The 72,089-nt window shown below is 41.4% G+C and overlaps 1 pseudogene; it reads left to right on the top strand.

Moving 5' to 3' along the window:
- The first annotated feature begins 44,132 nt into the window (after window positions 1–44,132).
- Window positions 44,133–71,853, top strand: LOC129734630 (ankyrin repeat domain-containing protein 55-like; annotated as a pseudogene).
- The last annotated feature ends 236 nt before the right edge of the window (window positions 71,854–72,089 follow it).

Below are 72,089 nucleotides of genomic sequence, written 5' to 3'. Positions count from 1 at the left end.
CCCAGTTGTAGAGGAGCTTAAACACTTTGGCAGCTGGTAGGTATCATGAGAAGTAGAGGTGAGGGGAGAAGGAGGAGACATAAAATACTCCTTTTCTTTCAAGTATTTTCTTACCCAACTTGTATGCAGTTACCCATAATGACTGGGCACATAGATGTCTCTACTTATTAGAATAAGATTCATTCAGATCTTTGAGGTGGGAGCTCAGATGATTTTTGTTAGCCATCAACATTTTTGTTTTTTCCCTCACTCTTGAGTATGCATGTTTCCTGTTTGGAAAGGAGCTGTTCCCTTTGAAAATTTTATTTGCTCTTGAATACTCAACATCACAAAAATAACTTTAATAACACAACTGATGTTGGGGTCGAGACAGAAAAAAAGCTAAGCATCACCTCAGTGTTGAAATGCAGAGGAAAGTAGATTTCCAGGTGAATCACATTTGGTTTCCCTCATTCTATGTGTGCAGCAACTTCTGCACAAGATTCTGTTTCCTTTTTTGCCACCGACACAAGCAAACAACTTTCTCACTCTGGTCCTATGTTCTAATTGCTGCTGCCACTGGGATAATAATCCATACCTACATTTGGGTACTGTGAAAAGCATTTAACATCGCAAAGTTCTTTGACATCTTAGATGAAAGGACATTTAGAAGTGAAAAGTGGTTTATTACCATTGCTATTGACTCATTTGAGAAGCAAACCTCAGCCTGACAAGACTGCTAAACAAACACCACCCCACACTTGAGAGGCAGCAAAGCCCAAATCAGTTAGGGAAACCACTTACCTCTACAAACTTTGGGAACTGAATAAACTGCTAAGATCTAAATTCCACCTTTGGTTGTTAACAAGCCTAGTAAAGTGATGAAAGGCTTCTTTTCTGTTCCTTTTTTTACTTAAGTAGAGTTTTTTTCGTGGTCGAGATTGTTCCCTTTTCAGCCCATTTTTTTCTGTGTATTACTTATAACATGTTTTTTAAAAAGAAAATGAATGGAAGCAGCTAATCATAATGATCTACTTGCATAACAGTGTACCCAAAATAAGGAGCTGACTATGGAGCCTTTTCATCGACTTTGGTGTGTCCAGTGATGTCTAGTCTCATGTTTGTTTCTTGAACCACACTTTGCTCACAGGTAAGGCATCTTCTGTTTGAAAAGATGCATGAGAAAGTTGCTTCTCTCCTTTCTAGCTCTCATTCCACAGTTTTATACAAAATTCACTTTCTGATTCTTTACCTTATTCTGATATAGCAGCCAGCAGATTGAGGAAAACTAGTGGCTATTTATTTATTTTAATTATAACTTGGACTAGCCAAGGACCAGCTATCTGATCTTAACTGTTGGCAGAAAACTAGTTCCTGCCCTGTGGGAGCATGAGGTTCACCCTGCAGCCAGCCTGCCCTGGCTCAGTGGGACTGAGCTGCTGCTCAGTCTGGGGAGGGCATGCACAAGCATCTCACAAAAGAGAGGAAGGGGATGCATGCAAAACCTTTGAGAACTACTGGTCTACAAGACACTTCATTTGTGACCTATATTACATCTGACATCAGATATTCACGGTTTAAAAAATATGCCTGTTAATTGCTATTCACAGACACAACTATCTAATGAAACGAGAGCAACAGTTCTCTTGATTTGTTTTATCTATCAGTAAGGCATTAGAGATCTATTACAGCCAAGGAATAAAGACACAAACAGGTTCATCCTGCTACACACTGAACTGGATACTTCAGTCTATTATCTGGTTTTGGCTTTTGTCTTGATGAGAGTGATCTATTTACTAATGGAGATAAATGGAAGCAGAATTAGGTCTCTTAAATCAGGTTGGCTATTGTGGATTTTTACACCCCATTATCATATCAGTATTCATAGCCTCTACTTTAATTTCCAAATTCAGCTTGAAAATATTTTAAAGCCAGGAAGGGAAGTGTATCATGCATGGAGCATTCATATGCAGAAAGTATTTGTCCTAAATAATCTAGATTAATTTTCTTTTCACATGATAAGTCATACTCAGGACCAAATGCAGGACTTATGGCTTTGCAGCAAATTACCCTGCTGTTTCTCAAAACAAAACCAATTGATAGGTTTTATTTTGCTGATTATAAAATGCAAAATGGTCTGTAGACGGGCTACTGGAGAATGTAAAGATTTTACTATTGAGATGCTGGACTTTGACTTATTTTCTAAAGAAAAAGAAGTTTGGAGCTTTTAGCAGCTGAAGTAAAAGATTGTCTTATTCATTATTCTTGGGTATGCCTAGAGAGGGATCACAAAAAAGCAGTCTTTCAATAGCAGGTCTTGTCAGGGATTTAAAGACTGACAACAGTTTGAAAGTGGAACCTTTATCAGCACTGTAGGGAATACCACTCAGCAAATTACATGAGGAAATTTCCCAAGGCTGCAGGATCCACCGGTCATCTGGAGGAGGTGTTTGAAGCTTTATCTATTGTCCTGGTTTCAGCTAGGATAGAGTTAGTTTTCTTCTTAGTAGCTGGCACAGTGCTGTGTTTTGGATTCAGTGTAAGAACAATGTTAATAGGACACTGATGTGTTTGGTTGATGCTAGGTAATGTTTATACTAAGTCAAGGACTTTTCAGTTTCTCAGGCCTGGCCAGCGAGAGGGCTGGAGGAGCATGAGAAACTGGGAAGGGACACAGCCAGGACAGGTGACTCAAACTAGCCAGGGAGGTATTCCATACCATATTATGTCATGCTGAGTATATAGGCTGGGGGAAGAAGAAGGAAGGTGGGGACATCCAGCATTATGGTGTTTGTCTTCCTGAGTAACCGTTACGCGTGATGGAGCCCTGCTTTCCTGGAGATGGCTGAACATTTGCCTACTGATGGGAAGTAGTGAATGAATTTCCTTGTTTTGCTTTGCTTGCGTGCATGGCTTTTGCTTTACCTATGACACTGTCGTTATCTCAAACCACAAGTTTTCTCCCTTTTACTTTTCTGATCCTCTCCCCCATCCCACTGTGGGGGGAGTGAGTGAGCAGCTGCATGGGACTTAGTCACCGGATGGGGTTAAAACATGACATCTATTTAATAAAAAAATTCAACATGCCCTTTTCACTTATTAAAGCCCAATGAAAGGGCACTATCAAAACCAGATTTTCTGATAATAGATAGGGACAGGTGGCTTCCAGTAGTGAAAAGCATCTTGGAAATATTAAGAAGGTAAACCTGATGGGCTTACAGTTATTGATTTTTGGAGTATTTTAGAGTGATGTTGCCTTTTTGTGCATTTATCATGCACTGACATAATATTAATCACAGAGCTGCTGGAACAAGTACTCTTCAACACCTTCCTGCATCAAACCCCATTCAAGTTCAATTTGTCCTGTCTGTTTCATTGCACAAGGCAGCTTTCAGATTGGTACACTTCCAGTCAGTAGCTATTGTCTAGACTGGTCAAATAAACTTCATAATCAGTTTTAAAATCCTGACTTGAAAAAGGAATTAAGATAAATAAGCAGGCCTGCTGATTTCCACCAGGCAAGGTTGCATAAGAGATCTAATCAAGATAAAACTTTCTAGGTAGTAAATTCTGGAAGCAATTAATGTCTGTGGCCAAATTAATTTTTCACACAAAAGCAATTATAGACCTGATTTTGCACACCATCAAATGAATATCAGGTGGTACTGGGCCAGGAAGGGAGAATGGGGACAGTGCTAGTGACAGAGGTAGGTAAGCCCAGAGACTTCTACCACACATGCCTATGGGAGCATGGACTTTCAGCTTGAAACCTGAGTTTGTGAGGGAATCAAAGAGCCATAGAAATGTTGGTTGGACCTCTGGGGGGGTCTCTAGTCCAATCTCCTGCTCAAAGAGGCCTATCACCAGCACTAGATCAGGCCAACTATAACTTTATCTAGCCAAGTGGTACAAACCTTCAAGGGTGGTGATTTGAACACCTCCCTGGGGAACCCACTCTCCAGTGCTGCATTGACCTCCTGGTGAAAAAGCTTTTCTTAATGTCCACCCTGAACAACCTGTGCTGCAGCTTTCTGCTGTTGCCCCTTGTTGTATCACCTGCCACAGCTAAAAAGAGTTTGGCTCCATAGTCTTAGTAACTCCCCTTTAAGAAGGTGTAGGCTGCTATAAAATCAGCCCTTCACCTCCTTCTCATCAGATTAAACAAGTCCAGCTCCTTCAGCTCTCCTTACAGGTCCTGTGCTTTAGGTCCCAACATCTTGGAGCCCTCTATTGGATTTTCTCCAGTTTCTTTACATCTCCCTTGAGCAGGAGGCCCAAAACTGAACTCAGTTGTGTAGTTATGGCCTCACCAGCATTGGGGCAAAGGAGGAAAATTACTTCTCTCAGTCTACTGGCCAAATTCTTCCCAATGCAGCCCAGCACATAGGTTGCCTTATTCATGACAGGAGCACAGCTGGCTACTGTTCACCCTGGCATCCACTGTAACTTCTGGGTTCTTTCCAGCCAGGTTCCATTCAGCCTGTCACTGTCCAGCCTGTACCGACATATCAGATTATTCCACCCCAGCTCCAGAGCTTCATGCTTCTCCTTGCTGAACTTCATGAGGATGTAGTAAACCCAGTTGGTACATTTATCCAGGTCTTTCTGGACTGAAGGTCTGTCTTTCACTATGTCAGCCGTGCTCCAGGTCTAGTATCATCTCCAATTTGAAGAGGGTATGCTCAGTGTCAATTTCCAGGACACTAAAAAAGACATTGAATAATATGGGTCCCAATATCAACCTTCAGGGTACCCTGCTTGCAACAGGCTGCCAAACAGGCACTAGCTGTTGGTTGTTATCCTTTGGTAAGGACGAATAGCCACTGGACATACTAAATGTAGACAACACATCTCACAGAGATGGAAGCAGCACTGCGAAGAGGGTCCCCCATGGAGAGTCAGCCAAGTCACGAAAATCACACCAATATGGCTACATGCCGTGCTCACTTTATTAAACAAACAGGTCATATTTATAACTTAAACCAACCGCTCACACGACTTTACACACAGGTGATTGGATAAAAGTTTCTGGTCACGCAGGCGTCCGTGTCGCTGATTGGTGGGCATGCTGCAGGTGCTTGATCAGAGTGTGCCGATGAGAGTGTGTAGATTCTGCGGTTCCCAGGACTTGCTCTGCACCTGGCTTCTTGTTTGTGCAGAGCTTGTTTTCTTTCTCACCCTGCTTGTTCCAAGGACAATTTAAAATTGCTCTGCAGCTTCAACTAACAGGCCTGAGTTGTCCAACCCGGACAATGGTAACATATGTCCTCGGTCCTTTAAAAATCCCTCTACAGCACTGTCATAGAGCAGACCTCACCTAAGCTGGCTTTTAGCAGCAGGTTTGGGAAGTAGCTATGATTTCAGCAGTTGCTCTGCAGAGACAAACCAAAACTCTGCAACATAGCTTGGTTGAAATGTGTGCTGAGGCGCTGAGGCAGGGCGTTCTCCTTTAAGATTAAATATTCTGAGCTAGAGGGAAATAACAAATACCTTCACCCCCAGCAATAGCTGCATTTTTCATTTCAGCAAAACTAACAGAGAGAGATGGAATGACACATTCACTGGCTGAGAACGGATGGGTGGGGGAGCTCAGAGGAAGGGACCATGTCATGGTTTAACCCCAGCAGGCAGCTAAGCACCACACAGCCACTCGCCCACTTCCCCCCCACAATGGGATGAGGAGAGAATTGGAAGGGTAAAAGTGAGAAAACTCGTGGGTTGAGATAAAGACAGTTTAATAGGTAAAGCAAAAGCTGTGCATGCAAGCAAAGCAAAGCAAATAATTTATTCACTACTTCCCATTGGCAGGCAGATGTTTAGCCATCTCCAAGAAAGCAGGGTTCCATCACATTACTTGGGAAGACAAACACCATAACTCCTAATGTCCCCCCTTTCTCCTTCTTCCCCCAGCTTTTATTGCTGAGCACAATGTCATATGGTATGGAATATACCTTTGGCCAGGTGGGGACAGCTGTCCCAGCCGTATCCCCTCCCAACTTCTTGAGCACCCCAGCCTACTTGCTGGCAGGACTGTGTGAGAAGCAGAAAAGGCCTTGACTCTGTGAAAGCACTGCTCAGCAGTAACCAGAACATCCCTGTATTATCAACGCTGTCTCCAGCACAAATCCCAAACATAGCCCCATACTAGCTACCATGAAGAAAATTAATCCCATCCCAGACAAACCCAGTACAGACCAATATGAATTCCTCTCAGACATCTACCTATGAGCATCAGTGTCTCAATCTGTCCAGCTCTTGTGTTAGAGACTGTCAGCAAAGAGTTAGGAAACAGAAATGAAACAGTGGAGAGTGTAATCATAAGATGAATCTACACGTTTTCCACTTCACCAAAATTCTTCCTAATCCTACACTTCCCTGGGTATTAGCTAGCCTAACCCAAGTATTTGCTAACCCACTGAAGCAGCCCAAAGCAACCCTTGATTTTTTCTAGCTTCTTTCAGAAATGGAAGAAGGACCCATGGGGTTATGTACAGCTGGTCCTAAATGCCTAAATGTCCTTCTGAAGATGCATTTTCATGGAAAATGGTTTTTGTTAAATATAGTTCTTCCAAGCAAAATGTCTGCTATATTATAGAACATCTTCGATCTCCCTTGTTGCATTGTAACTTTGATCCCATCACACCAGCTCATTTCCTCCAGGGAAGAGTGCAGCACAACACAGAAAATAGAGTGCGGCAGGAGACTACAGGCTGTAAAAGAAAAGGGGAATACAAGATTCATTTCTAAGACAAATATTTTAATATCAGCCAAAAAAATGTTGGTGTGCACATTTCTCAAAAAGAAAAAAAAAGAAAAAGAAAAAGAGAATAGTAAATTATTTTCTCTGGGTACTTTTTCTTTTTATTAACTGCAGAATTAACACTAATTCATCATTAATTCCTGGAATTTCCCTAAATGTTTGCCAGGTTTTTCATAAGCTTTAATTATATAGTACATGCTAGGACCCAAAACTTTTTGCAGTAGAAGGATTTACTGAAGCAAGTTCCAAAGCCCTTCCATGTACCAGTACTTGCTTATCATTAATAAAAGCACTACCAATCAAATACGTTATTGCACCATTTCTTGTAGAGGGATTTTTAAAGGACCGAGGACATATGTTACCATTGTCCGGGTTGGACAACCCAGGCCTGTTAGTTGAAGCTGCAGAGCAATTTTAAATTGTCCTGGGAACAAGCAGGGTGAGAAAGAAAACAAGCTCTGCACAAACAAGTAGCCAGGTGCAGAGCAAGTCCTGGGAACCGCAGAATCAACACACTCTCATCGGCACACTCTGATCAGGCACCTGCAGCATGCCCACCAATCAGCGACACGGACGCCCGCGTGACCAGAAACTTTTATCCAATCACCTGTGTGTAAAGTCGTGTGAGCGGTTGGTTTGTTATAAATATGACCTGTTTGTTTAATAAAGTGAGCACGGCATGTAGCCATATTGGTGTGATTGTCGTGACTTGGCCAGCTCTCCACGGGGGACCCTCTTCGTCTGGCGCCCGAACAGGGATCCATTTATTCGCTTAAATGCAGTTTGCTTAAATGCTGTTCGCTTAAATGCGGAAGTCTCTGTGCATCGGACCCGAAGGGAAGTTGTCCGTTTAGGGAGCTGGAGGTCGGAGGCAGGCGGAACCTGGAAGGCGAAAAGCGGAGTCCAGAGTTCGGTGTAGAGCTGCAGATGGCACCCCCACCAAGGTAAGACCACAATGATTAAAACGCGGCAGGGCTCTGATTTAAAGAATCAGTCAGCAATATGCAGGCGAGTGTAGGTTATCTTTATTCAGCAGTGCTGGGTGCATGGGGGATCGCTCCACCAAAGTCACGCACACCGAGGGGACCTTTCAGTCCCTCCTTTATACAAGCTACTCATACCTATTCAATAGTTTTCCAAGAAATTGTTTACATATTCATTACAATTCTGAGAATTCATTTACATATCTCGTGCCTGCGCAATGTCCTTGAGAAGTTGTCTCTGCACAGACACTATTTCTTAGCGGCCATGTTTAAACTCTCCATCTTCATCACGTTGCATGTACAACAGGAATCTAAGACCAAATGTCCCTTCTAAAGATAACCAACCCAAGGACTTAGCAGTCTGTACATCTGTCATGTAGCAATAAGGGTCCTTAGACATTTCCCGACTTTAACTAAACATAGATGCATCATCCTTTAGATAAGTGGTACAGCATTCACTATTCAGCTCTCCGCTGATATCCTCTATGAAAGAGGGGGGAGCAATAAGGAAGACCGTGACGAAAAAAAAAACCCAAAAAAAAAAACCCGCGGCAGGGCTCTCCACTGATACCCTGTCTATGAGAGGGGGGAGCGCTAAGGAAGACCGCGATGGAATTAGATGCAGCAAGTAAACTTTTAACTAGTATCCTCTTTAAGAGAAGTGAGAGCACTAAAGAAACAGAAGTGGAGGCTTTAGTTCTCTGGGCACGAAAAAAGGATAAGATTCCCGAGCCCACATTATTGTTTAGCATTATGGAATGGAGAGAAGTGGGAAATTGCCTCTGGGATACTACGATCGAGGGAGGTAAAGAAGGAAAAGAAGCTAAAGCGTTAGAAGCTACGTGGAGGTCTATAATTAACACTCTGGAAACTATGAAGGCGGAAAAAAAAGTAGCAGCAGCAGCTATAGAAGCATTGGGAGGAGATGTGGTAGAAAAGCCAATAGAGCAGAAGGGTGATTCACCTAAGCCTTCTCTCTTGGCTACAATTTTCAGAGTTGGGCATACTCGTCCTATGAAGGGTATGTCAGCCTCTGCGTGTTCAACAGTGCAGGAGTTTTTAGATAAGACAGCAGACAAAGAGGAAGTTACTCCTCAGGGGTCTGTTGTAACTGAGCTGAAACCGGAAAAGGCTGTTGAGCCTTCCCAGGAAGGAGGAGCAGCGAGTCATGCTGCACCAGTTGGAGCTGTGGGTGGAGCAAGACCAAAAAGGAGGGTGGCTACAGCTCATAGGTCAAATCAAGGTGGGGCAAAAGCACCATCCGATGTCGTATCCTCCTCTTCCTGAAACATCGTCGGACGAATTTGAGGAGGAAGGCGGGGAGAAGCTTTGTGATAACAATACAGAGAAATCTTTACAGGAGGTAATAGATAAATTAAGAAACCTGGAAAAGTGAGTTGAAATGAACCTGCCTACTACTTCAGTACCCGTAGTTCCTCCAGTTAGCCCAACTACCCCACCAACGCTGAACTTGAGAAAAGATCCAATTCTACAGCGTTGGTCTGGTATTGTTCATGATGCTATTTTGGAGGGTGACTGGCAGGTGACCAGCTCGTTAGCTTGTCCAGTAGTGGTTAATAACCTTGGTGCACAATGGGAGCCGCATGATTGGAAAATATTGCAATAGGCAAAGCAAATGATCACTACCCATGGTCTGCGTTCAGAGGCTGCACGACAGATCATACAGTTTATTACATGATTTGCGGAAGGTTAATGATCAGGTGTTGGCGATGGAAGCGTTGCAACCTGGTCTTCCAACTCCTATGATGATCCCTCAGAATTGGCAAATTGTTGTGATAGACTTTAAAGACTTTTTTTTTCACGATTCTCTTACAACCTGATGACACACAAAGAGACTCACTAACGATGATTTGCAACCGTTCCGATCCTGGTTGCCTGGCACCGAAGCCAAATAGTCCTCGAAACTTGTTCACCAGAACAGCGGGCTGCCCTAGAAGTTGTGTCCCACAAGATTCAGACTGGCTGGTGTGGTCACCAAATGGCGAATCATCCGTTATCTTTTTTGGTTTGTAATGTTGACACTTCACCTTTTGACCTTATTTTGCAATGGCAAAAGAAAAAGGGGGAAATACGGCGATCGTTTTAGAGTGGTTGTTTTTGCCATTGCAACCCAGACATCGTATTTTAAGTTGTCCTGAAACAGTAGCGGCCTTGGTGAGAAAAGGAAGAGACAGGTTTGTTGGAATTGATGGGACTGAACTGGCAGATATCAGTATTCCAGTCCATGGTGAGGATTATGAGGGGCTCCTGAGACATTCAACAGCCATAAAGGAAGCCTTGATGGGTTATACAGGTGTTGTTCACAACAACCAGCCAAAAGGACCTCTCTGGAAGATGTTAGAGCATTACCAGTGGATTGCAAGACCGTTATGCTCAAAAAGACCAGTTGAAGGGCCAACGGTGTTCACAGATGCAGGACAAAAGATGAAGAAGGCTGCGTGTGTTTGGCAATCCAATAATCAGTGGCAGAAACACGTGATCACCGGTGAACCACGGGACAACCTTCAAACCTTAGAACTGAAAGCAGTGTGTTGGGCATTGGGAAGCTGGAACAATACACCTGTAAACATAGTATCAGACTCATTGTACGTAGTTGGTGTAGTACAGCGCATTGAAGATGCCTTGTTGAGAGAGACAAAGAACCAACATCTTGGTGACATGTTTATACAACTGCGTAGCACTCTTCGACAGAGAAAACGTGAAATTGGTATTATGCATATTAGAAGTCATCAGTGGACCATTGGTTTGGGCGAAGGTAATGCTAGAGCTGATGAAGCAGTCAGCTGTCTGGCAATAACTCCTCCAACAAATAACTTTGAAGAAGCTCGTAACAGCCACGAGATGTTTCATCAGAATGCAAAGTCTTTACATCGACAGTATCAAATACTAATAGCAGATGCAAAGGGTATTGTCTGCTCCTGTCCTCCATGTAGTCATCATGGACCTGGTTTAGGGGTGGGCACTAACCCAAAAGGTCTGAAGGCACTTCAGGTTTGGCAAATGGATGTAACACATGTACCTGACTTTGGGAAGCTTAAGTATGTGCATGTCACAATTGACACCTATTCTCATTTTATATGGGCCACGGCACAAACCGGTGAAAAGGCATTACATGTGGAGAGACACTTAATGTCTTGTTTTGCTGTCATGGGAGTACCTGTAGAAATTAAGACAGGCAATGGCACAGCGTATAGTAGTCAACGAGTCGCTAGGTTTAGGACAACATGGGGAATTAAACACGTTAAAGGGATTCCTCACTCCCCAACGGGGCAAGCAGTTGTTGAAAGGGCAAACCGTACCCTGAAAGAATTATCTTCAGAGACAGAAAGTATCGCAGGGCATAGATGTAACTAAACAGTTGACTAAGGTGTTGTTTACCTTAAACTATCTCTCCCTTATGGAGGATAGAGAGGGACCACCTGTTGTTATACATCACCAAACAGCGCGAGGGAACCAAACAACTACAGTTCCTGGTTTGAATGTTTTGTATAAAAATATGGCTTCAGGTGTATGGGAAGGACCCAATCCGGTGTTATTTATCAGTTGAGGTTTTTTTTGTATCTCCACAGATAAAGGACCTATATGGGTCCCTAGCAAGTTTGTGCGACCTGTATGTCAAGATCAGAAGATGGAAGAGAAGACTCAGAGCAAGCAGACAGAATAAACTGTCTATGTTGTAAGGGATGTAAACCGTTGGTATTGTGCCAATGTATGCTATGTGGGGTAAAACAGTACTGTAAGCCAAAGTTTAAATGTAAATGGTGTAAAAAGTGTATGTGTTTGATTAGTAACCGGGCATGAAGCAAGAGAAAGCATACAGCTAGTGCAATACCATGCTGATTGGAGACAGTATACATCATCAGAATCTGTGAAAGCACAGATTTGTGGGGTGGAATGTAAAAAAAAAAAAAAAAAAAAAAAGAGAGAGAGAGAGAAAGAGAAGAAATTGTGGAAATTGTAGGAGTAAACATGTTTGAGTGGTGGACTTGGTTCTTGGTTTACGGTCTTGATGAATTTTTTACCCATTGGCGAAAGTATTTTTGACATCTTGCCTAGGACAAAAATATGGGTGAGATGGGCAAATATCATGGGAATAGCAGACTTTTGTTGAAGTCTGCAACAGGCAGACGACCCCTTTAGAACTTTTTTAATTGGTATTCCCCTGCAAGAGGATGAAACAAATTTTGATGGTTCTTGGAATGTTAAAGCATTGAATCTGATTTCCAATCAGAATGGTACATGTATGAGTCCAAATGGCAGCATTAAATGCTAAGAATATCCAAAGGTTAGCATGTTGGGGAGAGAAACAATTTAATCTTACATCACAGATTTTAAGTTCGTTATTGCTTGATGTAGGTAGTGTTAGGCATGCTACGTTACAAAATAGGGCTGCAATAAATTTTTGTTATTAGCACATGGACACGGGTGTGAGGAATTTGAAGGGATGTGTTGTATGAACCTTTCCGATCATTCCATATCTATGCACAAGAAGTTGTCACAACTGGAGGGAAACCTGAAGCATATTCTTGCTGATGATCATCCCTTTGATGAATGGTTGAGACGATTGGGGATAACAGGTTGGTTAAAGACGTTATTGATGGAAGGAATACGCTTTGTTATAATCGTTGTTGTAATGTTTTTAATTTTTGGCTGTTAATTTTCTTGTTTGAAGAAAGGTTTAACAACTATTGTGAAACAGACATGGGTTGTCCAAAAAGAAAAAGGGAGATAAGTAGAGGGATTTTTAAAGGACCGAGGACATATGTTACCATTGTCCGGGTTGGACAACCCAGGCCTGTCAGTTGAAGCTGCAGAGCAATTTTAAATTGTCCTGGGAACAAGCAGGGTGAGAAAGAAAACAAGCTCTGCACAAACAAGTAGCCAGGTGCAGAGCAAGTCCTGGGAACCGCAGAATCTACACACTCTCATCGGCACACTCTGATCAGGCACCTGCAGCATGCCCACCAATCAGCGACACGGATGCCCGCGTGACCAGAAACTTTTATCCAATCACCTGTGTGTAAAGTCATGTGAGTGGTTGGTTTGTTATAAATATGACCTGTTTGTTTAATAAAGTGAACACGGCATGTAGCCATATTGGTGTGATTGTCGTGACTTGGCCAACTCTCCACAGGGGACCCTCTTCGATTTCCTATATCAGTTCTTACAGAGTAGTATAAAGTAAGTCATAACAAAGCAGATTGTAATTATCTAGAGCACTTCCATTAGCATACAAATAGAAAAAAAAAAAAGACAAAGGAGACCTAGGGTAACTGTAGTTCCTCAGGCATCACTGACTTTGAGAAGGATTTCACCAGATCATCTAGTGAATAAAGGTTTTCTTCCAGGAAGGAGTAGTTAGAAAAACTGTGAGTGGATGGTTTTCAAACTTTGAAGCTCTCTGGATATTTTGTCACAGATCACAGAGGACTTGGACTTGCATTCCATGAACCGCAGAAACACAGGCAGTAGCTGTGAGCTCTGTAGCTGTTTTCCATGGATATTTACCCATGCAGGTTACTCTTATTTTCAAGGGTGTGGGGATGTGAAACCTCAACCTTTCAACTGTTTATGAATTTCTGACTGAGGACTTCACAGCAGTGTGATTGAAACTGCTTTTGGAGGCAGTAGCGGGACTGGCTCTTTGGGAAGAGGACTGTGAGAAAAATTTTGAGAGCTGGAGTGAGTGCTGGGGCAAGTCAGAGAGGTTCCTAGGGGCAAGGGGGGAAATAAGAGTAGTTGTGATCTGGGACATGTGATGACATGGGAAAAGCTAGGACAGGTCAGTGACAGTGTCAGGAAAGGGCTCTGCACTGGATGGGAAGCTGGCCCAAAGTGATCAGTGTGGCTCAGAGAGTGCAGGGGAGCTGGGGTATCCATCTTCCTCCCTTTAGCATCCTTTTCCCTCCCAGGCCCCAGCAAGCTCCAAGGGACAAAACCCAACCACTCTCAGAGTGAACTGAACAAACTCACACACAGATGGCACATGGAGCTCTACTTAGCGATTTCCTAGCTCACAAGGAAACAACCAACAGTATGAAAAATTCAGACAAGTGTTCGCTATTTTGTTTCACTAAACAAGCTATTCAGATACGAGGGGTGGGGGGGGTGGGGGTGTGAAAGGAGAAAAAAACCAACCCAAACCATGTCTGTCATAGAAAAAGCTGTCTTTAGTCAAAGAAATATGGGTTTGAACTCCAGACACACTTGAAAATATTGCAGTCTCCTGGAGCAGAGGTGCCAGAAGGGAGAGACACAAAATTTATTGAACAAACTGTGTGCTGTGATTCAGATTGGGAAGTTAATGCACTGTGTACTCACTTATGCAGCTTCTCTATCTCTCTAAATGCAGGGAAGTAACATGTACCATGACAGGGTATACACTATTTTGTTCTGAGCCTTTCTCAAAGCATCATGCAAAGCTGAATTAATTCTTACATACAAAATATTTCTGAGGTAGCCCAGCCAGTGATATTTTCCCTATTTAACAAGAGAAGAAAGTGATTCTGGGTACTGAATTTATATATAGAAATTTCCATAATCTCACTGAGAAACAGCAGATTCCCTAAGCACATGCCCGGGTTACTGAGAAGCCAGGCAGTACAGGTCAGAGTCCTGGTGCAACATCAGAGGGGTCTGTCACGTAGGGGTGGTTCATTTTCGAAGGGATTTGTACCAGTGGGAAGCATTAGCCCTGGGCTCCAGGACAAATTCCAAGTGGCCATTTGGGCTGTGCCTGGGTATGGCACCAAACTCCCTTGCTGCTTCAGTTACTCAGTGTGGTCTTTGCCTCCCGTCCCTGACAGAGCAGTGTGTCAGGGCACCACTGAGCAGCTCTGCACTGCTCCCAAGAGGTGACATGCTTTCAGTGGTGTGTGAAGCGCCCCTGTTAGCAAGAAGAGTTTATAATCTGGTTGTAAAGAATGTAAAACACTTTTGGATTCTTCTGGATGAATGACAAATAAATGACAACAGTAAAGTTATTAACTGGCTGACATAACTGGCTCATTCAGACTCCCAGCTCTGCTCAGTATCTGCATGATCTCACCTCTGCTTGGGAGACAAAGTTTTTACTTATTGGTTGGCCAAATCTGAAAATAATAATAATAAAAAAATTCTGGCAAGAGGAGTGAGCAATGACAGCAGTCTGGGCAGGACAGTCCACTGGCCAGCTTTTTCAGCTCAGGAGGTGACTTCAGCTGGAATTAGCAGAGGGAATACTGCTCAGAAACCGGGCTGAGCAAATGGTGATCCACAGGAAGAGCACCAGCCTTCCCTCTTGCACCCTGAGTGGGAAAGGGGACACAAATAGAGCTCTCAGATTTCAGTGAATGGGAATGGCTGACTAAACAAAATGCTTGTCTTACCTTCCACCATGGGCAGGAGCAATTGCATACAGTCTTCCAAGCAAAGGCTTGCTCAACACAGGATGGATTTCAAATTAAGCATTGTCGCATGCTAGTCCAAGACCAGAGTGAGGTTCTGCTTGTATTCTCGGGAACAGAATTAAGACTCAAAACGAAGTCAAGAGCCAAGGAACTTTGTTTGCTTGACCACAGGTTTGCAAATGCAAAGGAGAGAGCAAGAGAGAAAGTCAGAAAGGAAGGAAAGAAAGAAGGAAAGAATGAAAGAGCTTACAGCAATAGCTACCACCCCAGAGCTGCAGCATCCCAACAGTCCGATTCTTTTCCAAGTCCAGTTGGGGAACGTTCTGTCTGATGTTGGTTGGTTCCGTTCTTTTATAGGGTTTTCACGAGCTGTTCTGCTTAACCACACCTTCCACCTGGCAGTGGTGTGCATGCCCAATACCATCAGGTGGTCCTCAGAGGTCGGGGTCTGGGTGCATGCACAGGGGTTTGGTTAAGTTTCTCAGGATTAGCTCCCCCTGTTGCTCCATGATGTCAGTCAGTGGGTTCCCTGCCTTAACAATGTTGAGATAAACCTCTGCTGTAGCAGTGGTGTTGGCTTCCTGCCTTAACAATGTTGAGATAAACATTTGTTGTGGTGATGGTGTGAGTTTCCTGCCATAGCAATGTTGAGACAAACATCAGCTGTGGTGATGGTGGTTCTCACCAATGCAGTCTCTTACAAGCATGGTGTAAGAGAGAACTAGTATATTGCTAATTTCCCTAATTTACAGCTACAGCTGCATTCTTGTGCTTACATTTCACATGACGGTGTTTTATCATGAGGCCTAGGAGATTGCCAAAGCAATCTGAACACAAAGAGCAAATAACCAGCTAGGCCTCATGATAGCGATCACCAAAACGAAAATAACTCATTAAATGTGAAGAAAGATGATTTTAAAACCCATGACATGAGTGCAGAGATGATAACCTCACTGTCAATGAGCACTGAGCTCTGGACATCACCGTGCAGCTCTGGAGCTGATGAACAACTTGTGCTTGCTGGACTCCACGGGTCCTCAAGGGGTAGCTGGGTGCTGTGACACCCAATGTGGTGGCCCAATGTGGGCCTTCAGCTACCACACAAGCTCAGGCTGCATCTCCATGCCCAGCTGAAGGCAGGGTGGGAACCCTTGAAGGTGAACATGATGAGCAGGAAACAAGAAAGCATGTGAAATTAATCAGTTCCAGTGAACTGGCATTTTCTCATTAAAATGTGTTCAGTCAGGCCCATGGAATGAGGAATGGCTGCCATGCCTAAAATTATATTCTGGTTCTCACACAACTGGTGTATTCAGGAAATGAAACTAGATAATGGGTACTTCCAGCTTCTATATGAATTCCTGGCACTTGTTTACATTTGTGGCAGGCCTGGATGGTTTCTATACTTCATTAGGAAGCAAGAATCAGCTCTACAATTTTCAGACACCCATGTTAAAAAATGCTTTACAAATGCTTAGTTGTGAAAATATCAATAAGGTTTTGTTTTGAAAATGTCATGGTTTAATCCTGGCCAGCAACCAAATACCACACAGCCGCTTGCTCACTCCCCCTCACCCAGAGGGATGGGGAGGAGAATTGGAAAGGAATGCAAAACTCAAGAGTTGAGATAAGCAACTGCCACGAATGCAAGCAAAGCAAAGCAAGGAATTCATTCACTACTTTCCATCAGCATTCGGCCATCCCTAGGAAAGCAGGGCTCCATCACACATAACGGTTACTTGGGAAGACAAATGCCATAATGCTGTATGTCCTCCCCTTCCCTTCTTCTTCCCCCAGTTTTTATACTCAGCATGATGTCATATGGTTTGGAATACCTCTATGGCTAGTTTGGGTCAGCTGTCCTGGCTGTGTCCCCTCCCAATTTCCCATGCCCCTTCAGCCCTCTCACTGGCAGGGCCCAAGAAACCAAAAAGTCCTTGATTTAGTATAAATATCACCCAACAACAACTACAAACATCAGCGCGTTAGCAACATTGTTCTCACATCATAGCCAAAACACAGCACTGTACTAACTACTAAGAAAATCAACTCTATTCCAGTTAAAACCAGGACAGAAAATAACAAGCCCTGTTACACTTCTTCAGTAGTTGTATCATTTAAATAAGCTTTTAGCACACTTTCTGCATTTAGAGTTAAATGTTAAGGTCTGAGATTTTCTGTTTTGTCCCTTACTTCGGTGAAAAGAGAATGTATTAATGTATTATTAATCCATGACCATTTGCTATCAAAATTAGTAAGAAAAACAAGATAAACTGGTTTGTGTGTGTGTGAAACAGTTGAATTAATTGTGGTCAGATGCTGACTTGAATTAATGGGAGTGAACAGGTTGCTTTTGCATAGAAGTGCAGCAATTTGGAAGGTAAATATTTCCACAGGAAAAGACTAGAACTTGTTTACCAGCAAGCTCAACGCATCAAGTATATTGTATTCTAAATTAGGGATCTACAAACTGTTAAGGAAGAAAATATGACTCTGAGGGACCTGCATGATGCTAAGAGTTTTATATCAAACAGATTTGCCTCTCAGTTTTTGGACTTATCCTTGTTTATTCCAATCTTCTTTACTCCTAAGTTTATGTTAGCTACTGTGAAAGTAATTATAGATATATCTCTACCCCAAACAGCAGCATAAAACCAAAAACTCATAGCCAAAGTGTCTCATGCATCCACAGAAAGGATCTTGTTGCAGGGCATGGCTGAGTGGGTTTAGAATTGCCTCCAACACTGGGGCTGCAGAACAAGGAGGGAGGCATTTCCTCCCATGTTCTCCTCCTGGAGGAGAACTTTTCCTCATGACGGCCAAATGTGGAAGTCCTAAACCTAAATCTCCTGGGACAGCAGCTCTGTGGGCACATCTGACTTTGGTTTATGAGAGTACGTTGGGTTCCTTCTGCATGGAACTGCAGCCTTTTCTTCTATCATCTCATTTGCATGGGAAGGGCAGTCTTGGAATTCATAACACCAGCACTCTGTCCTACATTCGCACAAGCCCAGCATGATGTACCTGACACTCCATGTTCAGGAATGACTTCATTTTCAGGGTAGTCTGACCTAGAACTTGGGAACTGCAGAAGTCCACCCGGGCTTCAGTCTGCCCCGAATGCTCTGGATACCTTTCTTCAGACATGCTCACCCAGCCAAGTAGCTGTGTTCTCCACATGCCTGAGTAGGAGCAAGGTGTACTGCAGCTCTGCAGCATTCATGGGCAAAGGAATACCTGATGCTTTCTCTGTCTTCTGCCTTACTCTGCAGCTCCATGTTTTATGCCAATCACCAGCTCTTGTGCTTTCAGCATACATCACCATCATGCCTTTATCCTGTGCCTCTGCTTTCATCTCTTCCAAATCCTTTTCCCATTTTTATTTTAGCCAATTCTGACAAGTGTCAGTCCCATGTGAGTCAATTTATGCCTCAATCATATCAGTGTCACCAAAACATCATTAGCATTGTGCTGAGCACTTCATAAATCCTGGGCTCAGCTATTTACTTACTGACACTGATGGAAATTAAATGTTACTTTGGGTTATTCATCAGGGTTGCAGTAGTGTAAAACCTGTGCAAAACATGCCAAAGTAGAGCCTGTGATTTTACACATAGCTGCAATAAAGCGATTTCTAAGATTTTCTGTTGTGAGCTCAATCTATATGGTAAAATCTCTCCAGACTGAGAAACCTCGAGAAATGTTTAGTGGTTCCAGATGGGCACCTTCAGCACTGGTAGCTGCCTCAATGCCTATTGAGTTCAGCAGAAGGGGCAGTGATTCCTCTGAGCACTGAGCTGCACAGTCCCATTGAAACTGCATTTGTTTTTAAATGCCTGTGCTTAGCTTGCAGGAGTTGGTGGGCAGTTTGCTCAGAGAAAATAGGAGCTGAATTATGAAATATGCAATATTATTCCTTTTTATTTAGATCAAAATTCAAACATCTATTCCTGACAACTATAGTGAAAATAAAACCATAATCATATTTATACCATAAACCATGTATAACGAAAAAGTCACATGAAGTTTTCTCTGCAAGGCATTTAGTTCTGATGTGCTGCTTTAACTGCTAAGCTGCACTTCCATATACAGATAAGAGAAAGCCCTTGTCATGCATTTGTGCACAAACATCCCACATTGTCTCTTGTAACAACAGGCACATTATGCTTCCTTGAACAAAACCAGCTGTCAGTTTAGATTTCCTTAATCCTGTCAGATTCCAACTCACCCAACTAACAACCATGCTTCCTGTCTTGGTTTCAGCTAGGATAGAGTTAATTTTCTTCTTAGCAGCTGGTGCAGTGTTGTATTTTGGATTTGGTGTGAGAATAAAGTTGGCAGGACACTGATGTTTGTAGTTGTTACTGGGTAATGTTTATAATAAATCAAGGACTTGTCGGTTTCTTGGGCCCTGCCAGCCAGAGGGCTGGAGGGGCACAGGAAACTGGGAGGGGATGCAGTGAGGGTAGCTGACCCAAACTAGCCAAAGAGGTATTCCATACCATATTATGTCATGCTGAGTATATAAGCTGGGGGAAGAAGAAGGAAGGGGGGGGACATTTCGCATTATGGCGTTTGTGTTCCCGAGTAACCGTTATGTGTGATGGAGCCCTGCTTTCCTGGGAATGGCTGAACACCTGCCTGCCCATGGAAAGTAGTGAATGAATCCCTTGTTTTGCTTTGCTTGCATGCATGGCTTTTGCTTTACCTATTAAATTGTTCTTATCTCAACCCTTGAATTTTACATTCCTTTCCGATTCTCTTCCCCATCCCTCTGGGTGAGGGGGGAGTGAGCATGTGGCTGAATGGTAATTAGTTACCAGCTAGAGTTAAACCATGACACTTCCCCATGTACCTGACTCACTGGGCAGGTGGAGGGAGAAAGCTTGGATGGGGAGCTCATCCCATAAGGACCATATCTTGCTGGCTGAGAAGGGGGAGCCGTCCCAACATCAAGTCAAACAGTTCAAATGTGTTGCCACTGCCAGGCCTATAAGCACATGACACTTTGACAAGAATTGCAGCTTTTCAGGTTACCAGTTGGGGAAAGCTGAACATTTTCTCCAGGTTTTTCTGTTTTGACATTGTTTTTGAGTGTTTGTAGCCTAAATGGATGGCAGAATTGCTAACCAAAGGCAGTTTAAAGTCAGGAGTCAGTTTTCAATACATCAGTAAGTTGTCTTAAAAAGAAAATTTAAAGCTATGGGATTATTTTTGTTACACTGTAGATACCATTAAAAGCAACTGGGCATACGTTTTCTGTCTTTTTTCCCCCACAACAATAAGGCAGAAATTTATTTTTTCTTTGTAATGAAAGCTGGAACCTTTATCTATTGAAAATAATTGTCATCAGGGGCTTGCAGAAAAAAATCATGATGTAGAATGGGACTCATGATAATATCCCAAGAGCTGCCAGTGCATATATAATCTGATAATCTTTTTGCAGCCTGGTCATCAAAGACAGTAAACTTTTTAGTATGTTCAAACTTGAATTTTTATGATTTTTTCAAGTCACTTGTTAATACATTTGTAAAAGCAAGGGACCAGATTTTGATTTTGGTTGACAAAATAGAGTACAGCCCACAGCTGTGCTACAGCCACACAAATAAAAACACATACTCCTTTGTTTGGGAGGAATGTCATGGCTTTTTGAAGATTTATGTGAAAAAGGGAGAGGAGTTAGTATATTTTCCAATAAATGCATTAAATACCATTTTATGAGCTTTCCTTTTAAATTTTGCTTTTGTAAAATAAAATGATGCTTCTTTACTAATAGTTACTTCTGTTATAAATTGAGACCACAACGGATCATAATCCAATTAAAATTTTATTAATTATAGCAAGTAGAATATGAGCAAAAACAGCGCTGGACGACAGGGGAGTCTGCGCTCCGCCAACTGCCGTCCTGAGCAGTTCAAACAGTCCCTTTTTATACATCTTTACTCCCGTGTTCATGAGGTAGTGGAGGTACTCTGCGCATGCTTCAGTTGTTGTTAGGGGGTCGTTTTCTGCCTTCTGGTGGTCGTTGAGGCCGAAGTAAGAAGTCTTCCTCCTTTGTCCCATAGTTGACCCCTCACTCATATGTCCTTATATGGGGTAGTTTGTCCTGTTTCTGTCGGTTCCTGGACATCTGGTGGTTATCTTATCTTGCACAAGCGGTATCTTGTGGCTGTTTATATCTTTTGCTGTCTGACCTTTACATTGGGCCTAACATAAATCTTTATAAACAATACCCTAGTCCATAGTTTCTCACACTGTCTGACCTTTACATTGGGCTTAACATAAATCTTAATAAACAATACCCTAGTCCATAGTTTCTCACAATCCCCCCTTTTTCTTTTTATCCTATTATTGTTTATTAAACACTACTTTCATTCTCGGCACTGCAAGCAAACCTTTTTCCACAATCCCAACATTTATCATAACACTCACAAGGTAATACCTCACAATTACAATAGGCGTAGTTCTCACGTGGCATAACGCATTCGCAACAATCTTCATCCTCATTAATAGATACACTCTTATACTTTGCCCCAGACCTCGTAGTTAAAATAAGCAATTTAGCTATGTCAAACCGTTCTTTAATAAAATGTAAAATATAGCGTAATATACAAGGCCCAAATATAAGTCCTAGAATCAACATAATAAGTGGTCCTGCTAAAGCAGACAACAAAGTGGTTAGCCAAGGTGAAATATTAAACCAGTTTTCATACCATGACCTGCCCGCCTCAAGATTCTTTTTACGTTGTTCCAACCTTTTCCGGAGTTCAGACATGGCATCCAGGACTACTCCCGTATGATCAGCAAAAGAGCAACATTCCTCTTTGAGAGCTACACATAACCCTCCTTCTTTTAAGAACAATAGATCTAATCCTCTTCTATTTTGCAGCACTACTTCTGATAGAGACTTTACTGAAGTGGCTAAATTTTGGATAGATTGTTCTATTCTTGTTAAATCCTCATTTACAGCCATCTGCAAACTTTGTAATTCCTGACCTTTTACTAGGGAGGCTATGCCTGTACCTGCTCCAACTCCGCCCGCTATCAGCAGTGTAGCTAGGGTTACCACTGTAATTGGCTCTCGTTTTTGCCTATTCAGGTCTCCTTCAAAGTGGTGTAACACCTCCTCAGAGGTGTGATAGATCAGAGGAGGAACAATAATCACCTGTACACAAAACTGAGATTGATTAAACACGTTTAGGGATAGGCAAGGCGTTACTCCGAAGTCTGAACAAACCCATTTAGCTCCTGGTGTCGGGATAGCCCATTTGTCATTTTGATTCTTGTGTTTCTTTATGTTAGCTTTAGTGATTGTTTGATTACACAAGGGCTGATATTGTTCGGGCACTGTACCTATACATTTTCCTTGACCTGTTACCAATTGAATAGTAATTCCTTGCGTATGGTTCCTCTGGTCATCCCATGGGCATTCTTGTGGGTTTGAACCACTAGACCATTGAATCCTATCTGGTATTCCGATTGCCTCAAAATATGGTGGTCTAACATTGTAACATAACCAGCATTCCTTAGTTAAATTTGGTTTGCTTTCATTAAGGGTACGATAAGAGGCTTGCATTAAATCCCATAAGGGGTCTTTAGACTCTGACACTCCTGAATCCTTAACTAAAGAGAACTCAGTCACCGTGTCATTAGTTGTTTTATCTGTTACTGATAGGGAGTTTGGACGAGTGGTTGTAACACTTGTGGGGACAATCTTTTTCTTAGGGAAAGTGGGTGAATTCAATACTTTATTCGGCCCAACAGGGAGTGAATCATATGGTATTTTAATTTTTCTTATGAGAAAGTGCCCTCCCCAATCTTTAGGAATTCCTGCATAGACACGTATTCCCCATGTTCGTCCTACTAACCACTCGTCTTCTAGGGGATGCAATACTTGAAATTTGATGTGGGTACAGACTTTTTTGTTACGTGGAGCTACATAATCCACGTCAAGCAGACCTGTAAGATCTACACCCGTTTGTTCAGGTACACATCCGTTAGGAGTCCAGGTTGCTTTTATATATTTATCAGGAGCCTTTACTGTCCAGCCCGAGGCTATTGTCTCACATCCCCAATAACCACAATAATAGTGTCCGGGATAATTACAGTAAGGCTGTCCAGAGGCCGGGCATAAATAAAATGGAGGTCCTTTTTCACAAGGTATTGGTACTAAATTACAAAGTTTCACTACAAATTCAGGTGGCCCTGGGTTGCTAAAAGTGGCTATTGTTTTCGTTCCTTCCCAAGATATTAGTTCCCACTTAAATGGTTCATGTGGGTTTCCCCCTTTTGCTTGGGTTATTATCAATAGCACAATTAATGGTATACCAGGAAAAAGGGTGTTTGTTAATTTTGTTAATTTAAGTATATTCTTACCAGTCCTGGGGAAGTTCGGCCATGGCTGCTTTTGCATCCCATTTTTCTGGCTCTTTTCTCCACGGTTTGTTTCTCCTCTGCCTCGCCCGTCGACTCGGTTGCTTCGAGCCACGGGGTGTACCATCTTCTCGGCAGCAAGGGAATTCTTCAGGAGAATAGCTGTTCCGGGCTTTTTGCCTGTTTACATAGGCTTCCTACTTCGCAGCTTTAATTAATGGGGCCAAGCAAGACACGGTTAGTACTTCCCTCCTGCACTTTATAGCCAAGATTTCAGCTACAAAGGGGACTGGTTCGGTGGAGTGGTAACAATAATATTGAGGGTTTATTCCTTTGGCAAAAATTTCCCACCACTCATGGGATTCTCGAATAATTTCTTGTTTAGACTCTAATTGTTTTAATTTCCACTCAGTAAGAGTTCTTTGGATTTTCCAACACTGTGTGCAAACTCCTATTGGAGGGTATCCACATTCACAGTGTGTCCACCATTTATTCTGGCATACCTTACACCTGAAACAAGCAAATGGATAACAATTGCAGTTCAAATTATTACATCTAATTCATATATCTAGAGTGCATATATTATTTGCATCAGCATATCTTCTTATACTTGATATTGTGTGGTTGCATAAGTTTAGCAATTTCCTTCAACACACTTTGTACGCTTCCATATATAATAGATAAAAAAAGAAATAATTATAGCAAATATAAACAACAATACACACTTTATACCAAAAGGTAATGCGGCAAAATAATCAAATAAAGTCTCTATCATTATGTTATCTTTTCAGGGTTATCTTGGTGTCACCTGGAGTACTGATTACTTTCCAGTGGGGTCTCGTCACTGGGCCTTTAATGCGACTAGCATGAGTCCATCCACGCTCAGCAGTCCGGACAGCCGTTTCTGTTGTAAGCAGAACAAGATAAGGTCCCTCCCAATTGGGTTTTAGGGTTTCTTCTTTCCACGTTTTAACCAATACCCAGTCCCCAGGTTTAAGATTATGAATTTTTAAGTCCAACGGTGGTCGTTGTACAATCAGTCCATGTTCCCAAAGCTTGTTACGATGTTCTGCTAATTGTGAAACATATTCATTAATCACACGGTCTCGAATTAAAACATTTGTTTGTGGACTTTCAATTCTATAGGACATTCCATACACCATTTCAAACGCTGATATTCCTACATCTGCTCGGGGTCTGGTTCTGAGAATTAATAGCGCCATGGGTAGGCACTTAATCCATGATAATTTGGTTTCTATCATTAATTTAGTCAAAATAGTTTTGATTTCTCCATTCATCCTTTCAACTTTTCCCGAACTTTGTGGATGCCATGGCGTATGGTATTCCCACTTAATACCCAAGCTTTCTGTTAGATCTCTAACAATTTTTGACACAAAGTGTGTTCCTCTGTCCGAGTCGATTACTTCAGGTACTCCATATCGAGGTATAATGTGTTCAAGTAACACTTTAGTAACTTGGTTAGCAGTTGCCTTGGAGGTAGGAAAAGCCTCAACATAATGTGTTAAATGATCCACCATTACTAATAAATATTTGTAACGCCCTACCCTGGGTAGTTCAGTAAAATCCACTTGTATGTGTGAGAAAGGTCTGTATGCTGGGGAACGTCCTCCAAGAGGCTTTTGTCTCATGTTGTTTCGATTAACCTTTTTACAGGTCTCGCAGGCTGCCGTGACTGTCTTTGCTATGTTATATACGCCTATACAGGCAAACTGTTGATTGAAATGATCAACTAACGCCTGGGTTCCCCAGTGTGTTTTACTATGTATTTTTGAAAATATTTCAAGTGCTATGCCTTTCGGCAAAACTTCTCTCCCATCTGGCAATATGTACTTACCATCCTGTTCCTTAGCTCCCATTTGTTCTAGTTTTTCCTTTTCTGCAGACTCAATACTCAAATTTTTACTAACGGGTATTTGTTGTATAGTTAAAATCATACTATAATTGCCTGCCACTCGTTTTGCTTCTGTATCAGCTGCATTATTTCCCCTAACTTGGTAACTTGTACCTCGCTGGTGTCCCTTTATATGTACAACTGCTATTTTATTCGGCATTTTTAATGCCTCCAGAACTCGCCAAATTAATTCCAGGTGTATCAGTTCTTTTCCCTGTGAGTTAACGAATCCTCTTTCTTCCCATATTTTCCCAAAAGTGTGCACTACTCCGAACGCATAGCGTGAGTCTGTATATATAGTTCCATCCTTTCCCTTCAGTGACACTAATGCTTTCCACAATGCATACAGCTCACAGGCTTGAGCCGACCAGCTGGCACTCAGGGGGCCTGATTCTATTGTCTTAAATTCTCTTTTTTCCAACTTAACGATGGCATATCCGGACAATCGTTTACCTTCCACTATTCGTGATGACCCATCTATAAATAATACTTCTCCACATTGTAGTTCTTCTTCTTCTAAGTCTGGCCTAATGCGTGTCTGCTGTTCAATTGTTTGAAAACAATTGTGCAATAGTTCATTACCTTCTCCTGGGTACAAAAATTCAGCGGGGTTAACTGCTCCAATAGTTTTCAAAGATAGTTTAGGGGATTCTATAAGCATTCCCTCATACTTTAATAATCGGCTATCTGTAAGCCATTTTTCTGCCTTTTGTTGTAACACTCCCCTGATATTATGAGGCGCATATAAGACAACTTCTCCATTAAAGGTAATGCGATTCGTTTTCTCAAGTAATAAGGCAGCAGCAACAATGATTTGTAAACAACTCGGCCAACCCCTGCTCACAGGGTCCAACAGCTTTGATAAGTATGCCACCGGTTTCTTTTGTCCGGCCCATTCCTGAGTTAATACTCCGAATGCTGTTCCTTCATATATGTTAACAAATAAATGGAATGGCCGCTTTAAATCTGGTAGGCTTAAAACCGGTGCTTGGCTTAGCTCCCTTTTGAGACTGGCAAACTGCTCTTGATCCTGAGGGGTCCACTTGGGCATTTTGTCTTTAGACAGTTGTTCATATAAGAATTTAACTTTAAAGCTGTAGTTCTCTATCCATTGCCTACAATACCCAAATAGCCCTAATGCCTGCCAAATTTGCCTCTTAGTGACAGGCATAGGTAATTCCAGAATTCCTTTAATGCGCTCTGGATCCAATATCTTCTTGCCGTTAAACAAATAATGCCCCAAATATTTCACTTTTTCCTCCACAAATTGTAACTTTTCTTGTGATACCCGTAGTCCCTTTTGTGCAAGAAAGTTTAGGAGTCGAATGCTTTCTTTTCTTACATCCTCCTTATTATTCCCTGCTATGAGCAGATCATCTACATACTGTAACAGTACGTTTCCTGTTTGTACTTGGTATTCTTTTAAGAGCTCTTCCAGGGCCTGTCCAAACAGATTAGGGGACTCAGTGAACCCTTGAGGAAGCACGGTCCATCTCAATTGCTGTCTACGGCCTGTCTCTATGTCTTCCCATTCAAAGGAAAATAATCACGGTATTCTTCTGCCAGTGGACAGGCCCAAAAGGCATCCTTTAAATCAGCCACACTATACCAGGAGTTATGGGGTCCTAGCTTGCTTAGCAGTGTGTATGGATTTGCTACTACAGGGAACCGGGTGATAGTTCTTTTGTTTATTTCCCTTAGATCATGTACGAGCCGATATTTCCCATTTGGTTTCTTTACAGGCAGAATGGGGGTGTTAAAGGGTGACATACAAGGCTCTAAGATTCCTTGTGCTAACAATCGATCGATTTCTGGTTTTAATCCCCTCCGTCCTTCTAGGGATATGGGATATTGCCTTACCCTCACAGGTATGTGGGGTTCGGAAATTTGGATTTTAATCGGTGGGATTTCCAGTCTACTAATTGTGTCTGGAGAGTACCAGACATCGGGGTTAATTTGTTTTTGATCATCCACGGTCAAAGGATAAGCAGACACCGTTAGCTCTTGATTTTTTACTTTAATTTCTAATTGCAATTCAACAATTAAATCTCGTCCTAACAGATTAAATTCTGCTTCAGGGACGAGCAAGAGTTCACCCATTCCAAATTTATTTTCAGTTTCGAATACCACATTTTTGATTTTGCTTACTTTAAAGGGTTCTCCTTTTGCCCCAATTACTTGTACTTTTTTAGGGGAAACTTTACATCCCTCAGGTATTTGCTTAATAGTTGATTTCTCAGCCACAGTGTCTACTAAAAAGGTGAACTCTTGTTTATGGGGACCTATTTTTAATTTTATCAAGGGCTCATGATGACTCCGGTCCCCTAAGATATAGAGCCCCTGACTCTCCTATTCCGTTTTCAATATTTCCTCATCCCTGATCCTTTCTCTGCAATTCTGTTTTATATGTCCCCTTTTTCCACAGTAAAAACAACATCTCTGTTCCTTCTTTACTACTACGTTCCCTTGTTTCATTCCAGCAGATCTGTGTTCACCAGTTCGCCCTTTGCGATCCTCTCTGACCGCTGCTACCATCATTTTTACTTGTCGCTTGCTGCTCTCTTCTTCCCGCCTTACGTAGACTTTCTGAGCTTCCCTCAATAATTCATCCAACCCTCTATTCTGCCAGTCTTCTAACTTTTCAATCTTCTTTCTGATATCTTCCCATGATTTTGCCACAAACTGAGTTTTGAGGAGCGCTTGCCCTAAAGGGTCGTCTGGATTTACCCCAGAGTACAGCTGAAGGGCTTTCCTCAGTCGTTCCAGCCACTCAGTAGGGCTTTCATCTTTCTTTTGCATTTCATTAAATGCTTTATTGATATTCTGGCCACGGGGTACTGCTTCCCTAATCCCCTGAATTACTATAGTTCTCAGGTCCTGCATATGAGTTCTATGCACTGGATCCTGATTATCCCAATTAGGTCTTTGGAGTGGCCATTTAATATCTGCTTGGGGTCCCTGGGCATGCTGAGCATCCCACAGTCTCATTCCTGCTCGTCTAATCATATCTCTTTCCTCGGTAGTAAATAATTGACCAAGGATAGATTACATCTCATCCCAAGTATAAAGGTTTGGTCCCAAAAATTGATTTAATCTTTCTGCCACTCCGAGTGAGTCCTCAATTAAGTTTCCCATCTCGATTCTTTTAAAATCTCGTAGGTCAGCCAAGTTTAGGGGTATGGAAATATATCCGATCACAGGTTGAGGTCCCCCCATGGGTATTTCCCTTAGGGGGTATATCTGAGCTGCCCCTTTTTGACTTCTAGTTACGCGTCTAGGAAGAGGGGGAGACCCTTGTTCCGACTCTGGTGGGGGAGTGGGCGCTCTGGGGACCTCTGGAGGGGCTGCGGGAGCAGGAGGAGGAATGTAAGGAGGGGGGGTTAGAAGGGTTTCGTCTAACTCTTCCTTCTTTTTTCTTTGTTTAATTTTTATTTCATTCAGCGGGTAAAGTCTAGCTCCCGGTCTTTCTAGCCACACTTCCGCATATTGACTCTCCTCCGGGTTAAGGGTTTTTTTTTATTATTAACCCAGAGGTTTAATTGCTGTCTTACCCAATCTTCTTCTGACCCATAGACTGGCCAAAAGACATTTTTAGAAATCTTCTTCCCTCCCCATATCTTAGTACAATATTCTATCATCTTCTGCTTATCTTTCCCTAGGGTTCCAGGGAAATATCTCCAATTGTCTAAGATATATGCCAGAGGGGTATTCTTAGGTACAGTGGGTACCCTTCCCATGGGAGTCGAAGGCTTGCTGCCCTTCGCCCCCATCTTCTGGAATATCCACAAACATACACTCACTCGCTCCCCTTGTTCCTGGCCCAGTCCCTCGCGGGAGATGGGAAACGCAGTACTTAAGAGTCCACACTCGCTTGGTTCAGTATATCGAACCTCTCACTCGTTATATCCCAGGAAACCCAATCCCGCCCGAACGGCAAACCTGCGAACAAATTCGCAATATACTTACGCGTCCTGCGTCTTCGTCCAGACTCCCGTGCACAGAATTTTTATGGGATTTTACCGGTTTCTCCTTTGCTCATTATTCTAGAATTTAGGTTCGTCGGTAAGGTTGGAGTAAGCTGTTGGTCGCGGGGCCGCGAAATGTCGCGGGGCGCCTCCCCGGAGGACCAAAGCCCACCGTTCCTTATCCGAGTCACGGCACCAGAAATTGTTATAAATTGAGACCGCAACGGATCATAATCCAATTAAAATTTTATTAATTATAGCAAGTAGAATATGAGCAAAAACAGCGCTGGACGACAGGGGAGTCTGCGCTCCGCCAACTGCCGTCCTGAGCAGTTCAAACAGTCCCTTTTTATACATCTTTACTCCCGTGTTCATGAGGTAGTGGAGGTACTCTGCGCATGCTTCAGTTGTTGTTAGGGGGTCGTTTTCTGCCTTCTGGTGGTCGTTGAGGCCGAAGTAAGAAGTCTTCCTCCTTTGTCCCATAGTTGACCCCTCACTCATATGTCCTTATATGGGGTAGTTTGTCCTGTTTCTGTCGGTTCCTGGACATCTGGTGGTTATCTTATCTTGCACAAGCGGTATCTTGTGGCTGTTTATATCTTTTGCTGTCTGACCTTTACATTGGGCCTAACATAAATCTTTATAAACAATACCCTAGTCCATAGTTTCTCACACTGTCTGACCTTTACATTGGGCTTAACATAAATCTTAATAAACAATACCCTAGTCCATAGTTTCTCACACTTCCAACCTAATTATTTTGGTTCTCTCAAGTTCAAACTGCTATTTAAAGGGGGAGAAAACCTCCTGCTGTGGCCTGTTCACTGTAGGTTGATGGAGGACTCTAGGCCAGGTGTCCTCAAACTACGGCCCGCGGGCCGGATACGGCCCCCCAGGGTCCTCAATCCGGCCCCCGGTATTTACAGACACCCCCCGCCCCCCCCCGCCGAGGGTTGGGGGGGGAAACCAAGCAGCTGCAGATGACCTCCTGCCACTTCATCCGCGCGCCGGCCTCCGCAGCCCCCACGCACCCGCCGGGACAGGGCTGGAACCAGCTCCTCGTTCTCGACCTGCGCCCCCCCAGGGGGCGCCTCTCGGCTACAAACCGCGCCGCCGCCGCCCCGTCCTCCTCCTCCTCCTCTGCGATGCGCGGCGGGCGAGAGGCGCGGGCATCTCCTCTGCCGGGCAAGCTCAGTCGGCAGCCTCTGCACTGCGAGGTCCAGCCAACTCGGGCGAATCGCCAGAGCCCCGGCGCGGCAAAGTCCCTTCAGTCCCTTCTGGCCACCCTGTCCGGACTGCGCTGCCGGCCTGAGGAGGGGGGCAGCGGCATCAGCGAGGGGGGCGGCTCCCCCGTCTCTCCCTCCCTCCCTCCAGCTCCCGGGCAGGACAAGCAAGCCAGCACCAGGGGGAAGCGCGTGCACCATCATGTCAAAAAAAAAAAAAAATTGACTCCGAGTGTGGGGTATTCCAAGAAAAGCGGACTTCTGATTATTTTTTCACGGAGTACAAAGAAAGAGCTGTTTGTCTGATATGCCAGAATTCAGTGTCTGTGTTCAAGGAATACAATTTGCGTCGACACTACGAAACTCAACATAAAGGTAAATATGATTCTTTGGTCGGACAAGTGAGAAAAGATAAAATATTAAGACTGAAACATGGATTGACAACTCGGCAAAATACTTCTGTGAAGCAAAGCAACTCAATATATCATCACTTCGAGCAAGCTATCAAGCTCATAGCACGCACTGGCAGAGCATTCACAGAGGGAGAATTTGTTAAAGAATGCCTTCTTTCTGTGGCCAAAAAGATGTGTCCAGACAAGGCGCATTTATTTAGTACAGTGAGTCTTTCAGGACCTACAATTACATGAAGGATTGAAGAAATGGGGGAAAATTTGAATCTGCAGTTGCAAAACTCCTCAAAAAAACTTTGCTATTTCTCATTGGCACTTGATGAAAACAATGATGTTCGTGATTCTGCACAACTTCTAATTTTTATTCGTGGGACAAATGATTCTTTCGAAGTCACAGAGGAGCTTGCTGCACTGAAAAGCATCAAAGGAACAACTACAAGAGAGGATATCTATGAGAAAGTTTGCCAAACTATGAATGATTTGGAGCTGGACTGAGGTAAACTATTCAGTGTGACAACTGATGGTGCTCCTAGCATGGTGGGGTCCATGAAAGGAGTGGTTGCACGCATTAACAAAGAGATGGACAAACGCAACCATTCACATCCAATAGCCATACACCGCATCATCCACCAACAAGCACTGTGTTGTAAATCACTGAAGCTGGACTCTGTCATGAAAATTGTGGTTTCTTGTGTTAACTTCATTAGAGCTCATGCACTAAGCCACAGACAGTTTCAGGAATTTCTGTCTGAGCTAAATGTTGCCTATGAAGATATTCTGTACCACACAGAAGTCTGTTGGCTGAGTCGAGGGAGAGTTTTGAAACGATTTTATGACTTACTTCCACAGGTTTATGATTTTGTGCTTTCTAAAAACAAAGAAGTACCAGAGCTCAAAGATGCAGAATGGAAATGGCACCTTGCATTTCTGACAGATGTAACAGAGCTACTCAACAATTTCAAGTGTCCAACTTCAAGGAAAGGGGAAGCTCATCTGTGATATGTATTCACATGTGAAAGCATTTCAAGTCAAATTAGACCTGCTCATTAACCAAGTAAAGGAGGAAAACTTCTGCCATCTCCCCACAACTCAAAACCTGTCTGCAGAAAAAACAGCAGTTGCATTCCCAAACAAAACATGTATGGATGTACTAGAAATGTTGCAAAAGGAGTTTCAAATTAGATTTAAAGAGCTTCGTCTCCATGAACAGGACATACAGTTTTTCCGGAACCCATTTTCTGTTGACATTGAAACTGTTGATCCGATTTACCAAATGGAATTGGCCAAACTACAGACTTGTGACTTGCTGAAAGATGCATTCAAATCAAGCAGCCTTACTAATTTCTATGCATCTCTCCCCTCAGAGACATATCATAATCTCAGGAACCACGCACTCAAAATTGCAACCATCTTTAGCAGCACCTATGTCTGTGAGCAGACTTTTTCCCGAATGAAATATCTGAAATCTCCAGTCAGATCCAGGCTAACTGATGAACACTTGCATCACTTGCTACGACTAGCAGTGACAAATATGGAACCTAACATTGACCATCTCATTAGCCAAAAGCAGGCCCATAGTTCACATTGAAATATTATTTGTGTTTGTTGATTACAATTGTTCTTAATTTTAAATATTGCATTTTTTTCCTGTTTTTTGTGCACTACTACAAATAAAATATGTGCAGTGTGCATAGGAATTTGTTCATTTTTTTCCAAATTATAGTCCGGCCCCCGACAGTGTCTGAGGGACAGTGAACCGGCCCCCTGTTTAAAAAGTTTGAGAACCCCTGCTCTAGGCAATCAAACTAATCAGAGAGCTGTCTCAGGGTCACTCTGATCTCTGCAGAGGCTACAACTGAACACTTCACATCATATTTGAAAGTTTTGCATGTTTTATATAAAAGATGAGAGGCATAAGCACACAAGAATCCAAAGCATGCAAGAAAGGTGTTTTAACAGGAAAGCAGTGCAAGCCTGTTTGAAAATCTCATAATTAAATTACATGTAGCAACTGTATTTTTGGGAACAGAAAAAAACAACTTCCCCAAAGCATTATTTCTAGACTGAGAACAAACAATAAAAGCAGGGGTCCTCAAACTATGGCCCGCAGGCCGGATATGACCCCCCAGGATCCTCAATCTGGCCCCCGGTATTTACAGAACACCCCCCCCCCCCCCCGGGGGTTGGGGGGGGAAACCAAGCAGCCACAGATGACTGCCTGCCACTTCATCTGCGTGCTAGCCCCCTGTTTAAAAAGTTTGAGGACCCCTGAATAAATAGATGTTCTTGGAGTAAAATGGTGAGAGAAAAGCTGAGGGTACAAATCTGTTTCCATTACAGACCTCTAGTGTGATTTTATGGTAGTGTCTGAGCTTTTATTTCTTCTGCTGATGAAGAAAGATAGCAGTACACCCTTTCTGGACCCCTTTTTCTGTCCAATCTGTTTGGACATAAGCACTTAGTGGCAGATGCTCTCTCCTCCTCCGTGGTAGAGCAATGCCCTGCACAATGAAACCCTAATCTCTGCAAAGCTTAGTGCTGCTGTGATAGCAATAGTAAGAATGAAGCAGAAAGTGCAGCATTCAAAGGCAGCAAGACCACCTAAGATGAATCTTTTTTGGCTGGCTAACTACTGGGGTGATGGGCGAACAGGAAACGTTTTTTAGGACTGCAGGAAAGAAGAGATGGCCTCGTGATATTTTAAATATTGACCTGGAGAACTGGATTCTGTCCCTACTACTGCCATAGCATTTTTATTGCTAGGAAAATCAGTTAAAACAGGTGGAAACACTCTGCGGGTTCCTTCTTCTCTGGTGTTTGTTTCCAGAGACGTCTGGGTCTGATTTGCAGGAAGCCATAGTGTTCCAGATTGTCTTAACATTATACTGAATCTTTCTATATTTGGTGTTTGTTTGTGAAACAGTTAGCTATAGGAACATCTTAATTTTAAAGAGTTAACCTCCATGTTAGCTATGCTGCTTGTTATCCGAGACACTGTTACTTGACATCCCTATTCTATAGACCATAATAACCTTACTCTCTAGACCATAACCAGAGCACCTGGGTTCTACTGTGTTTAGGATGAGTTATTGGACAGCTTGGCAAGGCAGATATCCAGCCGTCCAACTTGGCAACAAAACTTACTTTTAAGGTGTCCCAAAGTGAACTACTTTCATTATAATACTTAAAAACACACCCACAGGCCAAGAAGACCCTTGTCCAGGTGAAACCCTTCCCCTGAGCAAGCATAGTAACAGAGAAGAGGATGACACTGCAGATATTATAATTATATGCAAATTACTAAACAATCATTGTAACTGGGAGTGTACGACCTTGTAATTTTTGTATATAAATTTAACGGTGAAAACAGCATAGGTGTGCTTCATTTGTGGAGATGCCACCGAGCACCCAGCGCTGCAATAAAGGAGTGCCTGCTTCTTAATACTGCACTGAAGAGGGTCCCCGTGGAGGGTCGGCCGAGTAACGACAATCACACCAATATGGCGACATGTCATCCTCCCTTTATTCCCAAATTGCGCGTCTTTTATGCCACCTAGCTGTTGTCCATATGGCATCACACTCCATTTGATTGGTCCCGGTGTGGTGCCCACACGCTGCTCCCCCCTTGTGCAGGCATCCTGTTTTTTCTCATCTTTCTGTCCAACTCTCTTATCTCTCTGTGAATACACAGTTTCTTTGTCTCCCTTGGCCTTGCACATGTCCTTCACAACACTTGCAGCTTGTTACAGCAGCGGCCTGTTATTACAACCAAGTTATTCGGTCTGGATTGCTCACAATATGTCCATTTTCTTCCAGCCACTCCACAAATCACCCTTTTTGGTTTTGAGCAATCCAGACCCCTTCTATCATTCTGTTCATAATTCTCATAAAGCAATTCCACACACAGATCAATACCATTAAAAAGATTACAATGGCAATTAATACCGTTATCCCGTGTAGACACAAAACTTTTAACCATCCAGTAATTCCGAAACTCTGTAGCCAGTCCATTAACCCGTTCTCAGTCTTTATGGCCTGTACATTTTTTCTTAACTCAGCAAGCTGCTTATGAATACAGTTTGAGTGATCAGTCAAATTCATATAACACTTTCCTTAGCGCTGTTCACTATAGGCTACTCTCTACTGTTCATGCTGTTTCCTTATCTTCTAGGGGTGAGATCACATTCCTCCTTTGTTTGTGTATCATCCTAGTTTCTTTTCATACTCCCCCAAAGTTATTTAACTCTTTGCTGCAGGATCTCAGCTGCACATCGTCAAAGCAAGGCCAAAACTGCACACCATCAATGTCAAAACAACCCACTGTCTCTGTTCCGTACAATTTTACAATTTCCCCTTTTTGTTTTTGAACAGCTAGTACCAGGTTTGCCATGTTCTGCAGGGCCCTTGCAAACATGACGGCAACCAAGGCAATAGCAAACAAACAATACTGCCAATTGAGTGAATGGATGCCAAAAAGGCTGACATTTTCTCAGATTTTGATAACATGTTGCTGCAATGGGGCGCCTAAAATCCATTCAGCACATACCATCAAAATCCTCACAGCCATGTCCTTGAGCTAACAACAAAAGCCAATAGTTGCTCTGTTTTGTATGTAATAGTGGCAAATTTGACTCACATTCTTAACTGCCTAACAAACAAGGTGATTTAACTCTTTAATGCGTTCCCTGCTGTTACTCCGGATAAGAGAAGAACCGTTGCAATACGTTCCCATCAGTTCCATAAATCAACTACATCATTACATGCCTTTGAATTAACATTATACAGAGGTAATAAATTATCCCATATATCAAGGCTTTCAGTATGATTCTTCATTCCCCACATACATTCACTTTTTTGCAACAATGTCTGCAAGTCAGTTTCAAGGAAGGGCACACCAAACAAGGACTGGTTCAGTAAGGAGACCACACATTAGTTGTTGGGTTGACTGGCGGCAGTAGTGCTCCCACGTTCTGATACTCTAAGCTCAGGCCGCACACAGCAAGGAAGTATCCATCACAGATCTTCATCTGTAGAAACACAAGCATAACCTCTCCCCCAAGTTAACAATTCATCGGTCCTGACCAATGCCCGGTACGAGGGTCTTTCATGCGTACTAAGACACCTTCATGCTTTTGCTGCTTGTCACCAATTGACACAAAATGTCGTACAATGGGAGGCACCACATGGTCGACAGAGATTTTCAGAAAGTTCAAAACATAACACGATTTCTCGGAACGTGCCTCTTGGGTCATTCCCTTAATTCCCCCCCCCCCCCCCCCCCCATTTTTTTTTTTTTTTTTTTTTTAATGCAACCAGAGACACTTGACTGTAACAGAGAAGCCCATATTTACATCTCTGAGCCTGGAAACAAACCGCAGCTGTATGCACCACCAGGCTCAGGGCATAAACCATTCATGCAGTTACATAGCTATATATCACTACAAGCATGCAGAAACCTATTAAACACTAGATAACCATGTTCATCTTTCCTATTCTCCTTCACAATACCTAGCTGTTCTCTCATCTCTTGTTAGGTCAAATATTCTCCATCTTCCTCTCCTATATCTCTCTTCAGACATTCTCTATCCTCCTCTTTTTTGTTTGTTAATTGCGACAAGGCAAAGGCTGTGTGTATCTGGGTGACCATGACCTGATTTATATTACAATCAACTAAACACTGAATACAGGGAAAAAGGCATGGGAGACATAAGGCAAACATCAATAAGGTGGTTAAAGTAATTATAATAAATCCTGTAATACTTTTGATCCACAGCCCAAAGTTTCCCAGCCGTGAGAACAGACCAAAGGCATCCCGCCCCTGGCTCTGCTGCAGATCTTTGTTTTAAGGCTTTTAAGTTTTGTATGCTTTTGTGAATTAATTCAGAGTGGTCACTCAGATTCACATAACACAACCTATCAAAGTCTTCACATTCGTGTCCCTGTGTTAACAATAAAAATCAATAGCAACTCGGTTCTGTAGCAACATATGATGGACAAAATCAACATCTGTTAATAAGCCAGAAAAAAAAATAATAGTATTTGTAGTATTACTTTGTTTAGCAAGCTAGCAGCCTAATTCACTAAGCAAGTTAAGAGCGTGTACTATTCTTACAGAAGAGATTAGAGAAGCAAAAAAATGTGTTATGCTGCATTCCAGAACTCAGCCTGAGAGATACAGTCTGCTGTGAGTTCTGCGTTATAATCATTTGACTCATGTTGGGGTTGCAATTGTGAAAGTTGCCCGTTTACAATTTTCATTGGCATTATCATAGCTAGTTGTTTTAAAAGCAACCCTTGAGCTTCCTCATGCTCGACTTGTTGTTGCAAAATATTCTGAAGCCGATCAATAAAGGTGGTATTAAAGTTAGTGACTCTCTAGGACCCTGCAAGACTGTGGCAAGACTCCCGCATCCGGACTGCCTTAATAGCCATCTCCTTCATTTGCAGATAGCTGTCCCTGGGATACCTTGCCTGAGTCACAGAATCGGCACAATTATTTTCTCCAGCCAACTGCTCATAGTTAACAGCAATTCCCCGATTAAGGTTTTCAGTCAAGGCCACTACACATAGCTCACAAAAATCAGATAACCACATCATATACTGTATCAGAGTTCGTACCATACAAAGCAATAACTTCCAATCATGCAATGTGAGTGTATAAGGCTCTGCCATCACTTCAAGAAGGGACATAGCAAATGTATTATGAATCCTCCCTTCCCGCACTGCTTTGCTTAACTCTTTAACAGCCTCGTATTGTACAGGCTGCCACTCTCGAGGTTAATTTGTCTGACAAAATACTGAACATGCCATAGCGACTCCCAAATCTACTCGCTTAAGCGCTTCCCACTTTCATTCCTGTCACCAATCCCTCAGACCCCCTTTCACCCTCCCCGAAAATACAGTCAATGCATCGGGAGAGACGAGGGTGGGGAAGGTCTAGCTCCTTTTCCAGATCTATAGGCCCTGGATCAAAAAAGTTTATCAGTGTCAATGGAATCATTGTCCGAGTTGTCCTGTTCCTGCACTTGTTGCTGTGTTGTGAGGGTTGCTGCAATCAGTGACAGAAGCTTTGGGGGTAGAGGAGGTGTGGACAGAATCGCCATCGTTGATGGTGTGTTGAGAAGAGTCGCACTGTTGGTGAAATTTACAGCCTCCTCTAGTTCAGTGCTCATGCTGTTGGTGGAATTTACATCTTCCTCTGGTGTAGCACTGTTAGTAGAATTAGTCCACACTTGGCAAAGAGTAGTCAGAATTTGCCACCAAGGTGCTAAATGCATTCCTGACAGGGAGTCCTTCTCTGTGGCAGCATCATACAATCATCTGCTGACCGCTTTCATTTCTTTCAAAGTCTCTAAAATCAACCTCCACATTGTGGAGAATTTTGCACTTTCTTTAGAGCCTGAACTAATGTCCTCCCACAGTGCTGCCCCGATCTTATCTCAAGTCGTTAACTCAAAAGCCTCTCTCACTGAGGGGATCAGTTCTCCATGCCGAGCCCATGACAGCAACTTTCTCAGTCTTCCCTCACCATAAGATAACCCTCTCTTAGAGAGGATATGTTGGAGGAGCTTAACCACTGCCACTTTTTTTTTGCTTAGCGTTCAGTACTTCTGTTACGGTAGTGTTTGGGTGCCTTTGGCTCCTCCTTAATGTCTCCTCCAAGCACCTCTACTGCAGCCGCTGCAACCTTTTTCTCAGCCTTCATTGTTTCCTGGGTATTAATTATAGACCGCCACGTAGCTCTTAATGCTTTAGCTTCTTTTCCTTCTTTACCTCCCTCAATCATACTATCCCAGAGGCAATTCCCCACTTCTCTCCACTCTGTAGTACTACATAATAGCGTGGGCTCAGGAATCTTAGCCTTTTTTCATGCCCAGTGAACTAAAGCCTCTACATCAGTCTCCTTAATGCTCTCACCTCTCTTAGAGAGGATACTTGTTAAAAGCCCAATTGCCGCATCCATTTCCATCGTGGTCTTACTTCGGCAGGGGTGCAATCTGCAGCTCAAACACCAACTCTGGACTTCGCTTTTGCCTTCCAGGTTCCTCCTGCCTCCAACCCTCCAGCTCCCAAATCTGAATCCAAGTCCGATGCGCGGAGTCTTCCGCATTCAAGCAAATGCATTTAAGCATCTTACTTCCGCATTTAAGTGAACCGCATTTAAGCGTCTTAAAGGGTCCCTGTTCGGGTGCCAGATGAAGAGGGTCCCCGTGGAGGGTCGGCCGAGTAACGACAATCACACCAATATGGCTACATGTCATCCTCCCTTTATTCCCGAATTGCGCGTCTTTTATGCCACCTAGCTGTTGTCCATATGGCATCACACTCCATTTGATTGGTCCCGGTGTGGTGCCCACACGCTGCTCCCCCCTTGTGCAGGCATCCTGTTTTTTCTCATCTTTCTGTCCAACTCTCTTATCTCTCTGTGAATACACAGTTTCTTTGTCTCCCTTGGCCTTGCACATGTCCTTCACAACACCTGCAGCTTGTTACAGTTTCGGCCTGCTCAGCCTGCTATTATAACAAAGTTACTTGGTCTGGATTGCTCACAATACGTCCATTTTCTTCCAGCCAATCCACACTGCATTGGTGTTAAGAGGTTTGATTCCCAATTTCAGTGACAATAGTACACATTGCATCAGCTTAAGGCAGTGGGAACTGCTCTCTGAACTGCTACTGTGTTTGCATGCTACCAGCCCCAATCTGCCTCACTGGACCTCAGTGCCCCAACCATGAGAAAGGGATCATGCCACTTTCTCATAATGTGGTGAGGGTAAATGATTTAATACTTGTGCATCGAGGTGATGCTGAAGTTGTAAGCACCACAGCAGGATACATAAGGAAATTAATGAGCCAACTGTGCTCACTGTTGGAACTTATGCTCATTGGGGTCAGCGTGGTCTGCAAATGCACAGTGTCTTGCATGAGGGAACATAGGGAATATAGCAATATCCAAATTCTGCAAGCAAAGAAGCAGCTGAATACTATTTTAAGCAAACATTTCCTGTACAGACTTATAATATTTCTTCCCTTTGTGTTTGCATTTCTCTCAAAGTATTGCATGTGGCCACAGATGCTATTTTCCCTACTTCATTTACAGTACTTAGCTATTAGTTTGCAACACAAACCAGCTGGAAAATTAGATGAGTAAGATAACTTGGAAGTTTTGCTCTTGACAGGAACCAGACCTAGCTCTTTTCCATTTATAAGCGTAAGTCTCAACAGGAAATTTCATATACATCCACTTCATAAAGACTTTACCTTAATAGATTTTACTTTGATTTTTAACTTTACAGCTTCAAAAAATGTGAGGGATTTTAACAGATCTCATTGATGTGAAAGGAGAATAGCAACTGGAGACAAAGTTTTTTGCTTCTTGATTTGTAATAGAATAGCAAGAAAAAAAGATAACATATAACAATGTCCTATACTGAAGACAGATGATTATGAATGCATGATGAGGTGGCATATGGGAAGAGAAATGAATCTGTTGTCTCTGTGCTCTTTTCCACATAAAACTGCGGTTTCATAGCTGTATACAATCTTAGCTGTACAGATGTTTGCATCAATATTTCTCAGATTTTTGTTTTGGATTGGACCCGCTAGAGGTGATCAGTCTGAACTAGATTTAAAGAATCTGTAGGAATTCCTACAGACTCAGGGTGTGGTGTCCAAAGTGGCAATGCTCACACCATCGCATCCAACTGGGGAATAAGCCAGGCCAACCAGAGCAGTGATAGATGTTCCATAAGATGGAAAGACAACAGAGCTAGGCACATGCAGTCTGAAAGGCTCCTTCAGGGCACTGATGATAACTTTTTGATGCAGGTGGTGGAGGAGCCAACGAGGCAAGGTGTGCTGCTGGACCTTGTCTTCACAAACAAAGGAGGACTGGTTGGGGATGTGAAGGCTGGGGGCAGCCTTGGCTGCAGTGACCATGAGATGGTGGAGTTCAGGATCCTGCGTGGAGGAAGCAGGGCAACAAGTAGGATTGCAACCCTGGACATCAGGAGAGCAAACTTTGGCCTCTTCAAGGACCTACTTGGAGAAATCTCATGGGTTAGGGCTCTGGAAGGCAGTGGGATCCAGGAGAGCTGACTACTATTCAAGCATCACTTCCTCCAAGATCAAGATGGGTGCATCCCCCCAGATCATTTTTCTCCTAGAAATCTCACTCTGAGGAAGACTAATGTTTGAGCATGTTTAAAAATAATTATTCTGTGACTTAAATGTTCTTTGGAAAGGTTCAAATTCTGGAAACTCTGGAAATGTAAGAAGAGCAGGACTTGAAATTTTGCTGAGGTAAGGCAACAGTAATTTGCATAAAGGCTGTGACTTTTTGGCAGATCTATAGACTTTTCAAATCTACAATTTGCACATGCTTGGTAGCTCTTACATGTCTCAGCACCTTTTCTACTGAAAAATTTTTCCCGCTACCATGCATGGACTAGCCTGAAGCTCTGCAGGCTTTTCCTTGTGGTCTTAACCCTGGCTTCCCTGGGTAATATCGTGTCTCTGTCTAAGTCCTGTCTTGGGAGCTGGGTCATAAAATTGAGGGCTGCAAATAGGAATTGGCTAGATGAGAGAAGAAGGTTGGACATGTGAAGAGTGACAACACAAAGGATCACACTGGGAAGGGATCGGTGTGTGCTCATGTCCCTTCCCCTCCAAGGCCAGAGGTGAAATACCACAATCCCATGGCTCATGGTCAGCAAACACCTGTGTCAGCCCTGGCAAGGCATTACTAGTCAATGCCCAGAGCCTGATCTATCCCAATAAGCCAAGGATGAAAAATTGGCCATGGACATTTGGCCTGACTTAGCTACCATGAAATAAATTGCTCTATATGCCAAAAAAAGTCCCCAGCATTGAGGCAGGGAGTGACGTCCAGTACTGCTGACCAGTACTGCAGCAGAGACCTGGGCCATGACTCTAATATTACCTACTCTGGTAGTATGTAATAGTAATATTATGCTGAGTGATGGTATTTCTGCTTTTTTTATTTATTTTCAGTTTGTTTTCTGAGAATCCTAGGAAGTTTTATACACAAAGTTGCATTAGAAGAACAGAAGGTTAAGTACCCAAAACCTGAGCTGTACACCCTATGAGACCTTAACTCCTTTTCTTCCCAAACACCTTAATACAGGATAGAGCCCTCAATTACTGACCACATACAGCTTCCCCACAGGACACCTGCCCAACTGGGCTCAGCTCTGGGGTCACTCTGGAGAAATGGATTTTTCCTTGTCTTTACCACAGATTCAAACCACTTTAGCTTAACATCTTCCAGATGGGCTGATTTTCAGTGCCTGGCTTGAGACTTTCAGGCCCAGTTGGAGAACATGGTGAGTATTCACAGCTATATTGACATCACTGCTGCTTTGAGCACTGTATAAAGCTGAGCATGATGAAAAAGCACATCCTTAGTGGCACAAAACTGGGACTCCACAGTAGTGGTCAATCTTCATTCCAGCTTGTGAGTGCTACAGCTGCAATCTTCCTCCTCTTTGAACATTTGGAAAAGATACTTAATTTCTGCAAATTGAGAAGGTTATGGAGCTGGAAAATGACATCGTTTTTGTACTTTATTTAAGAACGGAGATCGAGCAAATATATCAGCTTGACTTTTAGCTCTGCTGCAATATATTACAGACTTGAGATTAATGAAGACTAATCAGTAAATTCCAGTTGAGATAAAGGAAAGAACAGTTTGTCCTGACCTCTGTGTGATTTAACTCCAGCCAGCAACTAAGTACCACTCAGCGGCTTGTTCACTTCCCATGTCCCCCTGGTGGGATGGGGAGGACAATTGGAAAAAAACACGTAAGACTCATGGGTTGAGATAAGAACAGTTTAATAATTGAAATAAAATTAATAACAATAATAATAATAGTAATATTAGTAATGGAAAGGAGAGAGACAGAGAAGAATAAAACCCAAAGGAAAAAACCTTAAGTGATGCACAATGCAATTGCTCACCACCCACTGACCAATGCCTAGCCAGTCCATGAGCAGAGATCAGAGGCTCCTGGCCAATTCCCCCCAGTTTATATTTATATACTGATCATGATGTTCTGTGGTATGGAATATCCCTTTGGCTAGTTTGGGTCAGCTGTCTTGGCTCTACTCCCTCCCAGGTTCTTGTGCACCTCCTCACTGGCAGAGCATGGGAAACTGAAAAGTCCTTGACTTAGGGTAAGCACTACTTAGCAACAACTAAAACATCAGTGTGTTATCAACATTATTCTCATCCTAAATCCAAAGCATAGCACTGCACCAGCTACTAGGAAGAAAATTAACTCGATCACAGCTGAAAACAGGACACTGATGCAAATTTTATTTAATCTATAGTCATTTATGGTGTTTCTTTATGAAAGTAAATTATCTCCCAAAGTAGTGCAATGGGAATAATATTTGATTGCTTCTGCAGAGAGGAGTGAAATAATGGTTAAAATGTCAAGCCATTCAGGGTCACAGCAGCAGAAGGACATCAAAGGGAAAGTCAAAGCTTTGGATTCACAGGTATGGAATTGAAAAAGAGGGAACGTGGAAGAAAAGGAAACACAGACATCCCTAAAGTGCAATGCTAATTATAAAAAGCAGCATCAAGAGCTGCTAGTGGGGAATTTCCATCCAGCAAAGCTGCTTATAGATATAGGAAGACTTTAAATTGCACACTAATACAAAGAGACAGAAAATATAGGAGAACTAATACAACCTAACTACATAATCACCAGAGGCATTTGGAAGAAAAATACTTTGTCAGGGTTTCCTGAAAAAAAAGAGTTGTCCATAGTTTGTCACTCTCCTCCCAACTCTAAATTACTGGTAGCCACAAGCCAGCTTAGCAGACTCCCTTCACATGATTCTTCTCTTTGGCACTGTAATATCTACTGCACCAGAGTATTCTGACAAGGGGAAAAATTAACCCTCTATACAGTACAGCGAACAAGGAAAACATTGTACTATGTACTCCTGAAGACCTGGCAGAATAAAATGCTATGTTATGGTAGAATATTAAATAAGTAACAATAAACTATCCAAGTAAAATTATAGTTCTACATATCAGTTGGACATACGCAAGGGCTGAGGTATAAAAACAGAGGCTGTTAGTAACAATGATTACCAATGAGCCAATGATTCATGGAGTAGATCAACTGAAAACTATGATAAGGCACATGGAAAATAAAGACATGATTGGTGACAGTGAATCATGCCTGACAAATTTGGTGGCCTTCTATGACAGGGTTACAACGTTGGCAGATGAGAGAAGAGCAACTGATATCATCTACCTGGATTTGTGCAAAGCATTTGACACTGTTCCGCACAACATCCTTGTCTCTAAACTGGAGAGACATGGATTTGATGGATGGACCACTCAGTGGATAAGGAATTGGCTGGATGGTTGCAAAGAGTTTTGGTCAATGGCTCAGTGTCCAAGTGGAGTCAAGTGAGGAGTGTCATTCCTCGGAGGTCCATACTGGGACCAGAACTGTTCACCATCTTTGTCAGCAACATGGACAGTGGGATTGAGTGCACCCTCAGAAAGTTTGCCAACACCACCAAGCTGAGTGGTGAGGTTGACATGCTGGAGGGAAGGGATGCCATCCAGAGGGACCTTGACAGGCTTGAAAGGTGGGCCCATGTGAACCTCATGAAGTTCAACAAGGCCAAGTGCAAGGTCCTGCACGTGGGTCAGGGCAACCGCCACTATCAATACAGGGTGGGTAGAGAATGGATTGAGAGCAGTCCTGAGGAGAAAGACTTGAGGGGTGTCAGCTGATGAGAAGCTCAACATGACCTGGCAATGTGCACTCACAGTCCAGAAAGCCAACTGAATCCTGGGCTGCATCAAAAGAAGCATGGCCAGCAGGTTGAGGGAGGTGATTCTGCCCCTCTACTCCACTCTCGTGAGACCCCACCTGGAGTACTGTGTTCAGCTCTGGGGTCCCCAACATAAGGAGGGCATGGACCTGTTGGAGCAAGTCCAGAGGAAGGACACAAAGATGATCAGAGGGCTGGATCACCTATCCTATGAAGAAAGGCTGAGAGAGGTGGGGTTGCTCAGCCTGGAGAAGGCTCTGGGGAGACCTTATAGCAGTCTTCCAGTACCTAAAGGGGGCCTACAAGAAAGCTGGAGAGGGACTTTTTACAAGGGCATGTAGCGATAGAACAAGGGGTAATGGCTTTAAGCTGAAAAAAGGTAGATTTAGATTAGACATTAGGAAGAAATTCTTTACTGTGAGGGTGGTGAGACACTGGAACAGGTTGCTCAGAGAAGTTGTAGATGCCTCATCCCTGGAAGTGTTCAAGGCCGGGCTGGATGGGGCTTTGAGCAACCTGGTCTAGTAGAAGGTGTCCCTGCCCATGGGAGGGGGGGTTGGAACTTTATGATCTTTAAAGTCTCTTCCAACCCAAATCATTCTATGATTCTATAAATGATGATAATTGAGCAGACATAGGCAAAAAAAATGTGAAAATCAGAAAAGCATCCCAAACTTGCAGGATTTTCATGGCACTCGATTCAGTGGATACTTCCTGAAGAATTATTTTCTATTTTTGAAAGCACTGAGAGATGCAACTATCAGAAGTTGGGCTTTATATTAACCAACCTAAAGGAAATGGAGTTGTAGTCAAGTGAAAGTGAGAAGTAATGATCCTGTTAGTGAATTTGTTGTTAGCCACTGTTTGGAGATAATATAATTCTCAGAGAAAAGCTTGCATAAAGCACAATGAGAGTTTGCCTTGCAAGGGCTCCTGGATTGAGGCTTTAGGACGTTTCTTCTTTATGAAGTTTAATTTAGATGAGTGACCTAAGAAAGAAATATTCATTAAAGAAAATTAATAATGGCTGGAAGCAGATAAAGGTGTGAGATGGGACAAAAGTGTAAAGAAAACTGGGGGGAGCCCTGCAGAATTATATAGAAACATGTCGCGACGGAGGGAAGACACAGTCACTCAATATGAGTGATCAGCAGACTTCGTTTATTGAACCTTACAGTCACCTTTTATGCCTTCTTATAATTAGCTCATACATATTACAAAAGTTAAGCTCATTATTGGTTAGTTGCCTAAATACCAAGTCCGCCCCTAGTTTCTCTTCTGTAGTTATCTGTTCCCACCTGCAACATTCTTTTCCCACCGAAATCTTCCTGTTATTGTGTAACAAGAACAGCCAAGGATAGTGTATTTTTGCTTTACTTCAGATAAGCTGAGAGCGATGTGCATTTTTGTCCAGCCAGCTGGACTATGTCTATGTGACCTTTTTCAGCTAGCCAGTTATCCACAGAAACACAAACCAAAAATATCTAATAATGTCTGAGAATGTTGCTGAAAAGAACCTGAATACAAAAAGGGAAGAAGAAATGTAAGGATACATACAATAAGGTTACAAAAATGTGTAAATTTCCTATGGTAAATTTACCACTGAATATCCTGGTCTAACAATAGTACTGTGGTCTATGGTAAATTTACCACAGGAAGACTAAAATTTTGGTGGTTTGAAGCTATCAAAGAATAAGGGCAGTGTAAGCATTTTAGTGGAATTGTGTGCAACTTAAAAAAGCCAAGATGAATGTAAAGAGAACTGGAAAGCCACAGAGCAGTTGGCCAGAAATCTCTTTCAGCAGAAGGTTCAAAATATTAGAAGATATCCTTTGAATATTTAGAAAATGTAATTAACAACTTGATTGAATTGTTAAAACAGGACAGAAATTTAATAGCAATCTTCAGAGCAATTATTGCTTTCTCAGATAAGAAGCTATTGGATATAATATGTGTGAATATCAATGAAGCACTAATACCATATAATAGATACAGAAATACTGGAAAAGATGATGTTCATCACATGGCACAGAAAACTTGTTAAGCAGGTGGTAAAGAGAGTGATCATAAAAAGTCCAATTTTTTGTTCCTTTCTGATTTGATCAGTACATGCAAATTTAATCACATTGAGTGAACTCAATAGCACAATTTGTATAAGCACAACCTGCTATAATGCACCCAGAAATCAGTCCAAAGATAGGATGTCACAGTGGGTTAAAATAAGACATAATGCAATCAATATCAACCCCAGGACTTATATAACACATCATATATTCTCTATCAGCCACATTCAGGACAGTTCAAATAATATCTGGAGGTGGACATCTCACAAACAGTCCAACCAGGGATTTATCATGAGAATGCTTTTATTTGTTCCATAATGAGGCAATGAAATACAAAACACGTATATAACCCACAGTTAGAACCACATTAGAGGAGCACTAAGCACTTCATGGGTGTTTTGCCAATAGACAGGGTCAGTACAAAGGAAACAGACACCTAGTTAAAGAAGTGAATTTATCTTTACTTATTTAAAGCAATAGAATAGTAAGTGAAATAATACAGCAAGAATAAAACAAGACAAGGTAATGCACCTAATCACTACCACATATGGCAGACTATAGTGGTTAAAAAAGATCCATCACCAGTTGCCTTAATACTTTACCATCATCCAGATCCCCAGTTGCTGGGGAGGCCCAGTTACAAAGATTTTAGAGAGCCTTTCCCAGCAATTGGGAGGTCCTATGCAGTGCATCCACTCATAGGTGAGGTCTCCAAAATCACTGTAAGAGGGTCCAGCTTTTATACTGTTGAATAAACAAGCTCACCCAATTTAAAATGTGGAAACATCTGGTTTCACTCTCCTCTTAGATCCCACTAAAGCCTGTCCAGGGCTCAGGGAGGAACCAAGGGAATTTCCCTTATCTACTTGATTTTAACCACCAGTTTGCAAAAAGGTTATATATCTGGTTTCATAATCTTGACTACCTGCCTCCAAGCAAAGAAGGATGCACTATATCATAGCTAATTATTATATTCTATCTAAGCTACATCTTTCACTAATGATCATGCATATTTTGCTAATGATTGGATACATATATATATATATATATATATATAACATTTGGTTGGCGAGTTCATCTACTTTGGCTCAGGGCCTGTTGCTCAGGCCTCAGTACTTCAATGGGTCAGGATGAAATTCAGAATGATTTTGATAAATTTTAGGAATGAACCAAAATTAATAAAATAGCACTATGTACAGAACTGTGAAAAATTAAAGCTGCTTGCACGAAATGAAGAGTAGTAGACTAGTGGATTACAAAGGGAGTAGGAGTTTAAATTATGATGTTGATACAAAGCAAACAAACAAAATTCTGGGACATATTAACAGAAGCGTGATACATGTGGGATACAGGAAGTAGTGATGTCATTTCCAATGGCAGGAGAGAAGTCTCAGCTGGATGATTATGTCATTTGGAGTGCCATAGTTGAAGAAAGCTGTAGACAAACTGTAGAGGCCAAAAGCAAGCACCAAGTATGAGAACTGGGTTAAAAAACTTGACCCATGAAGATAGGATGAAATGGTTTGTTTAGTCTAGAAAATGGAAGATTGATGGGAGACAGAACAGTCTGAAAATTTATAAAATGCCAGTAAGAACAGTGGGAAATCTCTTACGCAAATGTTGAGTTGTGCAAGAATATTGAGTGACTGAAACTGTAGGTGCAGGATGTGAAATTTGGACTTAGCACGACAGTGTAAAATTAGAGGAATAGTAGTGTCACTAGAATATGAACACAGAAATAGCAAGATACTGCATGTTAATAGTTTTTTGTATCAAAACTGACTTGGAGAAGGATGGTAATAAATAGATGTTTATTGTGGTAGCACTAGAAGTATATAATAGACTTCTAGATTCAGTTAGCCCAGAATGTGACTAGAGATTTCTCTGATGCTAGTGACCAAAAAATGTAACTGAGAATTATGCTAGTATGGAGGACATTGACGTTTGGCACAGGGACTGGAGAATAAGAATTAATATTATTCATAGGACCTCAGTATTCCTGAACATGAAGATCAACACTCTGTTTTCATTAGATATTCAGACAATTAAGAATTAATAACAATTTTAACATGGTGAATGAGAACATTATAAAATGCCTGATCATAGAAAATAAGCTTGACTGGCATGATCATGAGTAGACTCTAAATTGAACAGGTGAGTAAACAAAGTACATACAAACCAAAATTCTTAATTTCAGAGGGACATATTTTGGTAAATTAAGGGAATTCTTAGCTGGACTGAGATCTGGGGCCTGCAGATTCCAGGACCTGGAATTTATCCTATCAGTGCTGTGAAACTTAGCACGAATCTGCATCCCAAGAGTGGAGAAAAAAAGTATGTAGAAGAGGCTTGATATATAACTGGATGACTATCCATCCTTAAAACATATATTTGGAATAAGTAGGCATCTTACAAAATAATGGAAAAAAGTACTGGAAAGCAAAAGAAGTTGTATCTCATAATCAAGAATTGAAGACTAATAATTAAATGTTAAATAGAGGCCGGAAGAAAATTACTTTCAGGGATAAGGCTTGAAATCAATCATACTTAATATTTTCATGATAACAGCACAAAAACACAGGGGCTTTCTGATGAAATCTGCCAATAAAAAAAAAAAAGGAAGGCATTAACAGAAGAGAATGGGGATATCATACAGGGAAAGCTTGATCACCTTGAAATCTGGAGTAATACAAATGGGACAAAATTGAACAGTATAAAATGTTTGAGTCATGCACTTGGGTGATAATAACATTAGTCCCTCCCAGAAACTAGAAACTATGTTTGGAAACTACTATAGAAGAGAAATACCAAGGTATAAAGGGTTACTAAAAAATGACTGGGAACTTTAATGGGACACAGCTGTGAATATTGCAAATGCTGTTCTGTGACATATCAGAAGAGGTATTTCTAACAGAAATAGGGAAGAGCTAGTATCACTGTACAAAGATCTGGCAAAAATGTCTGTGTATGACTATGTACAATTTTAATACTCCTCTCCAAGGATGCACAACTAAAACACAAAAGAAGGGCTAGCAGGTTGATGAGAGAAATAGAAAGCATATTTTACAAGGAAAACTGAAAAAACCTTGATTTATTAGAGTGGCAAGAGAGCAGCTCAGAAGGGATACATTGATTGTCTATAAATATATCTGACGAATAAATACCAGTTAGAGGAAAATCTAAATAATAATTCTGGCACAGAATCATAGAATCATTTTGGTTGGTGTTCCAGTCTGGGAAGACCCAAGCTGGGAAGATTCTTTGTTATACCCAGAGTGAGATTAAGACACAAATGAGGTCAAATGCCACTAATCAAGGAAATTTATTGTGCTCTTATATAAACAAAATATTCATGTGTTGCGGTAAGAAAATAGCGATAGGAATGAAAGGGAAAGATAGGAAAGAAGGAAATCTAGCAGTCAGGATAGAGTTGCAAGAGAGAGTCACCACCGTGGATCCAGCGGCATCCTGTTAGTCTGTAGTCTCCATTCACATCGGTGGTGGGGGTCTCTGGATCACCACTTACTATTTGGTGGCAGTCTTTTATAGGGCGTTCAGGGGGGTCATTTCCCAGACAACGGCATGTAGTGCATTCCTCCATGGGGCACATGCAACTACTGCATAGGTAGGGGTGATCGTCCATGTTTAGGCACATCCCTCACAGCGGTGTGGCCTTTCCTTGACCCTGGCCGAAAACTGATGTCAGGCAGCTGTTGGCTCCTTATCTGTTCACAACTGTTAAGTCTTGCAGGAGCTCAGCTAACAAGCTTTGAGACGGTCAGTTTGAGATATGGTCTCTCACAGTTGGAAAAGACGTTTAAGATTATCGAGTCCAACTATTAACCCAATACTGCCAAGTCCACCACTAAACCATGTCCCTAAGTGTCACATCTACATGTCTTTTAAACACCTCCAGGGATGATGACTCAACCATCTTCCAATGCTTGACCACCCTTTCAGTGAAGAAATTTTTCCTAATATTCAATCCAAGCCTCCCCTGGTACAACTTGAGGCTGTTTACTCTTGTCCTATCACTTGCTACTTGGGAAAAGAGATCACCACCCACCTTGCTACACCTTTCAGGTAGTTGTAGAGGGCAATAAGGTCTTCCCCGAGTCTCTTCCTCTCCAGACTAAACAACCCCAGTTCCCTCAGCCGTTCCTCATAAGACTTCTTCTCTAGACCCTTCACCAGCTTCGTTGCCCTTCTCTGGACATGCCCCAGCACCTCTATGTCCCTCTTGAAGTGAGGGGCCCAAAACTGAACACAGTATTCAAGGTGCGGCCTTACCAGTGCCGAGTACAGGGGGACAATCACTTTACTTGTTCTGCTGGCCACACTGTTTCTGATACAGGCCAGGATGCTATTGGCCTTCTTGGCCACCTGGGCAGGGCACACTGCTGGCTCATGTTCAGCTGGCTGTCAACCAGCATCCCCAGGTCCTTTTCCACCAGGCAGCTTTCCAGCCACTCTTCCCCAAACCTATACCATTGCATGGGGCTGCTGTGACCCAGGTGCAGGACCTGGCACTTAGCTTTGCTGAATCTTATACAATTGGTCTTGTCCCATCAATTCAGCCTTTCCAGGCCCCTCTGTAGAGCCTTCCTTCCCTCATGCAGATCAGCACTCCTGCCCAACTTGGTGTCATCTGCAAACTTACTGAAGGTGTACTTGATCCTGTTGTCCAGTTCATTGATAAAGATATTAAACAGAACTGGACCCAATACTTAGACCTGGAGAACACTCGTGTCAGGCCACCAACTGGATTTAACTCCATTCACCAACACTCTTTGGACCTGGCCATCCAGCTGGCTTTTCACCCAGCGAAAAGTATGCCATTCCAAGCCATGAACAGCCAGTTTCTCCAGGAGAATGTTGTGAGAAATGGTGCCAAAGGCTTTACTAAATTCTAGGTAGACAACATCCACAGCCTTTCCCTCATCCACTAAACAAAGAGACATAAATCAACACTGAGTATTAATAGAAATTAGAGATACTAACAATTAAAGCAAACAAGTTCTTGAACTGCTTTTGTTTGGAAATAATGGGGAAAAAAACCCTAATTGCTTTTAATGAGCACAATAAGTTTATGAAAGGGATGATATATCATAGCAGCAAGTGATTGCAGGGATTTAATTTGATGATCTAGAAAGACTTTTCCAGCCTTGTGTTTCTATGGTGTTATTACAAATCATGAATATTTTTTTCTATTTCCACCAAGACAGGATGCAAAATGTTCAGTTTCATTTACAGGTTATAAAACAATGTAAACTTTCTATTAAGATACTGAAACATTGGAGCAAACTAGCTAAGGAAGTTTTCAAGAATCACTTGAGCAAATAGTTGACATGGCTTTTCTAGGTATACTTGGGACAGGCTTACAGGACTGGGTTGGTCTTTTGAGGTCCCTTCCAACCCTAAAATTCTATGAGATAATATAGGCTTATATCTTTCTGGACTCTAACTTAGCAAAACAGCAAACACCCCAAGCAATTTCTGAGAAAGCTGTTGATTAATTTATACTCAGTAACTTTGGCGATATTTGCAGTGGTACGTTATTTATTATTTTTGCAGTGTTCAAAGTATTCTAGGAAATTCATAAAGCAAACCCAGTTCCCAGCAGGGGATTGGAAGCTTTTGGCTGTCATACCTGGGTATGGATAACCCGGCAGGCCCCTTCCTGGCCACTGTTTCTCTCCAAGGCGGCACCCCCCCACACACACTCCGATCAGTGCCATGGCGATGCAAGCGGCCAAGCGATCTAAACATCTGGCTGCCCCCAGAGGTCAATCGGATCCTCTATATTCGGAACCTGCCGTATAAAATCACAGCGGAGGAAATGTATGATCTTTTTTGGAAATACAGACCTATTCGACAAATCAGAGTTGGAAACACTCCTGAAACAAGAGGAACAGCTTAAGCTTCTCAAGGAAAAATACGGAATTGATTACAAACCCACCAAAAAAAAAAAAAAAAAAAAAGTGCTTCAGATGTCCCCTACAAGAAATGGGTTTCTGCCTTGAACTAGCAAACATCTCTGAGCTTAAAGAGAAGCCTTTTTGCCTTGATGGAGATAATTTATGCTGTATTCTATATTTATGCTGTATTCTGAATGTGGAAATTGGTTGGGACTAGGAGGCTGGCTTAAAGGCATTTTGCAAACGGGATTATTATTTTTGATCATTATTGTAATAATAGTTTTTTGATCAAAACCAGCCAACATTATTTGTAAGCATTAGGCATATCTGAAGAGAATGCCTTTATTTGAATCAGCAGTTAAGGTGTAGTTTAGTCTGATGCTGTGGTTTTATCTGCTTCTGGTGAATTTTTGAAGTGATGAAATCAGAGATACTAAGAGTTATGAGGTAATAAGATAATAATCTAAGTAAGGGTGCTGTCTTTTATGTCTACAAGTGCAATATGCTTTTATGTAGCAGAGAGAAACTTTAACAATAATGTTGCTTGAGCGAGATGTGCATGTGACAACTTGGGAAAAGGGATATCACAACTGGAGTGCAACAGTGTTTCTATGTCTGGCAGAGTGAAATCTTTCAAGCCCTGAGTTTAGACAGTCTAAAATAAATTGTTAGTATTCAGAAAACCCATCTTAAGCCTCTTTTGCTTACATAGTGTTATGGAAGTCAACTGCAATTGTAGAGAATTAATGATTTTTTAATACATATTAACAAATACTACTATTTTAACTTGAGGCAGTTGAGTGAGAAATACTCACGTGTAGCATTTGAGGGAATGTCAGCATAAATCGCACTTACAGTAAGACTGCATTTTTAATTACTGTACTCGTTAAGATTCGATGATGCCATAAGGCTAAGGCCTTTTATCACAGATCGGTTCTGAACTAAAAGGTGTGTGCACATGTAGATATGCACATTTGTGTTATTTTCCTTAATTGGCTACAAAATAATATAATTAGGTTGGGGACTAGATCTTGGGAATTTGTCTATTATACTTCTGTTTGTTAAGGAACGTGCATAACATACAGCACCCATGTAGGCTTGGCTTGTGGCATAGTTGTCAAATTTAGCATAGACATTCAGACAGATAAGCAACGTACTCTTCTTGTGTGTATGACCTACAAGCCATTATGGCTTAGTGTGTAAATCTGTATGTAACTATTGAAAAATCCACTTATGAATGTATATAGCTTAGAACTAATTTTTTCCCTTTGTTAATTCCTTGATATCAATGAGGTATTTTTCAGAAAATGTATGGACTGGTTGGTTGCATAAGGGCAGTTGTTATTTGGACAGAAAATTGTTAATGGTCAGGGATTTTCCACTAAAATATTTGCAAATATTCCTAGTCAAACATCAATTTGGTTTCTTTTTGGGTTTTGAGCTTGCATTAGTCCATGTTCAGAACTTTAAAATTACCTTTGAATTTTTTAAACTTTTTATATCACTGGAACAGAAAGAGCATCTAAATTAAAACTTCAAGCTAACTTTATTTTTCAAGTATTTCAGGAATTATACTTCTGAACTGAGATTTTATAAGTTGGCTGTGTATTTTCCTGTGTTAAAACGCTGTTATTGAAAATGGTCAACCAAGCCTATGTCGCCCAAAATAAAAACGGGGGAATTGTGGATAACTGGCTAGCTGAAAAGGGTCACATAGACATAGTCCAGCTGGCTGGACAAAAATGCACATCGCTCTCAGCTTATCTGAAGTAAAGCAAAAATACACTATCCTTGGCTGTTCTTGTTACACAATAACAGGAAGATCGTGGTGGGAAAAAGAATGGTACAGGTGGGAACAGATAACTACAGAAGAGAAACTGGGGCGGGCTTGGTATTTAGGCAACTAACCAATAATGAGCTTAACTTTTGTAATATGTATGAGCTAATTATAACAAGGCATAAAAGGTGACTGTAAGGGACAATAAAGGAAGTCTGCTGATCACTCATATTGAGTGACTGTGTCTTCCCTCCGTTGCGACACCTGGGGAGTCCGATATACAGAAAACAAAGTCTTCTTTGGTCTTCTAGATGAGAACATGCAGTTTGGTGTGAGCATTTCTTCTCTGACCTTCCTCCCAGAGTGGCAACAGGATTCTGTGTTCCATCATTCTGGACCACTACCAGGGACCATTAATAATAAACTATGATGATGAGAATGGCAAAACATGTATGCACATTGCCACTGCTGCAGGTTACAGTGATATTATCAGTGAGCTGGCTAAATTCCCAGAGTGCAACCTGTAGGCCCTTGATGTGGATGACAGATAACCATGGAAACCCTGAAGTTGAATTTGCTGCTTCCTTTCTATTAACCTGAGACTAGCTCTGTTTATTTTATAAACATGTTTCCTGTTTCACAGGCCACAGCCTAGTTAATAAATTGCACTTACAGAGAACTGTGCTTGCTCGGAGACACTGCAAAGCAGTCCAGCTCGCATCTATCACATTTAGTATAACAACTGAATAGTAGGATTGTTATTTAACTTTGTGTTTCTGGTAGGAAACGATAAGATTATACGTGAAAGGACTTTGTCACCACTTCTTTCAATCAAAAATGAACATTCTTTTCAAAACAAGAGAACAGGATCCTACAACTTGAAGCTGGGATTCTGCTGCTATTTGCATTCAGGAAATGAAACATTCCCTTGTTGCAGTTAAGATGCTAACACAGTTATTCCTATAGGACCAGGGAACCTTCACCTTCCATTCTCACAAGGCATTTGATCCCTTCCAAAATGAAATCCCTGTATCAAGTACAGAAGAGTCGTCTTCTTTCCTCTTTTTCACCCCATAACTGCCTCCCTTGGAACTTTGCTCCTAAGTTTAATGCAAACAGAAGCAACTGATTGTTCTGGGTTGATTATCTTGCTCAGTGGAGCAAAAGCCAAGGTTTTCTTGGCTTAGTCTCTCAGGTACTTAAAATAATAGCATTCTTCATGGAAAAGTCCAATAAAATGGAACAGAAATAAAATCAACAGGGTTCTGGAGAAGTTTCTAAACATCAGTAAAATGTAGTTGAGAAAGCTGTTTCAATGGAAAGAAGGGTGAAGGGAGGAGTTTAACTACACTTAAGAGCTCAGTAAAGATGACAACCTCCTATTACACATTCTCAGATATTTCCATAGAAGGTATACTTGCTGTTCACTATAAACACACAACAGATTTCCATTCTATTATGTTTCTTACTGCACCCATCTGAAATAACTGGGGCTGCAAGGAAGAGGCACAGAGAAGTCAACTTTATTCTTTATTCTTGCACAGTTTATATATATAGCATGTATAGGCATTCTCCAGCTCCATATCTACTTTTACTACAGTTAAATAGATGCACATAGATAGATGCTGGTCTATAGTCTATTCCTGCAACTGGCAACTACATCAGTGTGGGATAAGTTGCTGGAGAATTCCTTAAAATGGATGTGAATCTGGATGAGTAGTATAGGAGCACACCTCATTGTGTCATTAATAGTTTCAATAGCAAATGTATTAATCTATTTTAGTTATATTCCCCCTTTCCCCTAGGACGCCTTTGCACTGGGCTGCAGCAACAGGGAAAGCTGAGTGCATACAGATGCTGCTAGAGCTGGGGATAGACAGCACCCCTCGAGACATCAATGAAAACAGTCCTCTGACATATGCAATGTACTGTGGGCACACAGCATGCATCAAGCTGCTGTCTCAGGAGAGCAGGTAAAGCAAAAGTTCACATCTTACATGTTGGCACTGACTAGAAAAGAAAGGTATTGCTTTTTGTATGCTACTGAAGGGTTTGAACCCTGGGTGATGTCTTCTTGATTCATATGCAATACTCGGTTCAAATTTCCCACCAAAATAGCAACATTATATATAGCCATCTACTGAAGACTCATCACTGCGGTTACAGTGCTAGTCTGCCAGTCAGCAGAGGGTTCTGAACCAAGATATGGGTATAGCTGTTGCTCAGTCACTTTTGTGCAGAAAAATCTATCTTACAGAATAATTTCAGCCCTCAGATATATGCCCTGCACTTTTTTGAAATTTCTGCACTAGCTGTGTGTTCATGTTATCAGAGGGACAGACTGTACACAAAAGGAGCTTTGCCAGATAGATAATAAAATAAATTTCAAGTTATCCTCAGAGTAAGGGCTTGGGAATGTTTTCCTAGCCTTCTTTATTTCTCTACCTTGATTTTCTCTTCTTATTCTGATTTTTTTTCTGTTAAAAAGTAAAATTATTTTGTCATTGCTTATTATCTTTCTCTCTGTATTTCTCATGTTTCAGCAGCTGTCATTTAATTCATTTCAGTTCTTCAATTTTAGTACATGAGCATGCACTTACAAAGATATTTATCATCACATTTCTTTGTGCTTTCCCCTCCTTTCCAGTCAGCAGTCAGTATTATTTTCTGTGTTACAAATGTGAGACATGGGTAACATTACCTTTCCTGCTCCTCCTCCTGCTGCACTCTGCTGTTGGAGTAGATATAAAATGATGATTAGTCAAAATCTCATCTAAAAACCAGTACAGCAACACCACTGTAGGTAATTATCTTGATAGGTCTTCTGAAACTGCCAGGCCTCTTTAATACAGGGAAAAAAAGGGAAAGAAAATGGGGAGGGAGAGGAGAGGGAAAGGAAAGGAGAACTAGTACCTTTGTTACAATGTTAGCAATGACTGTGCTGTTGGAAATAGCATTTTCTAAATTTGATATACAAATACAAAAAAATACAAATATCACTTGGTTTTAAAAATCCCAGTATGTTGTTCTTATTATTGGATCTTGCCTCACCATTAAGAATAATTATTCTGCAGCTGGTAGATGCTGAAGCCAGAAAAGTTTGTTTTTTTTCCTGATAGCTGCACTGAGCCTACATTAAGATGAGTTTATACTCATGGCAATGAACCCCATAAGAAAGAGTGAAGTAATATGGCAGGGGTCCTCAAACTACGGCCTGCAGGCCAGATACAGCCCCCCAGAGTCCTCAATCCGGCCCCCGGTATTTACAGACACACACCCCCCAGGGTTGGGGGGGGGGAACCAAGCAGCCGCAGATGGCTTCCTGCCACTTCATCCACGCGCCAGCCCCCTGTTTAAAAAGTTTGAAGACCCCCTGAAATATGGTATCATTTTCAGTCTTTGTTAATTATAAGTTTGGAGTCCTCATTTTCTGCCTCACTGAACCATCCCTGCAAACATATCTAAACAGTATATACCACATTTCATGGGCTACCACAGGCAGTATTTATTTCATTATTTGGTGATGACATCATATTTTGATTTGTACTTCCAGTAGATCTGAGCCAGTCCATCAGTTTTTCCCTCCCAGAACAACAGACTCCTAAAGAAAGAAGGAAGATTCAGTATGCTGAACCACATCTTCTCTTGCAAAAAGAAGAAAGATGATCAGAAAACCAGTCAGGACAGAAGCAGAGACCGCTATCCTAGAGAAGAGACTTCAGAAGTAGATTACATCATCACCACTTTTGACTGAATTATGCACACAAACCGCAAAGACTTTTTGGATGGGTGTGTGACCACTTTAAAAGAGTGAGCACAAAGTACCTCATACCAGAAAAGAAGCCACCAGAGTGTCAGGGACTTCTGCCTGTCAGAACCCAGAGCCTCCCCCAATCACTACAGGCAATTCCTGCTTCCCAGAGCACAATGTCAAGCTTCTCCTCCAGCACCAGCACCCGCTATTTTGCACATCAGTCTCAAAAGAGTAGGAGTGAACACAACTTTCTGGACCACAAAAGCAGCTGCCAGGCTTTGTTGGATGACCCCTGGAACACAGACTCTAACCAACTACTCTCCAATAAAGTCTGTACTAGGACTCTTTCAGACAAACTGATAATTGTCTTAAACTCTGATAGATCTCACCATGTGCTTTTGTGCCCTCCCCACATTCCCTCACTTCCCAGTTCTCTCAGGTAATTTCTTTCTTTTCTATCTCCCATATCCTATAATCTCTACTGATGTGGGAAGATGAGTCAGAAAAAATAGGTGTCTGACCCATTATATTTATATTTCTTTAATATCTTTTTCAGTTTCTTCTCCCTGTATGTAGTAGCAATTGCAGTTAATGTATGCACGGGACATCAGCTGACAGCTGTAGCAAGGAGCTTAGGTGTGGGAAATAAGAGATTTAAGTAGGTCTGATGAGCAAGCAAAAATGCAGGTAGTTAGGAAGCATATAAGGTACCTGAGCAAGGTAAGTGCCTCCAGATTACATGTGCTTTGTGATTTGCAAGTTAATGCAAGTAAACTTGAAACCGGTTTGGCAGAATTTGGGATTTAGTACTTTGACTCACATCCACGTTTAAATGAATCTGGCTGGCTGACCTGTGTGCTGGACTTTACTTCAACATATCAGCGTCTCCAATTTTATCTCCTTTGGGATTTAGTACCATGCCAAAATTAAACACATCTAGTATGCCTTCCAATCACTATAATATCCAACTGAAAATGAAGCAAGTAAAAGTAATCCCCAAACCTACCAGTACACCATTAACTTATTGTGTAATGTTTATTCTTTGTAATCTACCTTCACCCCAGCAGACATGAACTGTTATCTTCCAGTGGAAAGAGAAGTGAACAGAAATCCTGTCTGAGAGGAACCCTCAAATAGGTCAGGTCACTATCTGACCTCTGCATGGTAGTGCAAACTGTACAGACTCATAAGCAAAAGGATCTATAGAATAGCAAAACTTCTCTATTCTCATTAGAGATGCGAATGAAGACAATTTCAGAATGACAGGTGATTCTACATTGTGCAAATAAAAGCTGGAAATAGTTTCTCAGGGTAAAAAGGAGCTATTCAAAAAGTTTTACTTCCTGAACATCAGGCCAAGTTCCTGAAAGCTTGATAGACCTGGTCTATAGGTGTCACTACTTTCTTACTGTGCGCTCTTCAGCTATTCACTCAACCATACAAACTCCATGTGGATAGCAACAATATCTCTAGCACGACTTTCTACACTGAACTCTGAAAGTTTCAGCTCACATGTGGAAGACAAGAAAACCTGCAGGGTTTCTTTACGTTATAAACGATAACAATTAAAACAATTTTATTTTGGGTTCAATCAATTTAGGTGGAGAAACAATAAGCAAAAACAGCACTGTGTGCGTGGAGAACTCAATTAGTTCCACCACACGCACACCTGAGCCCTCAAAGCAGCATCTTTTATGCCCGGATCTTGACCAATCTCTTCTTGCCAGATGTTCGTCCTGCTCTTTCCCCATTGGGTTGTTAGGGTACACCTTCTCCTCCTATTGACTCTGCTTTGGTGCACTTTTTCAAATCTCAAGGTCTTTGTCTCCTTCGGTGGGCCTTCTCTAGCATGGTTTCACTTTCCTTGTCTCCTTTGGCGGGCTTTGCCTCAGGGGAAGGGGAAGCCATCACATTGTCTTAAAGGAGAACCACATGTGCCCACTCACCACAACTGCGATACAGGTCCCAGATTTACACAGGGTACAACAATTACACTTATTACAGTACATTCTATTTTTGACATGAATCATGACTGTGTTTATCAGATTTGCAACCTAAATATAATAGGGCCTAGTGAGGCTGAGATATTTGAGATCATTAATGTGGACAGTAGGAGGAGGAACAAGCTCAAACTGGATAAACTAAACCTGAGGATGACTATAGGGAATCATTTCTTGGTGGAATTAGCTAGACTATGAATATATTTGATGTGGAAGTAACTACTATGTTAGTTAAAATGTGATTATAGATTTTTCTGAAAATTGTAGAATACTGTATGGTTAAATCCTTGTTTGCTCTGGACAGAAGGACAGGTAGTTTTCTATGAACATCCTATGACAAATAAGCCACAATCAGGCAAATTAATTGGGACAGACCCAGTTCTCCACAATCTGCAGAGGGATTCAGTATAGGACCAGCAGTCTACATACATGAATGAGGGCAAAATTGTATCAATTTTGGGAAATCTAATTGTTACAGTGGGAGCTGTCTTTGCATATCCAAAGGAAGAGTAAGTAATTTTATCTCTGACAGTTTGTTTGTTATCTACATCAGAGAAAAAAAAAGCCTGAGTCTGCTTTAAGCTCAGTTCTCTGTGTACCAGCTCCCTTTAACAACTTTCCAACAATAAAAAGATTCCTGCATCTGGCATAAAGGACTTCCACTGAAGCATGTGAAAAGCTTGTAAGGAGACAGTGTCTGACAATACATTGAACAGCCCAGATACCATCTAACATTTCTTCACAATAAAAAGATCTGCTTATCCCTCTTTGTGCCTGTGTGGTTTAAATCTGTCTGCCCCGTAATTAAAGCCACCTGACTTGCTGTGAATTAGAACTGCATTTACAGTATGAGCTCCAGGGCCTCCAGGTCTCCAGTGCACTGTGCCTGCAGGATTTACAGGGATTAGAAGCAAAGCACAGCTACCAGTGCTCTCAGAAAGACATTTCCTCGTTGTTTCTGGGTGGGTTTTTTTTCCTGTAGGAAGCCTAGCTGAGGGAAAAAACAACATCTGGTCTTTGATGGACAATGAAGTATTAATACACCCTTTCTCAAGTCATAACTGTGGGAGCTACATGTAATTTTGTAATCACTGAATACCCAGGACAGGATTATGGGTATTGAATAATGGGCCATATATGATTTATTTAAAGAACAGCGTGCTCATGTTTATCTGAGGAGACTCTTATTGTTGACTTGAGGATGCACTAAATCCTTGAATGGGTGACACAGGGAGTGTGCTAGTTGTCCAGGCATGAGATATGTTAATGTTGTTAACTTGAAGATATACTAGGTCCTTGAATGGGAGTTTGCTAATTGTCCAGGCACAAGATATGTTAATATTGTTAACTTGAAGATATACTAAATCCTTGAATGGGAGTGTGATAGTTGTCCAGGCACAAGATACATTAATGTTGTTAACTTGAAGATATACTAGGTCCTTGAATGAGAATGTGCTAATTGTCCAGGTGCGAGATATGTTAATGAGGGAAGTTAATGAATAGACATGAGTGACTTGTATAAAGAGGGGGCTGAAAGGTTCCCTTGGTGTGCATGACTTTGGTGGAGCGATCCCCCATGCACCCAGCGCTGCCGAATAAAGATAACCTCCGCTCACTCGAATATTGGTGACTGACTCTTTAAATCAGTATCAATAATCTAGGGGATAATTTGAAAATTATTTTCTCATCTGACACACAGTATTGATTGTCTTGCATGACTGTGCCTTTTATTAAAGTCAGAGCTATTTTTTGTGCTTACCGCTACTAAGGCAGCTGGCATATAGGTGGGGATTTTTGGAGGTTTTTTGTTCTGTTGTCTGTGCTCCTGGAAATGAAAGATGAGTCAATTTACTAGCTGAGCCTTAACACTTATACAAAGGGAAGAGGTTGCTCTGTGTAGCAATGAGACTTACCTTACTATCGTACCACTGTTTTTTCTCAGAATAACTACTTTGTCTTGCCCTCTGCTGGGGAGAGCAAAGACAAACTGTACCAAAACATACTGCCAATATTGTAAGAGTCCTTGCCAGCCACAGTGCTGAGCTGGCATCCACAATCTGAAGCATTTTGTATTTATGAGCTTTGCAGTCATCTCTTTTTGCAAAATGTACTGCCACCTACTTTCCACATGGAAAATGGTGTAAGTAGAGAAATTCCAAGTGATATGGGTAAAAGGAGGCCTGTCTCAAATGGTAAGACACCTCTTAGCAGCCCCTAACAAGCTGGAACCTCCTTCTATCACTCATCTTTTAGATTACTAACCTGCCATGTCTAAGGCAATACTCTATTACAGGTTTGTACAGCATCCCAGTACCTTCTAGTTGTTTGAATAGGTAATGTAAAAAATAGGCTATTATTAGTCTTATATTGGCATAAGCAGTATGGTATAGTCCAACAGGAAGCACTTCTTGGCCAGAAAAGAGTAGAGCAAATCTGATCAGGGTGGCTGATTCTTTCTAAAACTGAAGGACTAGTTTACAGTGGGATGTTCATCATAACATTTACATCTTTTCCACAAAACACACCACAATGTGGTTCCCCCACCCAAATGCAAAGGAAAATCAAAGAACAACCTGTACAAAATGTCAATAAACAAAATGAAATGCAGAACAGTCCTGCATTTTATAATCATGAAATTGCATCCTTTCTATTTCATTCAAAAACAAATGCCATCATAAATATGCTCTTGGGGATGACAAAGATGATGTCTTAAAGAAAGAAAAACTTTTTTTCTCTGATGTGGAGCAGATAGGAAGGAAGAGCAGAAAAATACTTCCACTTGATGCCAGATCTTTTAGACAACAAGGATTCATTTCCAAGCATTCATATCAGCCTTGAAAACATTATTAATCTTTGTACTGTTGTTTTTCTGCCAGATATGCCCATTTATGAAATAAACATATTGACAGAAAAAATAACCTTTCATCATCAAAGCTATAATGGTATATACATAATAAGACATTAGTTTCTCAGCATAAGCATCACAATGAAACCAATATAATTCAAATTGCACTAATGGGAGCAGCTGGCTTGATTCTCTACTATATTGGAATTACATCCAGCCTGTGTCTCCCCTCACCTCTGTGTGCTGATAGAGCATATGCTTGCTCTGCAATGAGCTATATTGCAATGCCATGCTGGATGAGAAACTGTTTGGTAAAACAACTCAAAACTCCTTACAAGGCTCATCTCAGATTTGGGGATAACAAAAAAGAAAAATTTGAGGGACTCAAACATCATAGAATAAGATCAACTCACAGAAAGGATCTGGGGGAAATGTTGATTTGGAGCTTGACTTTCTAAGTTTTTTAGTATTTGATGTGTCATTTATGTAGTGAAATGCATTACATCATCTAACACATTGCCTTTTTTAATAGTACTAGACAAAGTTAAATTTAATCTTAGCCATTAAAATGCCAGTTAGTTTAATTAGAATCACTATCAGTTTATCAGTTCTGCTATATTTTCATCTGCAGCAAAACCCTCTCAAAGCCCATCTTTACTATTGATAGACTTCCACCAGCCTGATTTTCCAACCAGCAGTTAAACTCCATTTGTGTTCTAGTACTTAGAAAGACTAAGACCCTATTAGAAAAATTTGTAAACTAAAGCTCCAGTTCTGAAATCAAATCCATATACTTGAACATTTCTACAGATTTAGTGTCCAAATAGCTACTCGTCTAAGTGCCTGTTTTAAGACCAATTACTATATTATATGAGAGGAAGTGATAAGGGTACACATGAAGGTTATATTAAATCAGTCACTCTTTTAAACAAATGTAGAGAACAAAGCAACAGCTTTTTTCAGTTGGTGGTTTCTTGTTATTACATATTTCTGAGATTTACTAAGTAAGTTTTTTGTTATTCTGGAAACCAGAGATCTACAGTGCACTTATTTATAGGTATTATTTATAATTATTTTCATATGGTAACAGATTATCTTTTTCTTTCACAGGTAAAAGTTTTCAACAGATGTCTGTAGACCAACCCAAAATAAAAAATCTTACTCTTGTACGGAACAGCCTAGCTCACATACCCAACTGCTGTGCTCACAAAAGTAAGTACAGGCAAGTCCCAGTTACAGTATCATACTGTGTGCCTCTGTAACTGACATCTGAGGGCTTGAGGGAGATTTCATGTTCCTTTTTCACAGCATCATAGAACAGCTGAGGTTGGAAGGCACCTTTGTAGATTGTTTAGTCCAACACCCTCTGCCCATAGCAGGGTCACCTACAGCAGGTTGCTCAGAACCACATTCAGTTATGTTTTTAATATCTCCAAGGATGGGGAATACAAAACTATGGGCAACCTGTTCCAGAGTTTGACCACCCTCAGAGTAAAAATGTTTCTTCTTACTTATTTGTGTCCATTGACTCTTTTCCCTTCATAGGATACCACTGGGAAGAATCTGGCTCACTCTTCTTTACTTCCCCCAATCAGGCATTTATACATATGGACAAGATCCCCCTGAACTGCTGCCTTTTCTCAAGGCTGAACAGTCTCAGCTCTTACAGCCTATCCTTTGAGGTTGGATACTCCAATCCTTTAATCATCTCCATCACCCTCTGCTGGACTTGCTCCAGTATGTCTATGTCTCTCTTGTACTGGGGGCCCCAGAAGTGGACACAGCACTCCAGATGTCTTTCACCAGTGCTGAGTAGAGGGGAAGGATCACCTCTCGCAATCTGCTGGCAACACTTTTCCTAATGCAGCTCAGGATGCTGTTGGCTGTCTTTGCTGCAAAGGCACATTGCTAGCTCATGTTCAGCTTGTCTATCAGGATCCTTGGGTCCCTTTCTGACAAGCTGCTTTCTAGACAGTTGACCCCCAGCACATATTGGTGCAGGGAGTTATTCCTCTCCAGGTGCAGGACTTTGCATTTCCCTTTATTGAATATCATAAGTCAGTCCATTTATCTATGAATATCCCTCTGAATGGCAGCATCTCCCATCCATTCCATCAGCCACTCCTCCCAGTTTTGTATCCTTTGCAAACTTGCAAAGGGGTGCTCTGCCCCATCATCCAAGTCACTAATGAAGACATTCAATAGTATTGGCCTCAGTATCAACTCCTGGGGTATTCCATTATTGACTGGCCCACCTCCAGCTGGATTTGCTGATGATAACCCTTTTCTCCAATGAGTTTCATAGAGTTATCCTAGCAGAAGCAATGTATGTCAATACAGAGGAGAGTTTGTTTTTACATTTGTTTTCCAGAGCAGAGGTGACTGGAATTCTCATAGACATGGGATTTTTCACATTTAGTTTCACTCTAGATTGCATATGCCTGTATGACTCTGGTAGCTTTTCATAGGGGGCAGGATATGATGTAACATGGTGACTTATGATATGTAAAGAGATGAATGACAGCACCCTAACAACTGCATGGCAGAGAAAGGCTGGATATATGAGATGAAAGCCAGGATAAGGACTAACTCTTCTTCAGACAGCATGAAAGACACTGATTTTTGTGTCCTTTTGCTAGTGAAAATTAGAGGCAAGAGTATTAGATCAAGATCATCGGGTTTCCAAAAACTTTTGTTATTTTCTGAATGTTACATAGGTGAAAAGATGTTCTGTCTCCCTGTGTCTTAAGGACAGCATATAGACTAGCTCTTACATGAGAATGGGAATCATTCACTTCTCTCATTCTAACAGCAGCTGGTTTGGGTAGCTTCTATAACACAGGAGCTAAAATTAAAGGAACTGAGAAAGCAGCAGCCTTTTTTTCCTCTGCACTGTCAGCCAGCTCCTCTTTCTCAAGGCAGTAAGAAGCAAAGTCCTAAAGGGCAGGGAAAGCCTCATCCCACTCCTACAGCCTAGGCAGGATGTCAATACTTAGTGAGTGTCCCAGGCTTTATCCAGCCAGTGACTGGGATGTTCTTCACATACAAATGCTAGCCTTACTCCCAGCAGTGTCCTGCCCTCACATTCTTGTGCTCCACTAAGCACAAATCCCCCAATATATTTTGAATGAGGATTTGCAGTTTACTATTTGCCATCCTGTAGATCAGCCAGGTCCTAAAGCATTCACATTTCAGAGCTAAATTTAAGATTCATTGCCTCTTATGATCTGAGCTTCAGAAGCAATTCTGCAGCTATGACAACATTACTAAAAATAAAACAGCAGAGGTAGCTTTATAGGGAACATCAGATTGGGTAGGGGAAATACAGAATCCTGTACTGCTGCTGCACAGCAAATAAGAGGAAGAAGAAAAGTAAGAGATACTTGGAATACTGAGGTGGTATTCTCTGCCTGCTCAAAGAAAATCATCTAACTGCTTTCAAAACTCCAGCTCCAAGTCTTCTGTTTTTAAGCTTCCTACTAATGTTCTTTCTAGTTAAAACATAGTTGTAAGAAAAATTAAAATAAATATTTCATAATCACTGGTGTTCTTGGAGTAATTCACACAAACATCCAGGATTTTAGTTCTAGTCTCATGCCAGAAAATGTATTCTACAAATAAGATACAATTATCACCCACCGTTAATAATCATGGTGTAATTAACACAGCACATTTATCCAGGTGCCATTACTGCTTGAGCATCAGGTCAAGCCAATAACACAAAAGCAAAGTTATTTGCAAAATAGATTATATTTCTTCTTTGTTAACACAAATGACACATCTGATCCTGGAGCTTTCCAAATAACTGTTTCAGAGTCAAGATGTCTCTCACCCTCCACCCAGCCCTAAAAATATTACTGTTCTGGACACAGCCTTTATCCAGGCAAATGGCTCCAGCAATGAAGCTTGAGTATAAACATTTGTGTTTTTCTCATATTTTTGTTACACAAGATGTGTGTTAAAAACATGCAACAAAACCAGTGTGTGTGTGTGGGGGGGGGGGGGGGTGGGAACCAACCAGGAAGCTAGAAGGATAAAATAAACATAAATTAGAGAACTGGAACTAGTCCGAGATTAACAGAAAGAAGAAACATCTGCCAGAAAAGGAAGGGCAATGAAAAAAAGGAGATGCTTTAACCTCTAAGCAAAAGCATTTAAAAATATAAATTAGAATGAAAATAATAGGAAAGAAACAGTAGCCTAGGAAAAGAGTATTTGAGTGATTTAAACCATAGTTTATATATTCCCACCCTCCAGGTGTTCCCTGGGCCAAAGAGGCTTCTTGAGTAGTCTCTGCACAGCTTGGCATCTCTGTTATTCTGCATGCTGCTGCTCTGCCCCCAGCACACCCTTCCTATCTCATCATGTGATTCTCCCATGGACCCCTGGACAACAGGCTTACAACTATCACATGCTGCTCACACAATGCCAGAATCATTTTCCAAACAAATAAGGGACTTCTAGAGAACTCTCTCCTGCTCTCACTTCTTCATGTGGCTTAGAAATTCTGAAGTAGTGAGTTTGAACAAAAAAATTAAAAGATCTATTTCTGCAGGTCTTTAAATGTTTTCTGGGGATCAGTGCTGTTATTCATCATGATCTGAAGTTTCTTCTTTCCATAATTAACAGCAAAAGATTCCACAAAGCACCCTTCTCTGCAGAGGGCCACCATAGTCCACTGCTTGTAAAGGAAGAGAGTCTAAGAGCCATCCCTTCTGCTGGGTGGCATATACTCCCTGGGCAATGCCTCCCTGACAGGCTTATTCTTGTCACTGCAATTTGTAATAGCAGCCACTCAAGAGTCACTGCTGAGTGAAAAAGGCTCCCTGAATTAGTAGTTCTTATAGTATTGTTCATTCTTGGGTAGCTGACTCTGCCCTCTGAATATGAATAATTACTGATGGTTTTGCCACCTATAGCATCTGAATGTATGGCAACCAGCCTTAAGGGTTCTGTCTCACAGATCCTAGTGCTGGGTCCAGGCTTGCGTGTTTCAATACAAATACTACTACTTGTCATGAAATGTATTATTTCAAAGCCATCCATGTCCCAGTCCTGAAATCCTTATCAAATATCCTAAACTGAAGATCCTGATTATAGTATGTAGGGCTAGGTGGAAAGTATTGATGTTTGGATGCTGTGTTTTCCTTCTTTGAAGGAGCAAGGGTTTGTGATGGCTACCCAGTCATGAAGGTAAAGTTAAACTAAACTGCTTTTGCCCTACTTAAATCCATCATTAAGGGCATATCTAGTACATAAAGTGTTCTGGAGATTTTTCACACAGGTGTAAATTTTGAATGCATGAACATATTTCTATGCTCTGAAGAAGGAAATGAGTGAGCCTCTCAATATGTATTTGGTTTTCACACCAAAATTTCAATGAACTCAAAAGCATTCTATCATGTGCTGGAAAACAAAGGGGCTCATTTATTGTACTTAGCTCTGATTCACACAAATTCAATACAAACTAAAGCAAAGTATTAATGGTACTTTTTTTTTTCCTTGGGAAAAACTAAGCCATTTCCTGAACTTCTGAAGATGAATGAACCTTGAATATGACCTGTGAATTACATTGCATTGCCAGAGGCGAGGCGAGGCAGCTCTAGTACAAGGCTGCCTGCTCAAGCCATCACAACTTGAATTGTCCTGAAATTATCTGTAAAAGAAAAAGATCTACCAAATTTTTAAATCCTCTCTATAAAGATTCTCCTTTGCCAAAATAGATACATGGTGAGTCAGAGAATTACTGCTCCTGATAAATAAGTAATGAATTATGAAATGAGTATATGGCACATGGTACAGGGGGATATGGCAAGAACTTCAGCCTCTTTTGTACAATGTGTGTATAGTAAAAAAATGCATAGATGCAAAGCTCTTCCAGTGCCCACTGAAGACATTAGAGAGGTAACATTTGTTTTCACAAGGGCAAATTTCTGACTTCTTATTTATATACTAGATAAATCTACAGACGCAGAAGGGCTTTCATGACAAGACTGGTGTGCTGCTGCTTTGCCAAGACACGGAAGCTGCAAGGTTCTGTATGAACTTCTTCAATATATTTCTGAATTGTGCACAGTCTCTGTCCCCAGATATCTTCAGGACTATTACTCCTCTAGCCAGTTATTCCCCATCTTGCATTTGGTGGTTTGGGTTTTGGGTTTGTTTTTCCTAAGTGTAGAGGTTTGCATCTGATTTTGCTGAGTTTCATTATCTGAATTTCTTAATATTTCTCCAATTCATCAAGGTCATTTTGCATTGTAAACCTGTTCTCCAGGAAATAATTACACCTTGAGTGCCTTTTTTTCCATCAGGTGTGCGTCCACATTATAGTAATATATCTACCTTATTTTTTTATGAAAATTTGTGACAAACTTAATCCTTCCTTGTTAAAACTACATCATTTCTCACTTCTGCATCCACTGAACCAGTGTCCCAGTGATTCTTTTTGATATTGCTTGATGAACAGTGAGAAGGCAGACTCTGTAGGTTCAAAGATTCACTTCTGAGAAATACCAAGTGCAGGCAGGAATTTAGGTATGAAAGTTAGGTTAACTGATCTGAAATTCCTTAAGTCCTCTTTTCTTTTTTTTTTTTTATTCTACAGTCTTCAAGATACTCTATCCACTATTCTACCTATGAGTTCCTCAAGTGTGTTGAATGTTTAGTTTGTTTTGGGGAATTTTTTAAGATTAAAGTTGACTTGTAAGGTCCAGCTTATCACAGGTGCATTGACTTTACTAGTTACTCAGTTCATACCAGTTGGTTATATGTCCTGTTATTTATAATAAAAATTAGTTCATCTTCTATTAAAACAGTCTAAAACTAGATTAACTTCACATGTTTCTCTGTAGTTGTACAAGATTTTCATGGGATTAAGAAAGAATACTCTTCTCCATTCCTCATTTCTGTAGAATTTCCCTGAACCTGCACCGGGAAAATTTCTGTCAAAGATTATGAAAAGGGAATAATCAAAGGGGCTTCTGGGAAAAATGCAAACATGGAGACTCTGATTTTCATTGGAGTTGACTAGGAAATGGAATGATAATTCCAGGATGAGATGGTCACCTGATCAGAGTGCTTTATAGCAGAATACATCCTGCATGTAAAGAATCAGGACACAAACATGATACCAATCTGAGGACAAGTGGTTGGCTCAGAGAATAGTTTTTAATACCGGACATAACCTGTGGTTAGTTTCAAAGCATGAAGCTACCAAAATAGACAAAAAATCCAAATAACCTTCTGGACACTGCCATGACTAGTAGGATGAAACTGAAACTAGAATATCTAAGAGGCAAATGTTAATAGCCTCTCATATATTCATCACAACAGATGCAGATAGAAGGAAATCACAGATAGAATGAGAATGCATCCAAGGATCAATAAATGTGAAAAACAGCAAGAAAGATTTTGTAGCCAAAACAAGGATGGCATTAACTATAGTAGGGAACTCTTGATATGGATAGACTGAAAAACCTGAACTGTTTGTATACAAAGAAATTAAATGAAAAGAAGCTCATGCAATTCATAACAAATTCCAAGGCAAAGAAATATATTTCTACAGTTAAGGTTTTGAATTTTCCTTTTAAAAACTTAGGATATTAGTGAGTTGTCTGAGTGAAGGAGCTTCAGGATTTGAATTTAGAGAATACACAGAACTGCAATAACTCTAAAGCACAAATACTGTTACACTGCTGAGTGTGAGGTGGAGATTAAGGACAATCTGAACCCACAGTTTCTTACAAAACTGTTAACACACGAGACATACAACAGCTGTGGCTCTTGTGTTTCAGTGTGGGTCTTAATGTGCTACAGGGTATTGGGCTACTTTTGTGACCCATGACTTGCAGAGCACATGCGTGGACTTATCTTCATGATTGACCGTGCCTAGAGCAACCCAGACAGTGTCCCAGATTCCTCTATTTCAACTTTCTAACATTTTTATCAGAATTCACCCTGAGTAATAGAGCATTCCCTCACAAATGTGCTGGTAAAACTAATATAAACCCATGGAACGTTTGTTTCAGTCACTGTATTTTTTTTTGAAAAAATGTCTTGTGAAAATCTCTCCAAACAGACCAAGTCTCCTTCAGACAAATTATAGATTCGCTGCTTATCAAAAGTAAACCTTTGAACGTATCAACCCTTATTGATCACCAAACATGAAGTAAATCATTTAACACTGCAATTGTTTTCTTCAACTGAAGATTAGCCCTGCCAGGGTTTAGGGATTTTTTATTCATATTTTGATCACAGTTTTCAAATGCAGGTTTGGGTACACACAACACAAGACAAACAAACAACGGTTCAAATAAAGTAGCAAACTAATTTGTAAAGATGTTATGCTTCTCACTTTCTGTGCATTCTTTCTCTCTTTTTCTTTTTCCTCTAGTTCAGCTACCATCTCAGGGTATTAAGAAGTTTAAGTCCCTGCCTCTAAATTCCCTAAGGACTGGTGCAGTTATTCTCCCACCAGCCCCAACCTCCAGATCTCAGAAAGGGGGTCATTCTCAGTCATTTGCTCTATTCTTTCTTGCCTGGTCTATCAGGAGAGCCTCTGAAACAAGTCATGTCCTACCTGCTATCCCAAACCAGAAGAAATCTAACTCTGCAGAAGAGCTTGAGAAATTTCTCACCAAACCAGATGCTGAAAATTAACTCATTACACTGGCTTCAAAAACATCAATTAAAATATATTTAAGAGCTTGTTACAAGATAACTGTACAGTAAAATCTCATTAATTTGTACTAATGATGCTCTTGTGAACTGGAGTGTAAATGAAAAGACAAGAAAGGGTGGCACATCACAAAAGCTGCACTGTGTATTTATATAGGTATAACAGAATTACTAAATCAGTATTTAATGTGCTATAAATCTATTTTGTGAATGGAATC

This window comes from Falco cherrug, chromosome W (assembly GCF_023634085.1).
Source record: "Falco cherrug isolate bFalChe1 chromosome W, bFalChe1.pri, whole genome shotgun sequence".
Taxonomy (NCBI): domain Eukaryota; kingdom Metazoa; phylum Chordata; class Aves; order Falconiformes; family Falconidae; genus Falco; species Falco cherrug.
Note: the sequence above shows the minus strand (reverse complement) of the source record. Positions and strands in the feature narration are given on the sequence as shown.